The following is a 72,089-nucleotide window of genomic DNA, read 5'->3' on the forward strand; positions in this document are numbered from 1 at the left end:
TAGGCAACCAGCAGGCACCCTGCCCAAGTTGCCTTGGTGACTGCATGCTGAAGGGGAGGGGAGTAGCTGCTGCAGCTAATTGCTTAATTATTTATGAGTGCCTCAATTCCTTTTTGTTGTTTTCATTGCTAGGGGCTGTGTGGTTACCTTCTCATCCTCTCTCCTGCCACCCCAAGTCTTCTGAGTTGCGTGTTACTCAAAGCACATTGGCCTGGATGTCAAGCTACCCATGCTCTAGTCCTGCCTTGTCATTTCCTAGAGTGGTGGCCTCAGGTAAGTCACCTCACCTCTCTGGGCCTCCGTTTCCTCATTTTTTAAATGATAGGTTTGCTTAGATAATCTTCAAATTTCCTTTCTACACGGAACTTCTAATTCCTGCTCTCTAGTCACAGAGGAGGAAGATGAGGGAAATTTTCCCAATTTGTTATCTTCTGAGGAAGATTCTGAAGAGCAATAACACATTTCAAACAGGAAGGGAATGCAAGCTGTGCTCATTGTTCTCTTCTTGCCTCTCACCTTAGTGAGATTACCTGACCTCTTATTAATATAAAGGTCATTAAAATTTTTTTTTGTATATCATCTACTTCAAAAAGAGGTTTGAAGGGTTGTATAAGATGCATATGTATAAGATGCATGTGTGAAATTAGGTAATTACAGTAAAATAAGAATAAATAATATAAAAACAGTGATGCTTCTTCATTGCTTAACATTGATTGATGTTATGATTAAGTATCAAATGTAATATTGAGCATCCTAGAAGCCAAAGCAAAAAAGAGTGAGGTGCATAATTGTTACTCAGTAAAGAAGAATTGCCATACTGTTCTTCTGACTTCTGAAAGTAATTTATCATGTAGTACATATTGTCTTTTAGAAACTGCATATAAAACTTTTAAATTAACCCTTTCTTGCTGAGGGTGTTGTTAAAGAACATAACGAAGAAGTTAAATTTGACAGTTTGACTAGTTTTAATCATTAGATAGCAAAAACTCCTTTTCTACCAATGTCTTCAAATTTGATAAACATAAATGTCACTTAGTAAATATAAATTTTCAGAATCAGCTATTACTTATAAATTAATAACTTAAATTCATGTAACCACTTTGCACAATAATTTTGCAAAATGTATCAATTTTTTAAGAATAGACAAAAATTCTACTTCTCCAAACTTGCTCTGAAATAAAGTTGTACAGATGAGGAAAGATATTGAATACAAAATTGCTTATGGTAGCATTATTTATAAAGGGAAATGACTACAAACCACAGAAATATTAAGGGCTAATAAATTAAATTATATTACTTCTTTAGAATGGATTACTTTGCAGCCCCTTAATATGAGTAGATCTATATGTTTTGATATGGAAAAAATATTTTAATATATGTTAAGATAAGGATGTGCAGCAGTGGTTTAAAACGTTTCTATTTCTATTATATAAGATATAGATAGGTATGAAATTTATATATCTAGATACATGCTTTTATGTGTGTACTTGTTTTTTTCTGGAAGGAAACTGTTAACAATGGTTTCCTCTGGGCAGGAAGACTGATAGTCTTGGAATGGAGGAAGATTTACTATTCATTTCCTTATTTTTACTATGTGGACCTGTTAGTTTTTAGTTAGAGAGGCAGTAGGGCCTGGATTTTGAAAATGTAAACTCTTTATATCCTGGCTCTATCACTTACTAGGCATGTAACCAGGGGGTTAATGTAAGTTCTCCATTTGTCATGGGTAAAATAGGCCAATAATAGTACCTCCTCGTTGGACTGTTGTGAGGATTACATGAGTTCAGTATAAAGTGCTCAGGGCAACCTAAACAATGCTATATTTGTATTTTCATGAAAAAAATAAAAGGAGAAAAAAATTTTAAAGCATCTAACCTAAAAGACCCCTAGTATCTCAGGGATTGAAAGACTTTATAAATATGTCACTGCTTCTAGAATCATATGTTGTATAGAAATTATGTTTGAAGCAGTGATCAAAAAACAGCAGTCTTGTTTTCACTGTCATTTTACCTGGACATGAATACTTACTAGAGAAGACACCTACCCTGGGATTCATAATAGGCATTTACCATGACTGTAATGATCCTGAGTCCATCTGAGTTTGCAGCTCCACTTCTGGTTCATCACAGTGAATGCTCAAGCTAAGAGCAGAACATGTTAGGCCAGGTGGAAAATCTATGAGGAGCTGGAACTGTTAAAAGGCCAAAGAAATTCAAAGTTAAAGAGAGTATCCGTCCCTATGCCAATTATGATGTATGTGTTTACATGCCCTCACCCGTCTCCTTTTCTTTTGAGAGAGTGACAAAGACCTGGTAAGAGGATCCCTGAGGAATCTTCTGGCCGTAGGGACTCTACTCTTTATTCAGAGGTGCAGAAAGCAGAGGGCTTTGTATTCAAGACTGCCTGGTTTCCTCCTCCATCCTTGCTGACTTTGGGAATCTCCCTCTGAGGCTGGCCACACTTTGGGCCAGGCTTGAGCCCCTAACTGTGGGTACAACGTGGCCGCAGACAGGGTGGGTTGGTGGCTGTAGCCCCTTCAAATCATCTGAGTTCTGAAAGTGCTGTCCCCATGAGGAAATGCAAGGCTGACTTGTTGCAACTTCATGCCTGAGTCAGGGGTTCCTGGCTTCTGTCTGTCTGGCCCTTCCTGTCTGCACTCTTGGGCATTCCAATCTCTTTATACATTTGACCAGAGGTTCCCATTGCATCTGCCCTTTCATCCCTCCATCCCTACTCCCATCACTTTTCCTACTCACTCCTCCTTTCCTCCCACCATCTTTCCGTAGCCTGTCCATTCAATCAACTGCAACCAGTTGTCTGGCTGCGTAACCAGCCGCTTGACCAGTACTGTACCCCCACACCCATAGCTTGCCAAGATGTCTCAGGCCACTGCTCGGCCCTCTCTCGTTGGCGTCCGACCCGTAAGGAACGGCCACACCTCGCTCTAGGCCGGCCAGCTTTTGTTCCGCGGGCGGGGATGGCGGGGACGTGCGCGGGGCGGGAGCTTGGCTCCGGGCGGGGAGGGCGGGGATGTGGGCGGGGTCTTGACACGGGGAGGGTGGAGACGTGGGCGGGGGATTAGGGCGGGGGATGGGCGCGGAGTGGGCGGGACTGGGTGCGGGGGCAGCTGGGGAATGGGCCCGGTCGACTCAGCTGCGGCTAGCCGGGTGGTCCGCTAGTCCGCTGACCCAGCCGGCGGGGCGGAGAAAATGGCGGGACCCCGGGCTGCCCCCGCCCCGGCGCCGCCGACCAGCCTGCGGCCCCTGTCGGCGCTGCAGCCCGAGCCGGGCGAGCTTCCGCTGCACTCGTCCTGGACCTTCTGGCTGGACAGGTGAGAGCCCCGCCGTGCGCCCGTGGGCCTGCGCCACTGCTTTGTGTACGGCGCCCGGACCTCGGCGCCCGCCCTGGGGCCTGGCGCAGCGCAGGTTCGGGCTGTGGCGAGCGGCCGAGAGAGAAGAGGCGCAGCCCCAGAAGTTTCGGCCGCACTTTCCTTTTTTATTCCGTTTAAAAGAAGGACTGCAGGGGAGTGTTGGAGTGGGAGGTGGAGGGCCGGTCACCCACTAGGTTGTCGGGAAGCTCGGGACGCGACCTTGGCTGTGACAGCACTGGGGAAAGTTGACCCGCCCCTGGGAGTGCGTGGTGTGGTTCCCGCACCCGCGCCCCACCGAAGCGGCCGTGCACATCCCTGAATTCTTCTTATATATTGGGCAGGGTTTTCTCTTATCTTCTTTTAAAAAATTTTTAACCTCATCTTGTCAGTAAACTAGGGACAAATAAAGCTTTCTTAGGGGACAGCACAAATGCCGTGTTCTCTGAAATGCCTCCCCGACTACCGCATCTAAATAAGCGCACCCCATCGTCAAACCATTCTGCCCTTGTTTCTGTTGTGATGCTTAATGTTACCGCAGTGTGTTACGTGTGTATTTGTTTACTTTCATTCTCTCTCAGCCCCTCAACACTTCCCCTCTGTTAAGGGCCAGAAAACAGGGAATTTGTTTTTGCCACTTGCTATATCCCAAAACCTAGAACTGTGCCTGGCACAGAGTAGGAGCACAAGAAATTTTTGACAAATTGATGAATACAAAGTCCTTTTTTAGTATCTATCACATAGTGGGTGCCCAACATGACACCTCAGGGTTGTCCTAGGAGCTCATGGAAATTTTGATAGCACTGTCTCTACTATGGTTTAAATGTTAGGAGAAAATGTATGTGACAGTTTTCTGTGAAATTTACTTATTAGACATAAATCTGGTTTTAAAAGGCGTGGTGTAAAATGCTTGCAAGACTTTTTAAAGTAATATTCATCTTTTCAAGGAAGATAGGCTCATTCTTTTCTTCCTATTAGAATTAGCACCCATCTATAAGAATTGACACTTGGAGCCATGGTCTTTTCTGGGACCCAAAGAAGAAGCTGGGGGTGGGAGAGATACAGGAAGTCTCATTTTTCAAAATATTTTCACTTTCATTATGGGATATTAAGAGAGTATTTTACTGTCATAACAAGAATGGTTTTGGCAAATTATCAAAATGAAATCATGTGTGTCTTTGTTTTCAAGGATGTGCTGTAACTGGTTATTAACTGGTATCTGTTTCAAAGGAGTTAAACCTGGACCTGTAGTCTAAATTGTGAATACTATTGACTGGTGGGAACATTATCAAATGTGTTTCTTTTTAAACAGGTCAAAAATTAGTCTACTTAGAGGAGTAATAGTTTAAGAATGGTCTAAGATACTAACACTACATAACAACACACAACTTTTTAAGAATATTTGGTATCTTTTAAGATAAGAATGCGGTAATTTCAATGAAGACAACTATAGCTTTCATATTATGTATTTGCACATTCTTCTCTGAAAGCCAGAAGCCAAATGAAATATATTATTATTTTCACAGTGTCCAAATCTTTTAATATAAATGACTCTTAATTTAGAAATTATAATTAGTTCCAGCTTTATACACATGAATTTATTTTCCTGATCAATCATCCCATAGCTTTAATTGAACTTTCTCCACTTTTTTGGGAGTCCATTACATTTATGCAGGTTCCCCTCTTCCTCTTGGGTATATGAACACATTGAGTTCTAGAGGTTCATTTATAAATTTTTCCCCTAGAGAAATAAGATTCTAGAGAGAGTGGTAAGGTTTTTAGCTGGTATCTGCCACCAAAGACATAAGTTTTGAGCTGTACACCATCCAAAGGCCTCCCACTACTTAAAACTCTCCTTTGGCACTTTTCTCCTAGTCTGTCCAACCATCCAGCCCTCTACCTGGTGATGGACAAGTGATCTAGCCCTCCTAATCCTCACTTTCATTGCTTGTAAAAGGGTGATAATCATAGGACATATCTCACAGGGCTGTTCTGAGGATTAAATGAGAGCCATCAATGTAAAACACCAACATATAAATGCTTAATAAATTTTAACTTCTAACATTGGTATTTTATGCTTCCAAATTACAAACCCCTCCCTCCCCAGAATCAACCCCCCCCCAACACACACACCCCACAGCCCCTGGAGCAGCTTATCTGAACTCAGTATGAGGAAACCAAAACCTCATTTATTCCCCTCATGGATGAATTGGAGAACCCCTCAGTGAAGTTATTTGCATTTTCAATAGTAAACTCCAATATAACCTTTATTTTATTTTATTTTTTAAGTAGACTCTATGGCTAAGGATTTAAGCATTTGGGAGGTGATTTTAGTTGAGAGTGTAGAATTAAGAGTTTTCCTTCCATTTTCTGGATATTTAAAACACTGCCCTGTCTTGATTCTTGGAGACCACTCTTGGTTGTGTGTCTCTGCTTTGTTCCATCTCATAGTTACCCCTTTCCTCTGATTTTATTCTCCAGGATTCAGTCCTCAGCCCTCTCCTTGTCTCCATCCACACCAGTAATCTCATCCAGTCATAAGGCTTTCAGTTCCATCTGTGCCCTGGTTATTCCTCAAGCTTGACACTTCACATTCAGCTCCTCCTTCTGTCTCTGTGTGAATGTCTAATACACATTCAAACTCAGAATGTGCCAGACCACCTCAGCCTCCCTCCCAGACTTGCCTCCTTCCTTCTGTCCATCTCAGATAAAAGCAGTTAACAGGAACTCCTTCCTTCCAACTGTTCAGCCCAGAAGTCTTGGAGTTATCTGTGACGCTCCTCCTCACCTTCCCCCTTTCTCTCCTCTCTTGTTCTCCCCCCCGCCGCCCCCCATCCCCGCTACATCCATTATCAACAAATGCTATTGATTCTACCATTAAAGTGTTTCCAGAATTCAATTCGTTGTTACTACTTGCATCCTAGACCTTGGACCACACCACATTTCTCACCTGGATGAATGCAAGAGCATCCTAACTGCTTTCTCTGCTTCTACCCTTGTCCCTGCAGCCCATTTCCAACACAGCAGCCAGTGGCCCCTTTAATATATAATTTAAAGTGTGTCACTTTTCTGCTTTATGTTTCACTCAGAGCAAAAGACAAACTGCTTGTAACAGCCCATGAGACTCTGCAGCATTTCCTGCCCTCACCCAGGACACCTTTTCCTCTGTCTCCCTATCACTCTCCCTCCTCCCACACCTTCTAGCTCACTGGCCCCCTTGTTCTTCACTATCCTAAGCAGGGTCCTTTGTCACCCAGTTCCCTCTGTCTGGAAAACTTCCCTCAATCACTTGCCAGGGACCTGTGCAGTTTCCTTTTTCTGGTTTCTGCTCAAATGTCATCTTAGGGAGGCCATTCCTGAGCATAGATATAAAATGGCACACATATCCAGATACACTCTCCATGTCCCTGACCCTGCTTTACTTTCTCTATGGGATAGCCCCATTCATCTCTTTTCTCACTAGAATGTAAGCCTCACAGGGTTCTTTCCCCATTGCTCTGTCCACAGCTCCTAGATCAGAGCCTAACACATGTTGGCGCACACTAAATATTTAGGGCATTATTGAATTTTACCTACAGTGACTTTCCCTTTTCCCATGGTGGTTCATACTACTGTAGTTATCATTTGCAAATCTGCATCTCTAGCCCTGACCTCTCTCCTGAGTTCTGGACACATGCTACCTACCATGTGCTGTAACGATACCACCATCCTGTAAGTTTTTCAAAGTTGGAATTTACATTGCCTCTTGAATCTTCTTCTCTCTCAAGTACTCTACTTCATCCAGTTATGTAGTACTTCCAATTGTTGACTCACTGTTAGAAAACTTGCTCCAAGCCTCAGCTGTCCCCTCCTCTCCATGTCCGTCCCTCTACAGGCCCAGTTCTCTCTAGCCCCAGATTCTCACTAGTTTACTTGATCCCAGCTTTTCCTGTCTCCAAACATCCCCTCCACTCAACTTAGGTTGGCAGGGTCAGCCTCCTAAACACTTGATCTTATCATTCCCAAACTCCCCTGCCTCTCTCTGCCATAGCAGTGGGTTTTGACTCTTTTTGTCTTTCACCACCTAAGGGTACTTCTGCTGTGGGGTTTTGTGTACCAGACAGGTAGGATTCTGGATCTGCACCCCTACTTTTACCAGAGCATCTCTGAATGATTTTGTTGTTTGTGATTTTAGAAATGGGCCACTTGAATTTGAAAAAAGCATTCCCGAACTTTAAAAAAAAGTGAAAACTGTAGACTTACAGATTATGGTACAAAGTTCTATATTGCTGTGTTTAATATGAAACCCACTTTCTTTTTAGCCTCATCATGTACCTCTCCCCAACTCCAGAGTACCACTCAGTCTGTGCATTCTCTCTAGTAACAGCAGACTACTGGCGCTTTTCCTGGATAAACCATGACTTGTCAGCCTCTGAGATTGGTCTCACAATGCTTCTTCTGCTTGGGATGCCCTCTTTCCTTTGAATATCTGCAAAGCTGCCGTGCACCCTTCCAGTCCTCGCTTAAGATGCTGCATTTATAATTGTCTTTCAGTAGTCCTTGGCCCAGGCAGGATTAAGCCTACCGTCTTGTGTTTCCACAGCATTTTTTATAGGCTAGTATTTGGTTTAAGGATCATTGATTCCTCTGCTATCCCTCCTTCTTGATCATGAGGCTCTAACTGCCTCTTGTCTGACTTCCAGGAGTGCATATTCCAGTGCACACAGTAGGTGCTTAGTGATAATTTGTGTTCTTGTTTTTTTTTTTAATCTTCACGCAAGGATGTGTTTATTGATTTGAGAGAGACAGAGAGAGAGACATTGATGTGATAGAGAAACAGATCAGTTGCCTCCTGTATGCGCCCCGATCAGGGATCTAACTCACAACCTAGGTATGTGCCCTAACTGGGGATCGAACCTGCAACATTTTGGTGTATGGGATGACACTCCAACCGAGTGAGCCACAGGGCCAGAGCTGTGTTCTTGTGTTTTTAATCATAGAGGTGGGCCATGATGGACATTTCCCACCAAGCCCACCCCATGAGGGTTTAGGTCCACCCAGCCATTGTTTCTTCAAGTGTGGCCCCTCACCACGTATTTCCTAATTACTACATGACTGTGCTTGTTTAAAATTCAGGCACTTGACCCTGCCCAGACTTACTAAGTGAGACCTCTGGGGGGGAATGTGCATTTTTAACAAATGTCTTAGGCCTCAAAATTTGAGAATTACTGCTCTGTTCATTGATGAGGTTAATTGAGCAGATTAATCGTTAGTCCCTGTTCTGGGTGCTGAGACTGCAAAGATGATGACAACATTGGACCTGGGCCTCCCAGAAGGGTTGTCTCGCATGCTGTATGTTTCAGCAGCACCAGTGATGAGTTCAGCAAGGTGCTGAGTTCTAGACCCACCTTTCAGGGTGTGATGCTTTCAAATGCATTCGAGTTGTGTGCTCTATAATAACAGCTGTGATATGTGGAAGTGGGGCCAGGCTTGACAAAGAGGATCCTCAAATTATCTTTGTTCATAGAATGGTCCATGGGAACCAGATGAGGGCAGGAGGCTACAAGGAAGGCCATAGCTGACGGATAGAAAGTGCCTGGCATTTCAGCTATTCCTATTCTTTTTTCCCGCATTTTGCCTTTCTGAACCTACAGGCTCTCTTAAAGGCCCAGGATTTTATTTCATGTCAGTGCTAACGGGCCTCTGGATTGATCAGGCAGGGAAAGGCCCTGATCAGTGGCTGCTTTTGGCAGATCAGCCTGTGGTCCCTAAACATCCTCACTCAGAAAAGTTACTAGTTCTTATCCAGTACTAACTGTTCCCAAAATATATTTTCTCCTTTTAATATTAGAGATGCCATTTCCTTATTTCCAGACCTAAGACAGCTGGCAAGACTTTAGTGATCTGCCATGATGACAGGTTGAAACCTGGCCTTGCTTAGTTCTCTTGTCAACTCGAACACAGTTATACCTCTCTTTCACACAAACCGCATGTACTGAAGGATTAATTATGTATCAAAATCAAGAGTCCCAGTTGCTACTGTCAAGGAGCTTGTAGTCTAGGAGTGACAATAGATGGAAGCAGGGAGAAATCAAAATACAATAATGCAGAAATAAAGCTTTTAGATTATGTAGTTTCAGTGGATGCATTATTAAATGTTAATAATAGGCCTTGAATCGTTTTTTGTTATGTGACTCTTTCTCAAACAGCAAGCTGCTGTAACCATGGGCCACAAATCTATCTAAAAGTGATTGAAATGAAATCTGTCTAAAAGCGATTTAAAGGAGTGAGTGATCTGTAAGAGATGTCATTCATCATGTAACTGAGCCTGAGCGGATTTTCCTTCTGACCATTGAAGCTGATGCTAGTAAATTCAACAAGAAGACTGGCTTTTAGGAGACATATTCCTGGCTTTATAGTTTTCCTCCTTAAAGGTGTTCTCCTCATTGAAATAAGATGATCTCTCAAATCTTTTCATCACTATTTTTTGTGCATGGGCACTGGACATGTGTCTCCATTAGTTGGATATACTGTACCATATATAAAGTTTTAAACATACTTTTCTACTTTAACCTGTTAATAGTAACTACCATTTTCTTCAGTGTGCTAAGTAGACACTAGACTGGGTTCTGTACATAATTATCCAAAAATCCTCATAATATTAAAGTAGGATATCTCAGTAACATTTTACAAATGAGAACATCGAGCCCCAGAGAAATTACTTATTGAGGTCACACAAGCTAATATAGAACAGAAACAGGATTTGAATTAACTACTCTGTGACCCCAAGCTCTGGGGATTCTAACCCCATTGAATGCTGCATCCCTTCGAATATGAACAGTGAATGGGACACAATTTTCCATATTTCATATCTAAAATACAGAAGTTGTACAGGACATGAGAGATAATCTAGGTCTACCACTTAATTCTTAAAAAAAGGAAGCCAAGGGCCAGTGTCATCAGAGGTAATTAAGGCAAGGACTTCCTGCTTCAAAATTTGCAGAGAAAGAGGAAAACCCTACCTAAAACCTCTACTTCAGTGCCTTTATAGAATTGTCCTTCACTTTAATGATAGCACTGTATCGATAATATCTTTGAGTGATAAAAAATGTGTGTGTTGTGTTTACATGTTTCTTTTGATGCTGTCTATAATTCATTAGCTTTTACTTCCCAAGGTGTTAGCATTTTTTTTCCCCCTTAATACTCACTCAGGGATATGTTTATTAGAGAGAGAGAGAGAAAAACATTAATCAATGTGATAGAGAAACATGGATTGGTTACCTCCTGTATGTGCCCTGACCAGGGATCAAACCCACAACCTAGGTATGTGCCCTGACTGGGAATGGAACCCATAACCTTCTGGTGTATGGGACATCACTCCAACTGACTGAGCCACCCAGCTAGAGTGATGTTGGCATTTCTTGTGATGAAACGATTTTTTAAAGTATATTTTATTAATTATGCTATTACAGTGGTCCTAATTTTTGCCCCTTGCCCCCTCCACATGGTACCTCTCTTTCCTCCAGCAATCCTCTGCCCCTTAGTTCATGTCCATGGGTCACGTATATAAGTTATTTGGCTTCTCTATTTTCTTTACTATTCTTAACATCCCCCTGTCTATTTTGTACCTACCAATTATGCTGCTTAATCCCTATACCTTTGTCCTCAATTTTCCCCTTAACCTATCCCCACTGATAACTATCTATATGGTCTCCGTATCTATGATTCTGCTCCTGTTCTAATTATTTACTTAGTTTATTTTTATTTTTGTCTTTTTAGATTCAGTTGATAGTTGTGAATTTATTGTCATTTTACTATTCATAGTTTGATATTCTTTTTCTCAAATAAGTTCCTTTAACATGGCTTGGTCATGATGAACTCCTTTAGCTTTACCTTGTGTGGGAAGCACTTTATCTGCGCTTCCATTCTAAATGATAGCTTTGCTAGATAAAGGAATCTAGGTTGTAGGTCCTTGCTTTTCATCACTTTGAATACTTCTTGCCAGTTTCTTCTTGCCTGCAAAGTTTCTTTTGAGAAATCTGCTTGATAATTTTATGGGAACATCTTTGTAGGTAACTCTCTTCTTTTCTCTTGCCGCTTTTAAGATTCTCTCTTTATCTTGAGCCTTTGGCATTTTAATTATTACATGTCTTGGTGTGGTCCTCTTTGGGTCCAACTTCTTTGGGACTCTCTGTGCTTCCTGGACTGTGTTTCTGTTTCCTTCACCAAATTAGGGAAGTTTTTTGTCATTTTTTTCATACAAGTTTTCATCTCTTGCTCTTCCTCTTCTTCTGGCATCCCTATGATTCTGATGTTGGCACTTTGGAGATGTCTCAGATTCTTCTTATTCTCTCCTTTTCTTTTTTTCCAATTCTTGTTTCTTCATTCTGTACTGGTTGACTGTTTATTTCTTCCTTATGTTCCAATTCATTGATTTGAACCCTGGCTTCCATGTGGATTTTTCTTTATTTCACTTAGTGTAGCCTTTATCTCTTCCCTTATGCATTTACTGTACTCAATGAGTTCTCTGAGCATCGTGATCACCAGTGTTTTGAACTCTACATCTGATAGGTTGGCTGTCTGTGCTTCACTTAGCTCTTTTTCTGGGATTCTGTTCTGTTCTGTTCTGTTCTTTCATTTGTGCCATATTTCTTTGTCTCCTCAATTTGGTAGCCTCCCTATGTTTGTTTCTGTGTATTAGGTAGAACTGCTTTGACTCCCATCTGGGCGCACTTGTCATGTTGTAAGGGGCGGAGCCTTAGGTATTTGCCAGAGTGGGGCGACCCCTTTCACCACTTTGTGGCGCTGTAGGTAGGGGAAGGGTCAGAGAGGGAACAATGCCGCTTGCTTGGCATTCGCCCCATTTCCAGTTACTTTGCTCACTTCCCGCATGCAACTTGTGCCCCTTTAGCTGCTGCCCTGCTGTTGATTCCTAGAGTCGGTATGTTTGCCATATGTTCTAGGACCATGGGGGCCCTCTAAATGGATTCTCCTGAGATAACAGGCAGTTTATTCTGCTGCCCCAACCCCCACTGGTTTTCACAGGCAGAAGCACTGAGGCTTTATTTTCCCGGTGCTGGAATCCTAGTCTCTGCAGTCTGGTCTGGAGCTGTGATCATTCCCCAGTTTTCCCTCCTGGCTTTTATCCACCACACATGTATGTGGGACACCCCGTTCTGCCGGCCACCACCACTGCCTTGCTGCCACTACCTTGCTACCACCACACTGCATTCTCTCCACCCCGGTTCCCTGTCTCCGCACCTCCTAATCGTTTGGATGAATATTTCTCCTTTAAATGCTCAGTTGTTGGACTTCCATACAGTTCGAGATTCTGGCTGTTCTGGTTGTTTTTGTTTTGAGATCCTTCTTATGGTTGTGCGAGGAGGTGAAGCATGTCTATGTACATGTCCATTTTTTTTAGGAATATTTTATTGATTATGTTGTTACAGTAGTTCCATTTTTTTCCCCCTTTGCTCCCCTCTTCCCAGTACTCCCTTTCGTTCAGCAATACCACACCCCTTAGTTCATGTCCATGGGTCGTGCATATAAGTTCTTTGGCTTCACCGTTTCCTATATTATTAACATCCCCCTGTCTATTTTGTACCAACCAATTATGCTTCTTAAACCCTGCACCATTTCCCCATTTCTTCCGCTCCCCGCTCCCAGCTGATAACCTTCTAAATGATCCCCATACCTATGATTCTGTTCCTATTCTGGTTTGCTTAGTTGGATTTTGTTTTTATTTTTTTAGATTCAGTTGTTGATAGTTGTGAGTTTGTTGTCATTTTAGTATTCATAGTTTTTATCTTCTTTTTCTTAAGTAAGTCCCTTTGACATTTCATATATTAATGGCTTGGTGATGATGAACTCCTTTAGCTTCACCTTATCTGGGAAGCACTGCATCTACCTTTCCATGCCAAATGATAGCTTTGCTGGATAGAGTAATGCTGGTTGTAGGTTGCCTTGCATCACATTGAATACTGCTTGCCAGTCCCTTCCAGCCTTCAGCTGATAGTCCTATAGGCACCCCCCTGTAGGCAACTCTCTGCCTCTCTCTTGCTGCCACCAGGGCTCAGTCTTTATCTTTCACCCTTGGCATCTCAATCATGGTGCATCCTGGTGTGGCTCCTCTGGGTCCAGCTCACTCGGGACTCTTCGTGCTTCCTGGACCTGTATGTCCATTTCCTTCACAAAATTTGGGAAGTTTTCCTAATTTTTTTCAATTCTTGCTTCCTCATTTTGCACTGGTTGATTGTTTTTTTCTTCCTTATGTTCTAAATCATTGATTTGAACCCTGGTTTCCTTCCCTTCACCATTCGTTTTGTGTGAATTTTCCTTCATTTCACTTAGCATAGCCTTCACGTCTTCCCTTATGCGTTCGCCGTAGTCAAGCATATCTGTCAAGCCTGTGAGCAGCTTTATCATCAATGTTTTGAATTCTGCGTCTGTTAGGTTGTCTCTTCATCTGTTAGGTTGGCTATCTCCTTGCCGCTTAGTTCTCCCACTGGAACCTTGATCTGTTCCCCCTTTTGGGCCATACTTCTCTGTCTCCTCATTCTCACAGGCTCCTGTGTTTGTTTGCTTTTGTGTCCCAGGTAGAGCTGTCGCTCCTGTTACGTTGTAAAGGGTGGAGCCTTAGGTTTTCATCAGTACAGGGTTACCTGTTTCACCACGTTATGGCGCTGTATGTGGGGGAGGGGGCCAAGAGGGAACAATGCCACCTGTCCAGCACTCGCCCCTTTTCCAGGCACCTCTCCCACTTCCTTACTGGACTGGCACCCCTCTAGCTGTTGTTGCCTTGGCTGTCATTCCCAGAGTGGGTGGGTCTGCGGACGTTCTAGGACCGTCAGGGCCCTTTAAACAAGTGGACTCTGCTGAGACCTACAGTTTCTGCCTCCACCCCAATCCCCACTGATCTGCAGTCAGAAGCAATGAGGCTTGATTTTCCCTGGTGCTGGGACCATGAGCTGTGAGGTCTGGTGAGGAGCTGGGAATGCTCCCCAGGTGCCCCTCCTGACTTTTTGAAACGTGGGACTGCACTTTCTGTGGGCCCACCGCTGCTGCTGCCACCACACCGTGTTTTCTCCGCCCCTCCTACCTGTCTGGTTGAGTGCTTCTTCTTTATATCTATGTTTGCTGGACTTCCGTGCAATTTGATTTTCTGGAACTTCTGTTGTTTCTAATTTTCAGATAGTTGTATTCCTTCTTAGCTGTGGAGGGAGATGCAACATTTCTGTCTATGCCTCCACGTTGGCCAGAAATCCCGTACATCTTCATCTTGACCGAAAGTCCTCCCTTATGATGACATGATTTAAATGACATAGGCCAACACACCTCATACTTCAATGTATATATTAATTACCTGGGATTCAGCAGGTGTCAAGAGATGCCTAGAGACTCTGCATCTCCAATAAGCTCTCCAGGTGATGTCAGCCAAAAAATGTCTCTGGATATTGCCAAATGTCTCCTAGGGGCCACAGCATACACATGTGAGCTTGGCCTGCAGAGAGAGGGCTTAGCGAGGGTTCTCTTGGGAGGTTTAGCTATGTAACATGAATGAAATAAAAAGACATTTAAAAATAGGAGATACTGTACATGTGATGCCAGAAAAATGTTTCTTTCGTGGAAGTCCACCACAGATATTTATCTTCCAGTTGCGATAGCTATCTGCTAGCATAATAGGGAAGAGAAGGTGTGGGTTGTTGCCGCCAGGGCTGCAGTGTTGCTGTTCACAGCCTGTACTGCTACTTTATGACACAGGATCAGTTGACAATACAGCTTCTGGATCATTGTTGAACCAGCAAGTCAAGCACACACTGGTCTGTTAAGAAGGCAGACCATTTTAAAATCTCAGGTTGTTGCCCATTTTTAAATTGATTCTGTGGGTGTGGCCCCATTTTGTTTGTTGAAGATGTCTGTGGTTCAGACATGAGAATTAGTCGTATTGGTGTTTTTCAATGATTGTGAGAATCAGATTTGACTCACAGAATAAGCCATACATTGTATTGACCAGGCAAATATTTACTAGCATGAGAAGTTCTGACAACTCCATTTTGTTAGTTTGAAATCTGGGTATTCATGAAACTACAACACATGGAAGGAACCTTTTAGATCACATAATTCAGCCTCCTCCAGTAAGAAATTAGAAAAATGAGTTTTCATAGAACCTAACATATTTCCATTCAAACACGATAACATCAGCATTGTAAGATGTTAACCAGAATAGAGCTATTGCTGACATGATCCTGTTGTTTTAGTGAGGACCTTCCCTAGCTTGCTGCATTGCAAAGACTATTCTAAGAAAGTTATATGGACACAATATAGTATTAAAAGTGGGATTCAGCAAAAACTGTGGTCTGGATGGAAATTCACCACGAGTCAATTGCAACATTCCATTAAAAATGTAAGTACAGCTTGTCTGGACAGCTAACAGTCAGAGGTAAAGAGCAGGAAATCTCAGATAGTTCACTTGTATGCTGATCAGGTTTTTGTGGCCTTGGGCAAGTTACAAAATCTCTCTAAGTTCTAGTTTGCTTACCTGTGTAATAGTGAGAAGTAATGTTGACAGCTATGTTAGTAAGCTTGCAAGGACTCAGTGTTGCCCTGAAGGTAAATGCAAGAATTTATTCCATACACAGTAGCTACTGACATTGTTATCTTAAACACTGGTAAGCACTGCCTGGTCCTTGTTTTCTTCTAGAACCCTTTTTTGAACTCTGGAAACTATTTTTCTTCAAAACAGTGAAACTTCTTTCAGTCAAGATGGCAGTGTGAGTAAACATGGTTATTGCCTCCTCCCACAACCACATCAGAATTACAACTAAACAACACAACAACCATCATTCAGAACCACCTAAAATCTAGCTGAGCAGAGATCCTACAACTAGGGATATAAAGGAGAGGACACATTGAGACTGGTAGGGAGTGCAGAGATGAGGAACAGCCAGTCCCACACCTATGTGTGACAGATAAAAATTAGGAAGAATATCTCCTCTGGAGAGGTCCACCCTCAGGAGCAAGGGCCTCCCAGCCCAGGGTTCCAGTGCCGGGAAGAGAAGCCCCCATAACTTCTGGCTGTAAAACCCAGTGGGTATTAAAGCTGAGGGAAACGGAGGGCTTTTGGAATTGCAGTCGTTCCTCTTAAAAGGCCCATGCATGGACTTACTTGGACTCACTCCCTCTGAGTTCCAGCATTGAGGCAGCATTTTGAAAGGCACCAGGGACATATGGGGAGCTGGAGGTGCAGCTTTCTTCCAGACAGAAGGACTGACAGAGGCTATTGTCCTTTTTCTGAGTCCTCCACCCACAGAACCAACAGACGGACACCATATCTGAGCCTCCTTCAACCTAGCTCACACTCTTTTCCCTGCCCTGGTGATTCTTGAGACCCCACCCCACCAACTTTAAGGCCTAACTAAACTGTTTCCAGTAGCTTTTCCATAGGAGTTACCTGTCTTGGCTATGCTTCAGACTTTACTAAAATCTCTCATAAAAGCAGCATCTGGCCTTTGAGTGTCCTGTACCTCTGGCTAAGTGACCCCAGATCACAGAATCCAACCTCTTCCAGTAGGTGGATCACTGAGTGCCCAGCTTAGGTGAATGGGGAGACCATGCCACTGGACCCTACAGGATACCTACTATATTAAGTCACTCCAGCAACCCCAGGAGATGTAGCAGTACCCAGTACATAGAAACAAAACAAGGAGGCTGCAAAAATGAGGAGACAAAGAAACATGTCCCAAATTAAAGAGCAGATCAAAACTCCAGAAAAAGAACTAAAGAAAGTGGAGATAAGCAGTCTCTTAGGTACAGAGTTCAAAACACTGGTTATAAGGATGACCGAGGAACTTAGTGAAAACCTCAACAGCATAAGAGAGGACCAGTCAGAAATGACAGATACACTAACTAAAGTGAAGAATAATTTACATGGGATCAACAGTAGAGAGGATGAAATGAGACTAAGATTAGTGATTTGGACTACAAGGAAGCAAAAAGCACCCAATCAGAACAGCAAAAGGAAGAGAAAATCCAAAAAAATGAGGATAGTGTAAGGAGTCTCTGGGACAACTTCAGGCATACCAACATCCATATCATAGGGATATCAGAAGAAGAAGAGAGAGAAAGCAAGGCATTGACAACCTATTTCAAGAAATAGTGATTGTAAACTTCCTTAACCTGGTGAAGGAAATAGACATACAAGTCCAAGGAACACAGAGAGCCTGAAACAAGATGAACCAAAGAAGCACACACCAAGACACATCATAATTGAAATGCAAAACGTTAAAGACAAAGGGAGAATCTTAAAAGCAGCAAGGGAAAAGCAGTTAGTTACTTACAACGGAGCTCCCATAACACTGTCAGCTGATTTCTCAACAGGAACTTTGCAGGCCAGAAAGGATTGACAAGAAGTATTCAAAGTGATGAAAAGCAAGGATCTATAATCAAGAGTACCCAGTAAAGCTATCATTTAGAATCAAAGGACAAAGAGCTTCCCAGACAAGAAAAAGCTAAAGCTATAATATAATACCAGTATTATATGAAATGTTAAAGTGTTTTTTTTTAAGAAGAAGAGGAAAAAAGATTATTTAAAAAAGAACAATAAAATGGCAATAAGTACATATCTATTAACAATTGAATCTAAAAAATAAATGAGCAGAACAGAAATAGATTCACAGATACAAAGAGCATTTTGATGGTTGCCAGATGGGAGGGGGGTTAGGGAGATGGGTGGAAAAAGTGAATGGATTAAGAAGTACAAATTGGTTCTTAGAGAATATTCACAGAGATGTAGGTTACAGTATAGGGAATATAGTCAATAATACTTGAATAACTATGTATGATGTCAGAGGGGTATGAGATTTATCAGGACGATCACTTAATAAGTTATGTAGGCCCTGGCTGCTGTGGCTCAGTGGATTGAGCGTCGGCCTGTGAGCCAAGTGTTGCTGGTTTAATTCCCAGTCAGGGCACATGACTAGGTTGCATGTCAGGTCCCCAGTTGGGGGTGCGAGTGAGAGGCAACCACACAGTGATGTTTCTCTCCCTCTCTTTCTCCTTTCCCCTCTCTAAAAATAAATAAATAAATAACTTAAAAAAATAAGTTATGTAATGTCTAATCACTGGGGTGTACACCTGAAATTAATATAATAATGTATATCAACTGTGGTTGAAATATAAAATGATTTTTAAAAAGGAACTGAGGAGACCTAAATGACTTTGTTTAGTGGTCTCCTCCACTAGAGTATGAAAGTAAGACCAGAGGCATTTAACAGGTTCATCAATGACCTTCCTTCCAGGTTGAAATAGCGGTGTCCTCACATTGAATTTGCTTAAGTTGATAGAATGCTATTTGAGAACATTCAAATTATTCTCATTCTAAACTGCCATAAATTGAAGTATAACTTTAAAAACTAGTAAAAAAATTGAAATATACATTTTTAAAATGAAAAAAGTACAAAGTGTATCTGTTCCCTTTGGACCCCAGCACCCCGTGTCCCCCCCGTAGGAGGAGCTCTGTATCCATTCTCCTATGTTCTTTGAGTAAGCTGGGGTATCTGCACTGGGCATGCTTGTTTGGGAAGTCAGCTAGACTTTTCAAAGGAAGGAAAGTCAGTACTGGAATAAATGCCAGTAGATTTTCATATTAAAGCAATAGTTTTTTCATCTGAATATCTCTTCAGAAAAAGTGTTAGGTTTTTAAAAAGCGACCCCCCCCCAATGTTTTCATAAGTTTAGGCAAAAAATAGCAGAAAAACCTGCATTAAACAGCACATCAATGTATATCCAAGTCAGTACTTTAGCACCCTCAAGTCCAGGCAGTCCAGATAAACTGATGGATGAATCACAGGCAGGCGCTGTCATAGCAAGTTACTGAAAAAGTATCTGTTTACCACGCTCTTCAGCATAATTATTTGAGGCTTCAAGTCTGGCAGCAAAATGCAATTACAGTTGTTACTGTGGTTGCTTTTTTAAAAAACCAGTGTCCAGCTTATTTATAAACAACTAGAAATGAGTTGTAAACACAGTGCTTCAGGTAGATATATCAGACTTTACCTGCTCGAAAGGGGTCCCTTGTTTGCTCTCAAACTAGTCCATAATTGTGCTTACTTAGTAACCTTTAGTCTAAGGAGCTGATTTCAGAAATGTATTTTTGGTATTCAGACTCAACACCCAGGTAGCATTCATTGGTCCATAGTTTGAAGACTGTCATCTGTAGAGCCCTGCCATTTGTGCCTCATGTTCTCCCTCCTCCCCAAATCCTCAAATCCCCAAATCCTTAAATCCCTGGGCATGGCCCTTTGCTTTGCCATCCCCTCTACCTCTGAGCTATGTGAGCTTGTACATCTCCAGTGTGCATAGTAAATATCCAGGGAGTTCAACATCTTGAGGTACCCCGGGGACTATGTCTCTGAAGGTCAGTAATGGGTAAAGAGCATCCCTTTTATAAACTCCAGATCCTAGCAGAACAGCCATGACAGTACAGTCGCCTCTCAGCAAGCCTCTTATTTCTCACTGACGGATGGACATGGTGCTTTCAAGGACTGAGTGGTGAATTTTCACCTTAAGCTTGATGTAGCTGGACACCAACATTTTCGAGGAAGAACTGCTAATTCAGCATAGGGAGAAAGAAAAGGTGTCCATAGTTGAGAGTCTTCTCGTCGGCAGCCGTCCGTCTCGAGAGACGATGGTGTAGCTTCTTAAGAGTCTATCTGCACCTCCGAGAATGGCTGTGCAGTCCGACTCGGGAGTGACACGGTATCTGTCTCCTCCCGTGTTGAATCGACATCTTGCGATGACGCTGGAGTGTCCTCTCCAGTGAAGCTACTAAGCCTGGGCAGGGTGATATGGAGGGCCAGCTGTTGCCCATGCAGCAGACCCCCCCTCTCTTCGCAGCTGAAGGGTCCAAGGGAAAGACGGAGTCAATACAGCTTGGCTTCAGGTGCGCCGCAGGAGTTGCCGGTGTTGACTACAACGTCAAACCGCCTTAGGGACTCCGGCTCCGGATTTTCTGTCGGGGTTTACTCCCTTAGCCTTTCCCCTGAAGAGGTATGCCGCAAGGCAGCGGAGGTTTTTTGGAGTCAGAGTTTTCCTTCTCTGATGTGCCCTGACTGGAAGATCGAACCAGCGACACTTAGCTCGCAGGCCGACGCTCAATCCACTGAGCCAAACCAGCCAGGGACATGAGAGTCTTCTAAGGATTTATAAAAGCATGTCATTCTATGCTATCCCCTGCCCCAGGAACCAGTGCTGAGTAAAGTCTTAGTATATGGTTTTTTGGTGAATAAACCTGTAGTATGTTGCCATCTAGTGGAACATAGGCAAACTGAAGATTAATGTATTCTGACCCCAAAGTTCAGTATAGCTAATTAAATCAGCCAGGGACAATAACTGAAAGTATTTTCTGAAGGCAAGTGTTTTGAAACTCATGCAAATTTAAATGAAACTAAAGTTCACTTTTAGTAATTATGTTTCCTTAAAGTTGCTAAAAGTCACTCTGTTTCTCAAGAGTTCATGAATGTTTACCATTGGAGAGCTAACGAGTTTTTCAAACATATAACCAGGCAGGACCCAGTATTTTCATTGTCATCTGTGCAGTCGGCACAGTTTCTCATACAAAGTCCTAGTCAAAGGCTTGGTTATTACAGGGTTATTTTAGTATTTTTTTAAATGTGATTTTAAGGTTTCCAAAACCTTTCTTGCATACATTTCTGTTTTTTTCTACTAACTTTCCACAGGATAAATAAGTTTATTTTTAGGTGAAGCAAACTCATGACTTCAGAAAGTAGGGATTTCACATTTTAAGTTCTAACCAGGTCCCAGAAATGTCTGATTCTGTGATTATAGAACTGATTTGCATGAAAACCTGCAGAGACTACTGTGGAATCATTAGTGACCATTGACTATTTGTCTTACTGTTTCTTTACCTTTTTGCTGTTTGTTTAGATCCCTCCCTGGCGCCACTGCAGCTGAGTGTGCATCAAATCTGAAGAAAATCTACACAGTACAAACAGTACAGGTAAGACCCAAAAAGGGCACACCCAATTAACATGGTATATGCTGGACATTTAATCATCTACCCTGAAAACTGCTGCTGTGCTGGAAGCCTCGCCTGGGTTTCTGCTCTGGGGAAGCTCTCCATTCCATTCTGGCGCAGCTGCCCTTGATTAAGACAACCTCAGAGGACTGCTGAGCATGCCCGCGTGGGGCCCGCTCTTTTCCTGGTGAACTGCTAAAACTTATCTGCTACCTAAACCTTTCATAGACCCTCGTGAGCAGCAGACTGTGCTGTGTTTGGAAGACATGGACCTGTGTTCCCATTCCAACACCAGCTCCCTGTCTGAGCTCTGCTTTCTGTGAGAGGCACTGGCAGTATCTACAGCATCACATCAGCAGGGGAGTGCTGAGCATGAAAGTGGAGGGCCTAAGGCCAGTTTCCTACTTCATGTTCAAATTCCATTGTTCTCAGTTGGACAAGTCTCAATCCTTTAATTTCTATAAAATTAGTATACTGATAGCACCTACTTCCTGGTTGTTATGAGAATTGAATAAGGCAACGTTTATACCATGTTTAGCTGAATACCTGATGCGTAGTAGGTTCTCAACAAATGTAAGCTTATTTCTATTAATTCTTTCTGTCTCCATCTCTTAGTATGAGTATTTCTTTAAAAAACTGGTTTACTTAGTTGATCACATTTCTGTTTTATTCAGAAGCAAGTTCTATCAATTTTTCCCCCTTTTCTAGTTTAATACACTATTATAGAGAGAATAAGGCTTTTAAGTCTGTTTCCTAATTGCATTGACCAAGTCCTGAATTTTTCAGAAGGCCAGATTTAAATAGTTTTCTTGTTGTGCCCCTAAGTCTTTTAAGGTCTTAGAAGTTCTATTAGATTGGCACCTAGATTGCAACTCTTAGGCAGCCTCTCACATGCAGAAGTAGCACAGAGAGCCTTTTTCAGAGTTTTCCCAATATTTGGGAGAATATTTGGTATTTGTAGTTATGCTGTCTCAGAGAGGGCAGAAAGTAGAGTAAAAACACAATCTCAACCATAGGCTATTTGTGATCTAGTTGGGAAAATGACATAAGCATGTGGGAAAAAAAACAACAGTGCTGCCGTGATAACCAGAGACAGTTACGAGCTGTGTCCCATGTGAACCACTGTGCAGAGGGATAAGTAGTCTCAGAGTCCAGAAAGGCTTCCCCTTGCTTCTTTTCTGTGGTGAAGCAGCCATTGTTTAAACCTCAGAGCACTTGAATTTAAAGCCTGTCCTTATATGAAAGTTCTTAGATCCCATGGATTTTTGAGGGATTCATTAGCCTCTCCTCTCCATTATTACATTGGGCCAGCAGAGCTGTGCCTTGGATTCCAGGGCAGACTGGCCCACCTGGGTGCAGTCTGATAAAGAGGCCATTCAGGTTCCCCCACTCTGCATGATGACATGAAGCAACTGGACTGAGCTTTGGCACCTGCAGCAAGTTAGACAGGGGCTTCAGGGACCACTTTCAACTACCCAGGCTGGTACATACTAGAAAATAACTTTCTTTAAAACTACATTGGGATGTAATTTATATTTAGTCAATGCAGATTTCTTAAGTGCACAGTTTGATAAATTTTGGCAATGGCATGCAAACATGTAAACATCACTTAGATCAAGATAAAAAAGTTTACATCATGCCAGAAAGTTCCTTTGTGCCCCTTTTCAGTCAGTTCTCCCAGAAACAACCACTGTTCACATTTCTGTCACCATATACTCACTTTGTTTTTTATTGAACCTCATATAAATGGGATTACAAAATATTTTGTCTGGTTCTTGTTACTCAGTAAATATTGCAGGGTTGGACGAATGAATGAGAAATTAATAAATGAACCATGTTCCTGAGTCACAATAGATTGTTCATACAAGGATCCATTAAGCTATAGGCTGTACATTCTCAGTGGGGGCAAAAATGGATACTTGGTGAGCAAAAATATTTTACTTTTTTAATATATAAAGTACAAATATACATACAGTACATAAACAGATATACAGTCTCTCTGTGGTATCAAAATTTCACAAGGGAATGATTAGGAAAAGGGGTTCCTTCAGGTGCAGGGGAGGACAAAAAGTTCTGTCATATCTCTAATGCCTCTGTCTCCTCAGTTTCCTCATTTGTAAAAGAGATAATAACAGTGCCTACTCTGTTCCGTTGATCGAGGGTTAATTAAGGTTGCATATAGTTTTTAGCAGTGCTTGGCACTTAGTAAGCCCTCAGATGTCATTAGTTTTTACTGAAACGTTGTTGGGTTCCACCTCTCAGCTCCATCAGTTGCTTAGTGAGGATGTGGTCTCTGATAGAGGGTGGTCACATTGCCCGGGTTTAGGTCCCATGTCTGCTATGTACAAGCTTGGGCAAATTGCTTAAGTTCTCTGCACCTGCTTACTCATCTTTAAGATGGAAGTGATTGTGACGTCAGTTGTATTACGAGGTTGTGAGAATGAAGTGGTACAGGAAATAGAAGGTACTAGTAAGGGCCCAATCATCATAATAATCAGCTCATCTGCCATTGTTTGCCTCCTTCTGTTGGAACATCTTTTTGTACTTTCTCAGTCACATTTTATATCAGCAAATTGTGTACTCCTGTTCCTATATTATTTATTTCAAGCATTTATAACACAGCTAACACCCCTACTTAGGAAAATATATCTAACTTATTAATAACTTTTGGGATTTCAGCCCTTGAGTGTTCTTAATATATGTGAATAGTCCTTAGTATTTAATAGCCCAGGTGTCCATCTTAAAGTTATTTGAAGACTTGCTTTTGTCCCACTGTCTTTTTATTTTGTGGATGTAGGTTGATTTTTGAACTTTCTGTTAGCACTAAAAAACTGCATCCCTAATCATGTCTATTCCTTTCCAACTTATGTTTGGATGAAATGTAAGAATCATGCTTTGCATACAGACCATGTACCTTTTGTACTTTGAGGCCTGTCAACATATCAGAGATCTTGATGGAGTAGGGGAATAATTATCTCCACTTACTTGTAGGGAGACTGAGGCTAAGAAGTAAGTGGTCCAAAACATCCAGTGGAAACAGCCAGTCATGTTGTGTCTCTGGGATGGGACCTTTGTCATCTTCTGTTGAGTTCGTTCTCCTTCTTTAATTCCACCTTGACTAAGGAAGGAGGTGAGGTAGGTGCTTCCAGATGGCCTAGTGACCCCTCCTGAGGACACTGTCATTGAGACCAATAATAATTCTATTCTATCTGCTTGGACTTAAATTTATTTTCCACTTTCATGGAAAATTCCGTTTTTTTTTTTTTTTTTTTTTTTTTTATGTAGATTTGTTTTCAAGATGCTTATTTTTTTTTTGTAAGTATATTTTATTGATTGTGCTATTATAGTTGTCCTAATTTTTTTCCCTTTGCCACCCTCTACCGGGTACCCCACCTTTCTTCCAGCAACCTCCCCCCCCTTAGATCATGTCAGTGTGTCATATATATAAGTCTTTGGCTTCTCCATTTTCTTTACTATTCTTAACATCCCCCTGTCTATTTTGTACCTACCAATTATGCTTCTGAATCCCTGTACCTTTCCCCCTCTCCCGTCCCCACTGATAACCCTCCATAAGGTCTCCATATCTATGATTCTGCTCCTATTCTAATTGTTTGATTAGTTTTTTTCTTTTTTTTTTTAAGTTTCAGTTGTTGATAGTTGTGAGTTTGTTGTCATTTTACTGTTCATAGTTTGATCTTCTTTCTCTTAAATAAGTCCCTTTAACATTTCATATAATAAGGGCTTGGTGATGATGAATTCCTTTAGCTTTACCTTGTGTGGGAAGCACTTTATCTGCCCTTCCATTCTAAATGATAGCTTTGCTGGATAGAGTGATCTTGGTTGTATGTCCTTGCTTTTCATCACTTTGAGTACTTCTTGCCAGCCCCTTCTTGTCTGTGGTTTCTTTTGAGAAATCTACTGATAGTCTTATGGGAACACCTTTGTAGGTAACACTCTTCTTTTCTCTTGCTGCTTTTAAGGTTCTCTCTTTATCTTGAACCTTTGACATTTTAATTATGATGTGTCTTGGTGTGGTCCTTTTTGAGTTCAACTTGTTTGGGACTCTGTGCTTCCTGAACTTGTATTTCTATTTCCTTTACCAAATTAAGGAAGTTTTTTTTTTTTTTTCATTATTTTTTTCAAATAAGTTTTTAATTTCTTGCTCTCCCTCTTCTTCTGGCATCCTTATGATTTCAATGTTGGCACTTTGGAGTTGTTTCAGAGTCTTATTATTCTCTCCTCATTTTTTTTTTTACAATTTTTTTTCTTCATTTTGTACTGGTTGACTGTTTATTTCTTCCTTATGGTCCAATTCATTGACTTGAACTCTGACTTCCTTCCCTTCCCTATTGGTTCCGTATGGATTTTCCTTTATTTCTCTTAATGTAGCTGTCATTGCTCTCTTATGCATTTTGAACTCTGTATATGATAGGTTGGCTGTCTCTGCTTCCCTTAGCTCTTCTTCTGGGGTTTTGTTCTGTTCTTTTATTTGGGCCATATTTCTTTGTCTTCTCTATTTGGCAGCCTCCCTGTGTTTGTTTCTGTGTATTAGGTAGAACTACTTTGACTTGCTATCTGTGTCCACCTGTTATGTTGTAAGGGGCAGAGCCTTAGGTATTGGCCAGCGTGGGGCAACCACTTTCACCACGTTGTGCTGCTGTATGTAGGGAAGGGGTCCGAGAGGGAACAGTGCTGCTTGCTTGTCATTTGCCCGGTTTCCAGTCACTTCACCCACTTTCCACATGTGATTGGTGCCCCTTAAGCTGCTGTCCTCCTGGTGGTTCCCAGATTGGGTGGGTTTGCCATACACTCTATGACCATGGGGGCCCTCTAAATAGATTCTTCTGAGAGACAGGAAGTTTCTTCCGCTACCCCAACCCCCACTGATTTTCACCACCAGAAGCAATGAGGCTTTATTTTCCCAGTGCTGGAACCCCGGGCTCTGCGGTTTGGCCAAGGGCTGGCATTGTTCCTTAGGTGTCCCTCCAAGCTTTTATTATGCAGAACCACTTGTTCTGCCAGCTGCAGCTGCTGCCTTCCTTCTGCTTCACCACCACCACACCATGTCCTCTCCACCACCAAAAAGAGAGGGATGGACTTGAAGCAAAGTCTACTTCATATTTCTGGCTAACACAGGCTAATAATAACCAGATATTTTTTATCACTTAATTATTCATTACATGTATGGGATCGACATTTTTAGTCATGACTCTGTTGTGTAGAAATAGAAGAGAAGTGAGATCACCCATGACTTCCACCTCAGCTGCATGCAGACTCTGGTGTGTGTAGGATGGAGGTGGAGAGACCAAATCTTGCAAAGTAAAAGTAACTTAGTTGCTACAAAGGTAAAATTGGTCTCTTCTGAAGGAGATGAGAATGTGTGACTTACAAGGATTATTTTGAGCTGAAGACAGTTGAGAAACGATAGACATAGGAGTTGTTTCTGCCTAAAAGCCGGGCCTAAATTTCCTTGTGTAAAGGATCCCCTCTTTCTCATCACTTGAGTCTACATAACAAATCTAACTAGACAGCCCTTATTGACCAAATATTTCCTGTTCACCTTTGCACGATTTACCAACTCTAGGGGCCCACCTCTGATAATTTTTATCTAGTCACGTCTTCATAGTGTATCACCCTTATTAAATGGAATCTGAGTTCAGTCAGTTCTTTGGGTTTTCTATGAAGCCCCTTTGTACTTAAAAATATTAACATCAATAAAAAATAATCTTCTTATGGGTTCTACCCAGGCAGCAGGCTACACACTGCTCTGCTGTTTTCCCCAACTTTTCAGGAACAGGTACTCTGTCCTAGTATCTCAAAGTTCAAAGCCTACTTAGCTCCCCTACTTAGACCTTGTTTTTCTCTACTGACTTTATGTATGGTGGGAAATGGCCCTGACATCCTTCATCTTTTCTTCTTGACCATTGGTCCTCAATACTTGGGCTGTCACTTCAGGTTAGTCCCTTTTGGAATTCACAGCAAAACCCATTTCTGTCTTTAGTAACCAGTTCTTGCAAATCTGAAGCACTTTGTTTTCAATCTATTGTGACTACTATGAGTTAAAAACATCCATTAAGCTCTGCAGGAGCATCCTTGGTCTGCTCTCCCCATAAATACCATTGGTTCAGTTGGTGGAGAGCAAGTACCAGACAACTAGAAATACCTGATGAAAGAAAATATTTGTTTAATATTTCAAAATACTCTTCTTCCCTACACTACAACCCTCACAAGAAATCCTAGACCTTGTGGGTTTTGTTTTGTTTGTGTTTTAGGTTTATTTGCTGGGCATTTCTGCTTATTTTACATCTTACTGTCTGTCAACACACAATATCTTTTTTTTCTCAAGTATATTTTCTTGCTTTTCCTTCCAAACATTTGAGGAGGAAATTTACCAGTTCTGCTGGTAATGATCATCTATTTTGCAAAAGTTTTTCAGGTAGGGCATAGTTGCTCCAATTAGAACTAGTAAACTGGGGGTTTATCAAGTGGTCATCATTGTCTAAGGAATCTAACCACACCTTGCTTCCTTGCTTTAGGCTTACCACATACTTTCATTTCCTACCTAATAATTGAATTTTCCAATGAAATTGCTGTATTGTCCTGTTACACAGAGAAGGAAACTTGGGTTTCATGGGCTGTGTGGCCCGTGAAGGTTAATCTGGGAACCTTGGTCTTAAATCCAGGCAGACTCCATTGGATTTAAGACTGTTGAACAGCCATCTGACCTCAGTTCTTAAACAGAAGAGGTGCCAGAATGATGTTTAAGAACTTTCCCACCAAGAATGTGCAAAAGATACCCCCTCATGCACTCAGCTCCATTCCCCAAAGACTCTTAAGTGTCCACAATGCTGACTGAATGAATAACACTCAACTCATAATTTCTCCATGACCTGGGGTTATCATTAGGCTTTTGAAGAAGTCCTTGGTCATCATTAATAAACACTATGAATAATTTTAGCTTTACTACAATATATTGTTTGCAAGCCCAAATAGAATTAATTATAAGCCTAATTGCTTTTGAAATGTATTTGAAAGGTTCTATCTCTAGTAGAATTTAGGTGTTTCAAAAGCCATTAAAAAGTGTTACAAGGAAAACAATCAAGAATTATCAAGCTTCCAGTGAAACAGCCATTCCACCTGCACAGGGAGGAAGAGGGTCTGAGGAGGTATGGAATGCTGGTTTCCTTCCTTGAGCTATTCCACCATCACACAAACCTAACAAGTTGTATGAGGTTTGCAACAAGGAAATAGACCGATTTCATGCCACATACTTTTTAAATTGAGCTCTTTTCAATGATGTCACAAGATACTTTACTCCTTTTCTTTTTTGTGCATAAATGTGCAACTATGTGCTTTAATAAGACACTAAGTCAGAGTTAAGTCTATTGTATTTTCTTGGTTTGTAATTTTCTCCTGTCAAATTTGCCAAGGCTAACAAAATAAGTGTGTGTTTCTGTTTTTGCTTTCAAGAGAAGCTTATAAAGCTATAAACCTTAGCACAATCCTCAGGATGTTTTCTTAGCTTTGGAATAGCAGAAGCCCCCCCCCCCTTTCCCCCCCACAGTGCTTACACAGTAGGTAAAAATTCAGGATTCAAGAACTTAGGCATTGTGTAGAGTAGGTGCTCTGGTGTGGAATGCCTGTCAGGAGACTTGAAGTTTGCGTGCACCGAAGTCCTTTTGATTTTACCTAAGGCAGAACTTTCTAGTTTATCATAGTCTTGTCTATAAACTCTACACAGGTTATTGCCACAGTGTAATGAGAATCCCAGGCTGGAGCTAAGGCACCACTATGCTGGATGCTGGTAAGGGCATCTACTGGTGGGAAAACAGCTTTAAGCATTCCTTCATTTGTGATTCCATGACCTGGTCCATGGCTTCCAAGATGGATGAAAGATGTGCCAAAAACACAGTATCATCAAAGCAAATAGCCTAGTGGTTAAGAACACAGGTTTTGAAATCAGAATGCCTGGCATCAAGTTCTAGTCCTACCTATTCATGTGTGTACCACAGACATAATCTAAAATATTGGAGTACCATCTCATTCCTTGCACTAAGAGCAAGCCATTTATAGGGTAGAAACTTTGAGGATGGAAAAATAATTTTCTTTCTGCTTTTTTAACTTTGGGCTGGACTAATAAATTGACATGAGACAGATTAACAGGATAAAAATGACCTCATTTATTATGTATGTACATATAGGGGTTCCAAAAGAATAGACTCGAAGACACAGTGGGCAGTTCAGGATTATGAGGTCTCTCCAGAAGGTACCCAGCCATGTACTATGAAAAACAGAGACATTTATTGAAAAAGATACAAGATATAAGAAACATTGTACATAGGACAATGATGACTCAGTCCCCTTCAAAGTAGGCATCTTGGGATCTCACATAGTTCTCTTAGTTGCCGTCAGCTGTCCCATTGTATTTTCTTGAATCTCTTTGATAGTCTGAAATCTCTTACCTTTCAAAGGTGATTTTAGTTTTGGGAAAAACCAGAAGTGACAGGGCACCAAATCTGGACTGTAATGGGGCTGAGTCACCTGGAGGATTTGATGTTTCACCAAAAAATTCTGCATGAGATGTGATGGATGAGCGCGTGCATCATCCTGATGAAGCTGCCAGTCACCACTTGCCCATAGCTGCGGCTTTCTGAATCATCTGCATAGTTTCTGCAGAGGAATGATCAAACTTAACACAGAATTTGATGCAGATTCGTTGCTCTAGTTGGTCAATCATTTTGAATGTGATTGCTACACTGTACACACGTTCACTTAATGGCATCTGCCACCCCCATTGACTAGTACAGTACAGTTGTCATTGTTCACACATGAGCATTCCAGTCCACTCTCTTTGGCTGCCAGGTTACATTGATGTTGCACAAACCGTTCTTGTCTTAACAATGGCTGGACTTTTTGCAGACAGACCTTTTATATGCCATTCTGGACTAAGGAGAGGGAGCCAGGGCTCTGGGACTTCAAAGGGAAAGTAGACAATTTACAGTTTATGGGTAGATGAGAAAGAGCAAGTCTGGTAACCAAATTCATCCTGGGTGTTCCGGAAACAGTGGGACACAGAGGGGAGTTAAACAAACAGACCTGGTTGTATCCTCCATGTCTGCCACATTTAATTTATATATGCTAAGATGAATATGTTAAGGCTGCCTTCTGAAGCAGGTTTTTCTATCTGAATTCTTTTAGGCAGGAAAGGGAAAGAGTCAGTGGTTCTCTCTGAGTCTTTTGTTCCTTAAAAATAACCAGCATAAAATAATCAGTATCCCTAAAGGCGTATTTTTGGTGTGGTAAACTCTGGTCCCTTCCCTCAAGACAGATACTGTTTGAGGACCTACTGTTTCTACAAATCCATTTTCAGCTGTTCCCCACATTAGTGCTGCTGTAGACCAGGGATCCAAGGCATCCCCAATTAATAAATTTACTGGCAGGTAGTTTTTGCCTTCAGTTTTTTTACCATTTATTGTTACGGCCCTTGCAATTAATTCAGCTTTAACTTTTACACAAGATAGGTTCCAAAAACAAACCAACCATTTAGGGTTATCATTCTATATAGATAAAATCTACTTTATTTATGAGGCTCTGGGACAAGTTGTTCTAATTGTTCTGTTGTTTGCGCTGCTCCCTTTAGATCCACTAGGAGACACAATCACCCAGTACTTTTTGCACAGAAGTATGTTCTTCATTTGTGGTGTAATTCTACACATGGAATTCACAGCAGCGTGATTCTATAGCCCATTCTAAACAAACTAGGAAAGGTTTTGTTCTTCATAAAAACAATTCTCACATAAATCCTAATGGTCATACCAAACAGTGATGCTTGGGCTGGTTAGTCTCTGTGCCTCAATTTTCTTATATATAAAACAAGCATAATAATAGTGCTTCCTAATGAGATTGTCATTAGGACAAATTACACAGACATGTAAACCTTAAGAGACCAAATCTGGCATTATTATTATTATTACTGTTGTTACTATTACTTTATTATTTTTACACAATGTTTCTGTGTACCAGCTGACTTTATGTGCTGAACTGTGTTTCCTGTAACAGACTTCTTTCTGAGTCTTCTGAGTCTACTACCCTTCAGACTAAGTGATGGGGTGTGAAGGGAGAGGCAGAGAAGTCACCTGAGATGCTCTGTCTTCCTTTGTTTGTCTAGCAGGAATACTGAAGAGCTCTGTTGCCCAAGATACCGGGCACATGGACTGCATGTTTGTGCAGTGACTTCATATAGGAGGCGGAGTCTGGGAGGTAATTAAGACACATCGATGGAGCTCCATGAGGGCATTAGTATACCTATAAGAAGAGGAAGAGAGCTAGCCCCCCCTCTCTCCACCATGTGAAGACACAATGAGGAAATGGCTGTCTGTAAATCAGGAATGGGGCTCTCACCAGAACCTGACCATGCTGGCACCTTGATTGTCCTTGGACTTCCAACCTTTAGAACTGTGAGAAATCAAATTTTGTTGTTTAAGCCACCCAGCACATGGTATTCTGTTATAGCAGCTGGAACTAATGAAGACACAGAGTGGCTGGTAGACTCAGAAGACTCAGAAAGAAGTCTGTGTTACAGGAAATACAGTTCAGCACATAAAGTCAGCACTACAGGCTTTATTAGATGCCATCTACCTGTCAGAAAAATGATTAGCAAGATTCTTACCCAGTTTTTTTGTTACAATACATGGCATAGGAATGAAAACCTTAACAGCATTGTGAACTATGCAACTTAGCTCAGCTTCAGCAAGAAACGTTTTTATTTTTTTATTATTATATATTTTACTTTATTATTTTTCTAAATTCTTAAAAAAATTTTTAACATTGATTTTTAGAGAGAGAGGAAAACATCAGTTGGTTGTTTCACTTATTTATGCATTCATTGGTTGGTTCTTGTATGTGCCCTGACCGGGGATTGAACAAACCCACAGCCTTGGTGTCTTGCATGGACATTCTAACCAACTGAGCTACAAGGAACATTTTGAAATGTTAATGTTAACATTTTCTAGCAGAAAGTTAGAAAGAACACTGAGAAAAATCTATTTTGAATGAAGAGGACTTAATGAAGATCTGATTTTTTCTTTAATTCATTAATTTTATAATCTAGTACCATAGTAAAAATCAATACTGGGTATATTAAACAAAGTGTTTTTCTTTTAAAGATATTCTGGAGTGTGTACAATAATATTCCTCCTGTGACTAGCCTGCCTTTGAGATGTAGTTATCATTTAATGAGAGGAGAGAGACGACCACTTTGGTAAGTGTCTAATTTAACTGGAGGTTAGGGTGGGAGGGAAATAACTATAACCCTCATTAAATATTTCATGCTGAATTGGAATGCCAAAGCACTTTTTCTCCAGGTCATGCTGGAAGTAATTTTAGCTGTTACTTAATTATGAAATAAGCCCCTGCTCACCACCCCATTCACCTTAGGCTCTGGATGGTGAGAAGGTTTCTTGGTGCTCCTCCCCCAAGGGCTGCATTGAGTCTCCCACAAATGGGTTGTTACTAGCGCTCTGAAAGTACGATGCAGTCCTTTGTGTGTGGGGTTGCATCATTTGGCCTTCTTTTATTCCTTAATGATCTGGGCAGTTGAGTGGAAAAACTTATAGGCTGGTGGGGAGCTGAGGGGGACAGATGAAGGATCTATACCTGTTGCATGGTTGAACAAGATCATGTTACCAAAGGCATATCTCTCACATGGACCACAGAAAGTGTGTGGTACTGACTGTGGCCTAGGGTCTGGGCAAGGGTGTATCCATCTTTAATAGTTCAATATAGTGAGGAGGGTGGCAGATAGAAAGCCAGTTTGCCTGGGCTGGAGTCCCAGTTAGTAATAAATCCTTGTATCTTGTCCCTCAACTGTTCTAAGTTACGGATTCATTAATAAAATGGGAATGCATCTCAGTTCCTTTGAAGCAAATGACAGGAACTGAATCTGAGCAAAAAAATGGAATTTTTGGCCCTTATAACTGAAAAGTCCAGTGGTAGGGCTGATTTCTGACAGAATGCTCAGATGTTACTAGAAACATGATGTTCTCCATCAGATTTGCTTTGCTTTCCTCTGCATTGGTTTACTTTTCAGGCTCTCTCATTTGAGGTGGAAAAATGCTTCATAGTACCTCCAGTCTTGCACCCTACAAGGTTATCCATGGCAGCATTCGCCAGCCCCAGGAAAATACCAGGGCTGGCTTTCATTGGCTCACATGGGTCACCTTTCCATCCTTGGATGATCACAAACACTAGGAAGAGGCAGTATCTCATGGGCAGACTTGGGTCACAAGCCCGTCTTTAAAGTGAGTGTGTGCAGTTACCCCTATCTGAGTGAGTCTGATATAAGAATAAGGACAAGTGGCTCCTTAAAGGGAAATCAAGATGCTCTCACCAAAAGAGGAAGGAGATACTAAGCAGGGAAATAAAACAAATTCCCACCAAAGGTACCGAGTCTCATAATAGACCTAAGAGACAAAGTTGGTATTAGAGTCAGACAAGGCAATACCATTGTCCTGATATTGAAATGTAAGGGCGTTTACATAGGTGAAGCACTTGTATTAATTTGTTCATTACCAGGTAATCTAGGGAACCTCTCATTACCACCTTCTTGGGGATGAGCACCTGGTGTCCCATCACCTTCCCTGCCCTTGTCGCTGAATTCCATTTTCTTCCCTCTTTATCTCCACCCCATTTTTCTCTCATCTGCTTTTGTTTCCCATAAAAACACTGGGGGAGAGTTTATTGAAGAATGCTGGTTGGTTGTGGTTTTGTTTTTTTTTTTTTAAAGATTTTATTTATTTATTTTCAGAGAGTGGAGAAGGGAGGGGAAAAAAAGCGGGAAACATCGATTGGTTGCCTCTTGCATGTCCCCAACCCAGGCATGTGCCTTGACCAGGATTCGAACCAGCATCCCCCTGGTACACAGACCAGCACTCAATCCATCGAGCCACACCAGCCAGGGCCTTTTTTTTTTTTTTTAATGTCATCTATTGTTAAAGTAAATGTATGTACAAAACCACTTAATCCTTGAGTATAACTTCAGACCTTGGTCTTTGATCCAGGGAAGAGGAGAGTAATGCAAAGGGTGGCGTGTGGAAGATGAAAGTTCCCAAGGACAGCACGGTAGGTTTGTTCTGATCTTTTCCAGGAATTGACTGAGCTTGGGGTTGTTGATTGCAAATGATGTCATTTTGTGCTTTTAAGACAGCCTGCCTGGTCATCTCAGAACAGGACTGGGGGTGAGAAATTTTGTTCTGCCTTTGGTGATTTTCTGTCTTACATTGTCACCTTGAAATTATGTTATTGTGCTTCTTCTATAGATGCGGTGCAGTAGTTTTACTGTGTCATAGAGTGTGAAGAGCTAAATGCCTATAACTTTTACAGAAAGCTTATTATCTTTATGGTGGTCATTTACTCGTCAAACTACACCTAGCATGGGGATGTTGGGTTTACAAAGCAAAAGGGAGGCTCTTTCCTACCAAAGGCATGTCCTTCCTCCACTGAGGGCAAAGTGGTTTTGAGAATGACCATGGCATTGAGAGTGGGGGTGCTGGGCAGGCCTGGATCTCACCATTCTTTGGGGTTTCACTTGAGGCTGATGAGAACCTGGTTAGAGAAATAGCATGGTTGGATGCTTGTTTGCTATGGCCAAGCCTCAGAAATCTCAATTTTCCAGGGGTAAGTGGGCTCAAATTTATCATGCTGACTAAAAATGAATGTTCAAATCTGTTCTTAAGCCCTGGGAAACCAAAAGTCTTCTTTGAAAATAGATGAAAGGGCAAATGCTACCCATTCTCACCTTTTCATGATGTCATTTATGTGGATAAGCTCAAAGAATTGACCCTGAGACCCCTATGGTTGAGCTGGAGTCATTTTCCTATAGGCACACACCCAAAGATACGGCCAGATTTATTTGTTAAAGACACAAGCTGTTAGTCAAGATCTATAGCTCCAAGACTTGCCTTTTATTTAGCATACATATAGAAAATGTCAGGGGGGCCAGTGACCAATCCGGTGATTAAGGCCTGTCAACCTATTCTGTCTCCCTTAAAAAGGAGAGAAAGCAGACAGTGTAAGAGGAGAGAATGTAAGTTTTTTAAAATTTCAGTAGGAACAAGTTTTTCTTTTCATGTTATTTTATGACACTAGGCTTTGAATTCTAGTTGAAACAGTCAGGATGCCAACTTTCAGTGAAAAGAGTCTGAAAGGCACCTTTGTCCGTTCCTTGTTGGACCACTTGGCCACATTGTCACAAATAATAACACTTTCCGTCTACAAAAGCATCACGATCCTGAGCAGTTTGGTGCACACAGCTGTCAACGAGTGGGAGTCTGGTGGGCCAACCTGTCTGAATCCAAAACAGGACAGGAAACTTTCCCTCCTCTAACTTCCTCCCTCCCCCTCAACTTCATCACTAACAGTGTAAGAGATTGCTAGTGGGGCAGATAGGAAAGAGAAGAATGATTTCTAGGTGGGAGACATGTGGACCAGAAGAAAGCGTCTAGAAAAGAGAAAAGAAAACCCTCCTTGAGAATAAGAGATCATAATGGTTAACTGCTGCCAGACTGCTTTCAGCTCATTAGAATGTAATAATAAACACTATTGTTGTGGTTAATATGTGTTGAGACCCTGGCATGTAGCATACATGTAGCTATTTATAGAGTGGTTGAGTCCTTTGGCTGCATGCAGCCACAGTGCTAAATCCTTTGAATGCATTTGTTGGCTAATGTCGACAGCCCTGGGAGGTCAGGCCCTCTTATTATTCCCCGTTTACCTATGGAAACCTGTGCTGAGGTTGATAACCTGCCCAGATCTCATACTAAGCAGCCTGTCAGGATTCAAACCCAGTTCTGGGAGAGTTCAGAGCCTGTGGACCAGGACAAGGAAGATAAATAGGACCAAGAACTATTCAGGAGGGAATAACTGGAAGAACGTTTAGGCCTTCAGTAACCTGTTTGTTGGATGGCATTGGTAGATCTTGAATAGAAAGACTCCATTTTTTCTCACTGGAGGTAGACTGGACCGTGTCCTGATTCTTCTGGAGAATTGCATACATACGCTCCTGAAGTTCTGTCACTTAACTTAAATAGTTTGTTTCAAGTGAATGGAAATTTGCAAGTCTCTACTATTATTGAGTAACCAGAAATTTCCTTAAGTGCTCTTTATTTGTGTAACCTCTGAAGTACTTTATAAACTGCAAGAAAAACAGAGGAAAGGGTTTTGAAGACAAGGATTTTACTAATAGCATTCAAATATAACCAGTTAATAAATATTTGAATCAGAGAGAGGTAAAGAAATCAGAAAATTGTCATTTAAGTGCATTTTCCCCCAGTTATTTGAATTTCATCAGGGGTTTCACTAGAAATTAGCTTTGTGGCTTAGAACACCAAGATTTTTGGACACAAAGTTTGTGACTGTGGATCACTGTATCTATCTGTGTAAAGTTATTTGTCAAACAGTACAACACATACTACTGTTGTGAGTGTTTACACCTGTAATCTGGAGATGTCCGTGGGCTCTACACATGGGCATGGAAAGTGCATGTGAAGTTGTGGAAAATAAGACTTGTTCAGCTCCTGGATATAATTGTCTAAAAAAAAAATAAAAAAATATACATATATATATATATATATGTTGTGTTTTTTTGGTTTTGTTTTTTGTTTTTATTCTTTTTCACACCAGTCCACAGTTTGGAAAGAGTTGTTGTTAGCGACTATCGGGGAACAGTTCACAGACTGTGCTGCAGCAGGTAAAAAGCCACGGGTCGTGGGCCCACTCGGGTGTGCTTGGCTTGTGCTTGTCACTTATAGAAGTTTGTGTGTGTTTGACTTTTTACATGTTTTGAAGTTGTTTATTTTGTAACTTTGAAATTACTTTGATTTAGTCATATGATTGTAGCATTTAGTGTTATATGTGTATGTACACATGCATATTTACATGTATATACGTCCATGTGTATGCATATGTATGTTTCCTCATAACTCATCTTAATAGTATCTGTGACCATCAGTCCAAAATAAATAGACCAAAAGAAAAGAAAATGTGATATCAATTCGGCTCTTAACACAACTTTTGGTTGGTTTCCTATTCCAATTCTTCTAGAGGGGAAAGTGCCTTTGGTGTCTAGTGACGTTTGTAGTTAGGTAGGCACAATTCTTTCTGTCCCTTTCAGTCCCTTTCCCTTTCCTCCTTTCTCTCTCTCTTGGTCCCCTGCTCAAAGAGAGCAACAAAGGGTAGACAGGATACACTCACCATTATTAACTGTGACCCCACAACTGAGACCAAAATATAAGGTCTTCAGGACTTTACTTTGGAGGCCATTTTCAAATACTGAGTGAATTTCTGAGAGCCTCTGTGAGTACATTTTTATTTTGCTTTGTTTTTATCATGAAACCACTCAAAGACAGGAACTGAATTGCTCTTTTAAAGTTTTGTTTTTCTTGGGCAGTTCTTTCTGGGTGGATGCTTCAGAGGTAATGTTTAGAATCACATCTTTCCTGTAAGCTTTCATTTTTTAAACGAATTGGTATTGACTAACTTGCCCTCATATGTCTTGGCTGGTTGTGATCTTCGGACCCCTGTAGGCCTAGCCAGAGCCATGGCAATTTTCAAATTCATCCCACTAGCAGTTTCGATAATTCTGCTTTTGTTTTACTTTCTTCTTACACCACTTTTTTATTTACTTAAGACAAAACTGGCTTAAGATGAAATTACCTTAAAAATACAGATTCCTTTTATTTTAATAGGGAGTGGTTAGCAACTTCACAATATGCAGCCAAAATGCGTCCTAGGTATAATTATACATAAATACAACAATCCCTGTGAAAGGGAGTTTTCCTTATAAATTATCCCTGTTTCCAGAACCAGGGAAAATTAAGTAATAATAAATAGCCAGGATTAAGTAAAGACCTGTTGTTCTGTGGTTGACTCAGGAAAGGAGAGCACCATTAACTATTAACCATTAGCCTTCCATGATCCTGGCTCTGCCACCTGAAGCAAGTCAGTTCATCTCTCTGGCTGCACTTCCCCCTTCTTTAAACGGTGGCTCATCCTGGCTCTAGTATCTTAGGCTGCCAATATCCTAAAATAATCAGGGTTTTGCTGTTTGACTCTACTTACAACTATTACATGTTTGCTGATGGATCTGCCCTTGCATAAAAGTTGCAGCCTTTTCACCATGCACTTTCTGAAAGCACTGTACTAGTAGGCTATACCTAGTTACCAAAATCCAAGCCAAAATGAAATATTGACAGTTCAGCATATTCAGCACCCTCTGAACAAAAGTGTAGAAATGGGCAATATCAAAAGACTGGAAAATGCTGATATTTTCCTAAAAGACTGATCTCGTGACTTCATGACCATTCTTGAAAGTGGCAAACTGCAAAGCTTCCCTCTTTAGTTGATGACTTTATGTTCACATACAATTTAATATAATTGGGCTCTAGCAAGTATATTTTAAAGGTGTAAATAAAACAAATGTTTTGATGGATAAGTTCCTATTGAATGGTCATGGTCAGGTACTATTTAATATTTTGCAAATTTTTGTTTATATGTGACATATATAGAAAAAAGTACACAAGCTATCACGTATATAGCTTAAGAAATATTCACAAAGTAAACAGATCCCTGTAACAAGCCTCCATGTCAATGAGCAGAACATTATCGGCCCCTTGAATCTTCTTCATCCTCCCATCCCCCAACATCATAGGGCTGATTTTGCCTGCTTTCAAACATTTATATAAATGGAACCATTTAGTGCCAAATCATGCAAGTTTAGCTGGACCAAATTCATTTAAAAAGGAAAGAAGGAAGAGAGGGAGTGAGGAAGAGAAGGAAAGAGGAAAGAAAATAATTATTTTACTGAAGATGAATTTCTTTAGTAAATTGGACCTGTGCTTATTTAAACTGTATCTAAATATTAGAAAGTTTTAACTTGCAGAAGACAGTTGGAAGAACTGATGACATAAATAATTTAGGGTTACAGATTTACAGAAATTTAGGCAAAGCATATTTATTCAGGCAACATTTTCTAATTTTGATGCTTATCTTTTTCATTTTACTTCTTGGTGCTAGGTATGCAGAATCAGAGTGCTGACCATATTACATTAATATGTCATAAACATGTAAACCAGGAGTCAAAAGTCTTTACTCCTATCACTTTGCTGCAAATTAACATACACAAAGTTGGCTGCAAGGGAGCGTAGGAGAATACAACAGAATTTAATGATTCAGCCATCATTCTCAAATATCTACAAGGTAGCCCCAAATGCAGAATTTCGTTGTTGTTTTTTTAATGACCTCTGTTAATTACTGCGGGTAAATACTTTAATGTCCACCCACTGCAGTGCTATGATAGCAGAGCCACACTCAGAAGATATTTACTTTTACTTTATACACAGTGCTAACAGATGGTTATTGATTCTCTAGCCCACAGTTTAAAAGCCCAAATATGGAACAGGGATGGCTAGAGAGAAGCACTGGAGAGCAGGAGTCATTAATAGGAAATGAGACAAACAAACCCCCCAAAATAGAAAGAGCAGTTCAGAATACACAGTTCAGGTATAGGTGGTGTTGGGGCAAATAGTACTGACCACCCCACGATATCTGAACGCTTGGCAGGAAGTCAGGAGAAATACTTGTCCCTCTTAACAAAGACAGTCAAGCATCGAGGCAAAGTTCATTTGAGTTCACTTGGCTTTCAAAGGGCAGAGTTATGCAACTCATTTTAGAAAAAGTCTCATCAAAACAGAGTAAGAAATAGTCAAAAAGCTTTGGTAACATGTTTAAAAGGGTAAATTACTTATCTGGAAAACTTGTTTGGCTAGAACGCTTTGTTTATCTTAAGTCCCTTGGTTAAATGTGATGTGATTGCTACAGCTTTCGCCCAATAACTTGCTTTTTGTCCAACAAAACTCCTTAGAAACAAGTATTTATTATGGCTTCTCTTGTGCCACCTTTTAATCATCTTATTTATAACTTACAGATGAAAGAGTAAGTGCTTAAAAAACAATGCAGGCAGACTTGAAATTATCACTCATTTCTTTTTTCCTGCCTTCCCCTTAGATGACGAAGTAATAGGAGTCAGCGTCAGCGTTCGTGACCGAGATGATGTAGTCCAAGTCTGGAATGTAAATGCCTCTTTAGTGGGTGAAGCAACTGTTTTAGAAAAGATTTATGAACTTCTGCCCCACATATCTTTTAAAGCAGTATTTTATAAACGTAAGTGCTTCATTTTCAGTTATTACTTTCTAGATAATTCTATCATACTTTAAAAAATAGAAACTGCGTTGCAAATGAGGTGAAGGCAGAATCATTTGAAATTCTGTAATCCAGAAAATATTTCAATAAAATACATTTAAGTGTTTAAAAAAAAGTTTAGTCTCCGAAATTAGAATGAGATTTAATTGTCGCCTAAGTGCATGGATGGGAAAATGCGATACATGTCATATATATCATTTCAAAACTTTAAACCTGATCTTAAATTTGTCATTCTCAGGAAAAAATTACCTTGTATTTGAAGCAACAATAACAAAAATGTTACTATATCAGCTGGCACGTAGATATTCAATCATGCCTTCACAAACAGGAATTTATGATATGTGTATATAACATTGTATTTGTGGAGGAACTCTTCTGAGACCAGAGATGATTGAATGTTCTACTGAAATGCTGATGCTTCCTCATTATGGGTGACTGTGACACAGAACTGAAGGAGAATTCACGCATAGTTGTGGCCTGTTAAAAGTATGAATAGGTGTGTGGACCCATTGTTTTCCATCATGATTCATGTTCATTGCTTTTGTGTGTGCTCTTTTGAAAAAGTCATTTTTGTCATAATGAAAACAGCTTAGTGTTAGTAAACAAATGTTTGGTAGATTAAACTTCAGGCTACACTTTCAGCAATGAAATAGAGAGAAACATTGACAGCGCTATACATATATGACAAATTCCCTGTTTTCCAAACTGTTCTAAGAGTCATTAACCCAATTTTGTTAACTGCTGTATTTCATTGAATCTAAGATGGCCTTGATGATAAGTGTTATTTTAGTATTGCTAAAAAAAAAAAAAAGGAAAAATAAAAGGCTCCCAGTTAAACTATGACACATTAATTTCAGGTGTGCCAGTGGGGGGAGCACATCTTAGAATTACTGAAATATACTTCATTTCCTGTTTAACTTTTCTCAGCCCCTTACCAAAAAGGAGGAGGGAAAATCAAATTTTATTTCATGATTGTCTTAGCACAATGGAGACTGTTAAAACTAAGGCCTGTCTCTAGGAAATCACACAATCAGGCCACGTGATTTAGATTTCAGCAGTGAGACTGAGCTGGTGCTGCAGATATTCAAGGGGTGCTTAAGCTTCTAAATTTTAGATGGCAATTTAAATAAAAGAGACAAAGACGGCATTGCAGATGGTCCTTATTGGCTGTCCATGTGGAAATTGCACATTTGTCGATACAATTTTCATTCCTTAGGGAACATTAATGGTATTTTCAACCCAGATATTAATTGAAAGGTCACTGAGGGTTCTTTTTTTTCCTTTTACTCCACAAGACTAACCACAGCCAAAAGTCTCTGGAAAGAAGTGTGTTTCATGCCATTGATGAACAGGGCGAAAACATTCTTCGCCACCTTTGAACCAGCTGCACATTTCACTCAAAAGAGGAGAAAAGCAGTTTGGAATTACTAAGTCAGGCACTGTGGATTTTGGACCCACTTCAACAGTGTGACCTTGAGCAAGTCACAACTTCTCATTCTTCCACTTTTTCATCTACATAGTGGGGAGGTTGGCCTTAAATGATCTCCAAGGTCCCTTCTACTTCAAAATTGTATAATTCCATTTCCAGGTAACATGTCGGTTAGCGGCAGGTTCAGCATGATATGAGTGTTTCACTAGGCGCTTAGGCCACAGAGTGGTTAGGCTGGTTTTCAGGGCAGCAGCCCTCATCAGGCAAGACTGAACAAGGGTGAGCCCCTGCTCAGCTTTTGTGATGGGCAGGGCAGTTGGGGGGAGCCAAACAAAGGAAGAAAGTTGCAGCTTGGCCAATTGAATGAAGCTGAATAGTTACCCTAAAGATAGATGTCACTGTGAAGTTTGTGGCTATGGGTCTCAGTAGAAATCTATATTTTAATGGCATAAATTAACATTTAAAAACTCAGATTATTCAAATGAAAATTTGAATTGGATAAAAGAAGCAATTCTCTTTATTTTATATAAAGCAGGCAGTCCTTTACTCAGTAGGGTTACATACCACATGCTGCAGAACTGATCTGGAAAACTGAGGTTTGGGCAGAAATCTTACAGCATGGTAAAGAACAGTTATAGGGTGAACTAAGTTAGAAATGGCCAACTGCATTCTTTCACTCTGTCCTGTTCCTAGGACTCTGGTCTAAGTATTCATTCACAGGGTGCAGAGCCAGGCAGCACAGCAGGTTTTCCAGCAGGGCAGGTGAGAATTAGGCGGTTGATAAGTTATATATGATTTGGATAAAGATTTGTTATTTGACGGAGAAACTCCCAATGTACAGAAATCCCTCTTCCCAAATTCTGTTAGGTTATTCAGAGCAGCCGAATGACAGATGTCTTTTCCGATGTGAGAACTGTTTAGAGCAGAGGTTGGCAAACTAGGAACCTCAAGCCAAATATGCCCCCTCTTTGCCTCTTCTATCTGGGTTGCAGCTAAGAATGGTTTTCACATATTTCTGTAAGGTATAGGGGCATGTAGCAATGTCCATTTGTGTACATATTGTCTATGGCTGTCTCATGTTACAGAGGCACAGTTAGTAATTGGCACAGAAACCCTGTGGCCTGCCAAGTGCGAAATATTTATTTTATGCCCCTTTCCCGAAGTTTGCTGAGTCCTGGATTAGAGCATTTCTGTATTCCCTCTCTGCCAAGGCTGACCTGGAAACAGAGTCCCCTCTGCTTCTCAGACTCTCCAGATTCTGAATGCTCTCTTCTGCAGTCTCCACAGCCCCATGCAGCTGCAGCACCTCAGTGTCCCTCACACTCAAAAGTAGTGCAGTCTTTGGCTAGTTCCTATGTCTTGATATTTACCATTTGAAGGGGAGTGCTTCTCTGAGGTCGTGGTTTCCCCATGTAGACCAGCAGCACTGTATATTTTATTGCAGAGCAGACCAGGTGTTCTTTGGTGTCTGCCCTGAAAAATCTTCCTTTAAAAAACATTAAAAAACAAAAAACAAAAAGTGAAATATTGATAAAGTTCCCCTTGTGAAAACTGTTCAATTAAATTAATTTGGATTACAGGCCACCCTTAGGAGTGCTTAGGGGTACTTTTCCCAATGTTTTATACAAGGGAAGAGAAGGTGGGGTGAGCATCCAGGATGATCCTGAAGGGAAAATGGCCCCCCTTCCCCCACCCCCATGCCACTAGTCTGAAGAATTTAGTCCACATTAAAACCAGAGAATTGGGAGGGGTTTCAGAGGTGAAATGGGCCAGCCCACCTGTGCCTTCCTAGGACATGTCTGCTGTTGGGGTTGGCTGTGGGGGACAAAGCTCAGGGGATCTTGAGTTGCCCTTGATTTAATCAGACCCAAGCCACAGAGACTTTTCCATTTGAGAGAAGAGAATCTGCACTTGCTTCATGATGATGGTTAATCAGATCCAGAAAGTAGATTTTCAATCTTGGCCCTTTGCCTTAGAGGAAATGTTATGTGTTTCGTAGGTCTCCCATTTCCCACTTCCACTTTTTAAACATTTTAAGTCTTTGAAAAATATTTTTGATAATTTTTTGTCCTAGAGTTTTAAAATTGTGATTGTTAATTTTTCAAGCCAGACAATAGAGATGGGAGGAAAAAAACATGCTTGAGAAAAATAAAAGACACCAATTTTATGAAACTTCATTTCCCACAGAAGGTGTTTGGAGATGGGGAGGCATAATTGTTACCACCCTTGTGTTGTTCTTTGTTTTGTTTTATTTTTGTTCTATTTGATTTTTTAAAATAGGCTTGTGAATGGCCCTGTCTTGGATAACATGAGGTCCCTCTCTACTCATGTGTTCCATGGGGTGCCCCCCCCCCCAACCCCGCAGTGTTTGTTCAGAGCCCAACACATTCTCTTCATCAGCTTGTCGGATTACTCATCCTCTCCGGCACAGCAGAAGGAATAGGCAGCATGCCCATTGCTTGTTTATTCCTTGCTTTAATTTTCGTTATTACGTTTCTCAAGAAATGCACGCCTTAGCTAACAGTTACTGGCACAAAAAGGTATTTGAGTTCTTGCCAACATTTGGGGAAACTGAATGAGATGCCTTAGAGAAGGGTTGCCCCATCCTTTGCTTAAAGTTTTCTTTCCTTTTTTTATTTTTTGTTTTTTTTTTCTGTTCTTTAGCCCATGAAGAGCATCATGCTTTTGAAGGTGGACGTGGAAAACACTAATTGCACTCTGTAAAGAATTCTTTGTCCTTTGCTGATTGGTTTTGGAAACGGTCTTAAAAGGAGGGAGAGTGAAGAGAAGACTTGCCGAAGTCCGATGCTGGTCAATTTAGCGCGGGTTTCTGTCCTTGCAGACCGGGCGATTAGGGTTCAAAGTGGCAGGTGGGGCGGTGGGAGGCTGTGGGTTGCTTGCTTTATTTATTAATTTATTATTATTATTTTTAGCTTTCAAATTCTGTATTATTTTTACTCTAATTCTTTCCTCTCTTAAATTCCTTATTTTGTCTAATTATTGCTTTGTACACTCTCACTGAGGCACAAGAAGTCAGTTTTCCCTTAAATAGCTGTACTGCACCTAGTTATTGAGAATATGCGTAATTGTGACAGGACTGCTTTTGAAAACTGTGCTGCACTTGCAGGAATATCAGCTGGTGACACCTGTCTTGATTGTTTGTTGTGAAACACTCCTACGTACTATGCACTGGACATTTCTTTTTCTGTCCTAGGGAAAAGAAAAACCACACTTAATCAGATTTTGTACTGACAACACACACATCTTTTATTTTTCCTTTTTAAAACTTATTTTTTAGTTATAAAGGAAAATAATAGTTGGGTTGCCTAACATGAAAACTATAATCAGAGTTGAGTATCAGGATACAAATCAAACTCTAGGTTTGGATTCTGTGAACATATTTCTAACCAGATTTCAATTTGGCCTTTTCAGAGGAAGGTTTAGAATGGAAACAAGGGATTTCTCCAAGTAAGAAACCTTATACTTCTGATTTAAAGAGGAGGGAATACTTTAAGTATTTGAATTAAGCTTCTTCCAAATTTTGGGTGTGTGTACCTACTTAGGGCTTTGACACATTTTGTTAAATGCCCCCTTTCCTGCTCACATTGTATGTCATATCCAGTAATCAGTAGTGCTCCAAAATGGGCACTGTTCCTCTGTCTTTTTCATTTAGGGGCAGGAAGTTAAATCTCATTTCCAACATGAATGTAAACAGTCATGAAGTTGATCTTGGAGTGCATTCTGTACATGTTAATTTTTGGAATTGTTAATAAAAATTGTATTATGTTACCAAAGAAATACTGGTTTTAGTACAAGGAGCTGGCCACCCTCTGGAACACTGAGACTTGCTTGTTGGTTCCTACTGCTCCCACCTGGAAGAGGTGAGGTCCTTTGAAGACCCTGCCTCCCGCTGGTGTTTTTGGAGTCAGGGTCACTTGTGCATGCGTATGCATTTTACATTCTGAACGTAGAATTTTTAATTCCTCTAGCAGTATTGAGCAGCAGAGGGACATGGAGGTACTTCAAGCCTCTGACCTGTGTTTGGAAATAAAATGCTTCAGATATTTGAAGGGACTTTCAAAATATCTCTTTATAAAAGTTGTGCCCTTCACTTGCATTACTAACCACATAAACTATACTAACAATGATCATAGTTTTTACAAGATGCTTTGTTTCTAAACTTGAGTTTTCTTCAGTGATTTTAAAATGAGGTATATCAGACCCATTTTTTCAAAAGCCTGGAACTTGTTTCTTTAAACATTGTACTAACATCCAATTTGTTTTCATTATTCATCAAAGATTAAAAAATTACTCTGCACAAGAATTAAAATTCTTATTTATAAGTATTTTTCTGATAGATTAGAAAAGGCATATAATTGACTTATCTTCAGTATAATTGTCATATATACTTCCATAAGCAAATGGACTTTGAAGTATTTTTATTTTTGAACTTTATTTAAAAGCATCGTGATGACATGTTCAACTTTTGCATTATGTAGCTTTTGAAGTAAAAAAAAATAGGAATGTTAGGCTCACATTAATGTTTTCTAATTTATATTATTTATGATCATGAAACATGGCTTAACACAAAAGTAGATTTTTTATCCCAGAGAACTTGTGCCGCTATTTCTGACCCCGTGGAGACTACCAACCATGAGAAGGATTTAATTTGTCTAAGTTAAGAACCTAGCATCTAAATTACTTGAGAGGATTTTGTCAGATTTTGTTTTTGAAATTATTTTAATTGACTATTTAGTCCATAGAGACATTGTATGAGCTAAGCTGATTTAATCAGTTTTGATACTTCTCATTTCTTTCTTGGATTAAGTTAGCCAATACTCTTCTGAGATACAAGGACTATTTTGTGGGACATGTGACTGTCATGTTAGGGTGGTACATCCATCTCAGCTGATGCTGGGGAGAGTGAAACCTTCAGTAGGATCATAGTTTTTTTTTCTAGCTAAACCCTTGCAGACACAGCCTAAACTCTCCACACAGATACAGAAGCCAAAGAGCCCACTTTCTTGTCTTTGTAATTCTTCAGGGCCTGGGATGCAGAATCAGGGAGTCTGAAACCAATATGTGTTTCACCTCCCATTATTCCCTAGGGTATTAGAGCTTGGAGGCTTTACTCTTTACATTAAGAAAGTACACCTGTTAAATAAGGTCAAATAATACTCATTGAAGGTAATTTGTCTATACTGTATTTGAATTTTCTTTTGTGAGCACTCCTGAAGTGCTGACCCTCTCATTTGAAGATTGCATTTCCTTAAATGCCCACCACTCTTCTACATTTCTGAAATGAGAGGAAAGTTTACAGCAAACTTAGATATTTAATATAATGTGGCTATTAAATATATAGTACAACTGATGGAGAAAAAAAAAAAAACAACTCGAAAAACACCTTAAAGTAGTTTAACTTGACTCTAGCCTCAACTTTCTTCTTGAATTTAACTCATCTGCATCATGTACATAGGCACAAGACTATAGTTGGAAGAAGTTTTACATAAAATTGAGTTCTAGACACAACATACAATCTACCCACAGAACCTTAACCAAATCTGTCCTCTGTGAAAGGACATTGGACTAGCAAGCAACAGAGCTGGACATTGAAGTCTGCAGGCTGTATCCAGTCTATGATTCCTTAAACCAAGGACACGCAAAGTCTGTCAACCCACCCCCCAACAAGTCACCCTGTCAAACACTAAGTATCTGATCCAGTCTGGCCACTGATAAGACTATATACATAATCAGACTTCCTCGTTACAAACAGCCCTCATTTGTCCCTCTCACTCTGCAGTGGTGTTACAGTGTGGTGTTTGAAAGTAGCCCAGTTCTGACAGGAAGCGGGTGCTGCTGTGAGAACCCCACCTGTGGACGTACACAAAGCCGACAACACTCGGAGCCATCGCGTGGTGGCGCTGCCTTCCAGCCAACGGTCTGGCTCCGCACCATAATTCATTCAGTTATGATTGTGTAATTAGTTAAAAGTCTGCTGCATTTGGCCCTTACTGGGTTTATAAAAGTAGATACCACTAATAGGAGTTTAGTTCTCCTACACCTAATAAAATGCGTCAAAGATAGAATCCTCCAGACATACTTAAAAAATCTCAAATCTTAGGCTCTCATTGAGCCTTTAAGCAGTTATGAAGAGAAAGAATGAAATAAAGTAACATATGAGAAATATTTCTTCAAATATTGTGCCCAAAGGGAGAAGTAAAAATGCAGTTTGATTTTTTTAGCTTTCTGAATATGGAACTTTTTAAAAAATAAAATATGCCTATTGTTTATTTTTCCTATATTCTGTTTCTATAAGATTTCACTTATTACGAATGAAAGTAGAGGACTGCCTGTAATAGTTTATTTCTTAAAAGAATATATTCAGATCAATTAAAAATTACCTAAGATTTTGGTGACTCAGGACTGTAAAAAGCCTGGCTAATTTTCTGAACAGCTGAGAAGACTCAGAAGGTGAAGAAGAAAAAAATATGAAACAAGGTGCAGGAAACACCCCTCGGAGTCTATGCTCCAGTGTAGTCATTAGAGTGGGTTCTTCTACTTCTCCCATGAGAGGAAAAAAACAAAACAAAAAACCCAAACAGATTTATTACACATCTGACTATACTGTTCTGTTTTTATTTTTTATTATATTTATGTACCCATGAAAATCTGAGAACACTTAGATTTAGGCCAATCCATTCAAACTGAAAGGCACCCTCTGCTGTTGTACAGACTTTTATTGTGCTGGCAGGACACCATTTTTTAAAGAAAATTCACAGACTCTTAGAATTTTAGAGTGGAAGGGACCTTTGAGATCATCTATCAGTGCTTCTCACCCATTCACATGCAGAATAATCACTGAATGCTTACTTAATATGCAGATTTCTCAACCCCAACCTTAGGAGCTGATTCAGTGCCGGGGGGGGGGGGGGGGGGGGGGGATGGGGGGGGGCTGTCTTTAGCCAGCCTCCCCAGTGGTTCTAATGTAGACGGTCCTCAGACCTCACTTTGAGAATCCCTGATTATGTCCGACACCCACAATGACAAATGAGAAGATCCTCCCCGCATCCAGCTCTCTCTGGTGACCTGGTTAGAATGTTTATTACCAACAGCCTTAGGAAGGCCAGAGAAAGCCATTCTTACCGAGACTTGAGCTGATGCTCGTAAATATGCACTTTACAGCTAGGGCTACAGCAGAAACAGGTAGCCCATCTCTGCAAGTCCACAGCATAAAACCTTTCATACAGAGTGGTGGCTTTTCTCTTTCCTAAATACCGTTTCAGCCTGTTAATAGGAAAGAAATTAATGTTCAGAAAAAGTAGTTACTCCATATGTGCAGTAGATGCTTTCCTGTAATGTCTTATGGCATCTGGGGTTCAGCATCATTGAACAAGATTAAATGAATGTTACAGAGCTATAAAATTGCATGTAAAATAACGCAAAACTGTTCAAATGACTATCCAAGTAGCCTGGGAGTGAATTTCTACTAAAATTAATTGTCACTCCTAGATGTAGCTTAGCAAAGCTCTTACCAAACTGGAAGGATTCTTTAATACGTAGAAGTGTCAAAACATCAAATAAGTATTCCCTAAACTGTGTGAATGATAAGCAAAGTTATTGTGAGTCAGTATTTTCTTGTTCATTGCTACTGAACTTTAGATTGCCATTGTATATATGTGTCTTGAATGTCCCTTACTAGAATATCCAATAAAAATAGCCTTTCGGATATTCTATGCTGTTGTGTCCTTTAGAAGTCATGAGGTTGAAGGAATCTGTGTTAAATGTCTTTGTTTTTGTTGCTGTCTGAAAAACGTTATCAACTCATTTAATGAAAGGCAATATTTTGTTATGAAATTTTCAGTTTCTAATGTTCAAGTCAGAGAATTTTTCTTAAACCTGTGTTTGGGAACAACTTATCTGGGAATTATTAAACTGGCAACTTTGCATTATAGAGATAAGCATGAAGTAAATATGAGTGCTTCTGAGTTTTCTAAAGAAAATGTTACCTCTCATTTTTTAACATATGAAAAAGCAACTTTTAGTAAAGTTTTAAGAAGGTGAAAATTTAATTTTAGCACTTTACATTTTATGATGGAGAATATTATGGGACTTTGAGCATTTTAATAAATTTAACAGGGTTACTGTTTTCAAGTAGAGCTGTTAATTTTGTAAGCCTGCATTAAATTCCCCCTGAGTTTCTCAGACCTTAGTCAAGTAATATCGCTTACAATCACTGTGTGGTTTTATAAAAAGTTTTAAGTATCTTTTCAGTAATTGTTTAATAACAAGTCACCATCCCTTTGCATGTATCCTCACTGAGATTTTAGTTTCATTTAAATTATTATACAAAGGAATTTTGGAGCTTCAACTTGTGAGCACACTTTAGTTTGCACCATTTGTCCCAAATTTAAAATCTTATCAGCTGCGTTCAAAATTATTCATTCTTTCAAACTGTCTTACCTGTGTAAGTTGAAGCCAGTTTATTGGCCTTATTGTTTTGGATCTGCTGTGGTCCCCTCCCCCAGTTGTATACCATCTGTGCCCTGTGCAGTGGGGCCCTTGCGCATATGGCTCCAAGCTGGTGGAATGCCCCCTTTGATCTGGCTTCATCCAGTGATTTGCTCAGGATTTTTAAGGTCAGAATGAAAACTTTTCTATTTTTTTACTTTATACTGTGTGTTGTGTTTGATGTTCAGATACATGTGAAAGTTGCTTCTATAAGTCAGTAATTTTTATTCCAGCCTTTTGCAGCAATAAGGTAAGACTAGGCTATACCTTTCTTACTTGAGAATGTAATGATTTATGTATTTCGTGCAAATGTTTAGATTTTTCACGCAAAAGTTCTTATTTTGCACTTTTCTAATTTGGGACTATATTGTTATGAATTTATGCTCCTTCCTTTTTCAAGTTATAACTTTGCGGGGTTTAAGTGTTCACAAGTTTGTAGAATTCAATCTTTTCTAATCTGTCGCCAGTAATTCTCAATCTGTAACTGAGTTTTATAGTAGAGAAATGTCATTCTCCTCCCTTGGGTTTAAAATTTCATGCAGTTTTATTAACCACATTGCTTCATCTCAGTTAAGTCCCAAGTATTTGTGCGGTGGTTGTCACAAGCCTGTTTATCCCAGCACAAATTGAAACTTCCTGTTCAACTGCTCTAATGTGTGACGGCCCGCGCCTGGTGGTGTCGGTGGTGCTCCGACAGAAAGTAGCTATTTCTGTTTATTACTTTCCTCTACTGAACACATTTGGTGATAGGGCTCAGTTGGTCTATTAGAAAACACACTTCACTTAGTTTAATTCTTTTTCTTTGCCCTCTACTAAGAATGGTTTCATTTAGAATAAGTCAATTACCCTTGCTTCTCTTTTGTCCTGCAGTTTTCCCGTAAGATTTACTTTTCCCCATTTTAGCCACACAGTGATTTTACTCTTCCTTTCTGGGGTTTAAGATATCCCTTTGAAAACAAACAAAAAAATACCAGCCAACTCTTATTCCTCCCATTCATTTGGAGACTTTCCTATTTCTCACTGTAGAAACAAGCTATTCAAGATTATGTATATGATGCTCAGTTAATTTGAACACAGTGAGTTTCATGAAAACATTGAGGGGCAGTGCATAACACTCTGGAGACTTTAAGATTTCCTAGTATTTCCTTCTCGTATTGAGCATGATTACTGCTGCCATTAATATGTGTGGACTTCACATCTAGAGGTTTCCATGCACTTTTTTTGGAATGTGTTCTTGGTGATTTTGTAAGCATAGGCTCTGCCTTCCTACAGAGATGCAGCTTTCTAGAGGCCAACACTAGTGATTCTTTCAGTTTAGTAACTGCTGCTTAAGAACTTTTAACTGCTTTCACTAATGAATGTGTTTTTTCTTTACTCTCTGGAATCCTATAGAAGGATAGGTCTTTTGTCACAGGAAGAAAAACAAGCAGTAGCATTTACAAGTCTCAGCAAGTTAAAATGTATATTATTGAAATATTTATTTCCCATCATCTGGCTAGGCTGTGTGCTGACTAATTTATTTCTTGCCAAAGAAAATAACTTTAAATCATAGGTACATTTAACTAGCAAACATAAATCCTAAGCTCCTCTAATCACAAGCATGTTGAACTCTGGTACCATTTGTACAGATGGTCTGGTTACATGTGTGCTCCTCCCAGCCTCAGAGATGTGGACAAGCTCTTACTGCCCAATTTCCTCTCTCAGGAAACTTAAATCATTCGTTTTCACACATAGAGAATTCTAGAAAGCACAGACCTAGAGGAAGGTTTCAGGTCTTAGGAAAATATGGAGTCGTGTGATTCTTATGGGAGAAGGATGGAAATGAAGGTGTTAAACACTAAGGCAATGTTCCCTTTTTTAGGCAAAAATAATTGGTGTTTCATGAAGATAGCAAGTTACAAGGGACAAGACTTTGGTATTCAGAATGTATCTTTAAAAATCATGGAATCATAAATAAGAATTAAACAGAAGTCTTTGGCAGGTGGTTGGTTCTACAGAAATACTTTTAGATACTGCAAACAAAGCTCCTATTGTAAAATATATATATTTAAAGTGTAGTAAAGCAATAACATACTCATACTGACGTGTATTATGTGACAAGATGTTAACATTTTGGAAACCAGTAAGCATAATTTATGTACTCATTGATTTTGTTTTATGAAACATCACTTTTTAAAACCTCTTGTTGTAAAATAAAACAAAGATATGGAAAAACTACTCAAAACAAATGTGTAACTTACTAAACTGTTATAAGGAGAACATTCTTATAACAGCACCCAGGTCAAGAAATAGAACTTTGCCAGCCACCCAGGAGCACCCTTCTTGAGTCCCCTGCCAATTACAGCCCCATCTTCCCCACTAAATAACTTTTACCCTGACTTACAGTAAGCACTTCTTTGCATTTCTTTCTGGTTTTCTCACTCAAGGGATAAACATTACTTTTATCTTTTGATGTAGAAGCTTCTCTACAAAAAGTTAGATTCACAAAAGTTGTGTATAAACCCTTTAAATGACAAATGCAGAACGACACTCTGTAAGCCTTTGCTACTCCCATAAGTCAGTGACTCAGCAGAGTTGGACATGCTCCTGCTGTAGTGCGGCTCTATTTGTGGCTCTCATACCCATAATAACAGCTAACATGTGGCGCTCCATGCCATCTAAGGAGATTAATTAATTTACTTCTCCCCAAAACTCTATGAGATAGACACCAGTATTGGTGCTCCCATTTTCTGTATGTGGAAGCCAAAGTTCAGAGAGGTGAAATAACTTGCCCAAGGTCACACAGTGTGTCACAGAGCCAAGATGTGTAAGTAAGGTAGTGTAGCTCCAGTCTGTTCTCCCAAAACTAGGCTGAACTGATGGAATGTAAAGATTTCAATGTACAATAGTTTGGAGGTTTCTTATAAGAGCTTGTTCCTAAAAGAAAGGATCTACAACTTTAAGAAAAAAATTGAAAAAAAATCTGTGGTCTAGTTCAACCTTTTCATTTTACAAATGAAGAAATGACCGAGGCAGTACAAAGCCTTTGTTTAAGCAGTTGGTGGCGAAGTTGCAGCCAGCTTCCCAAATCTGGCTGTTAAATTCAGTAATCTTTCCTTCATTCCATACTGTCTGGAGAAAAAAATTCACATTTTCTAATTTGCTTCTTTGTATAAGTTCCACAAAAACAAATTTGACTTGAAATCAATTTATAACTAGGACACACCATCCACTTGCTTACTTTCTCAAGGTTTTAACTGGGAATTTAGAAATTTATATTTGAAATTTGCTTTTCTGTCTCACCCATTGAGTGCCCAATCTGTAGCTGCACATGCCTAACACTCTTCTCCAAAGAATGTACAGAAATAACACATTTGACTGCTGTGGATGGCAGGTGAAAAAGAATTACTGGTGTAGTGTAGGCCCTTCAGCATATTCACGGCCAGTTCTGGATTACCCCAGCACAGATGGGTTGTGCAAAATCCCTCTTTTGCTCCTTACTGGTGACCTTTAACTATTTGTGTTTGCAAATGCTTCTAACAGGGATTGGAAAGGAGAACAGAAGAGAAGATGGAATTTGATTTCTTGAGCAGAGTGTTACATATTCTTGTAAAAGGTTTGGAGGTTTGGGTGGGAGACAGTGGGATTCTCTCTGCGTTGAAACCCTGTGGGGTGCTCAACTTAGCCTCGGGTGTTGGTAAACAGAAGGGAAGCAAACTGCGGTGATGCAAAGAGCTTTGTTTGGAATTTGCTTTATTGGGTTGAAATCCCATTAGCTTGTGTCTTGATTAAGTCACTCAACTTATCTGAGCTCCAGCTCTCTTCAGATGGGAAAATATAGAGCTTCTTCAAAGCAGATAACATATTTCGGCACCCAGCTCAATCAAAAAGTAGAGTTAGTAAATGGTACTTCCATTGATTGGCTGTATCCATTCATCCATACAGTAAAGAAAATGAACTGACCCATCTTTGACATTTTTCTCTTGAGCTATTGGTCCAGCTTAAGTTGTTTGAGGTCCTGCAAGTTGTTGGTGTTAACACCGTCCAAACTTACTAGTCTTCTAACTGCTTGTCTACTGACCTTCCTACCTTGTCACCCCATATTGGGGAAAACAGATCTGTCTTCTTCATTTGAGTTCTGTGTATTTGACTTTTGACTCAATTTGCCAGAACCAGCATAAAACCTGAATGAACTTTCCAATTAATTATTTTCTAAGGATGTTCTTGCTCCGGAATATAAGAAGGAAGTTCAGTTAATGAAAATGTTTTCCAAGCTGAACAAATTCATGTTGAAGCATAAGTCCCATATTGTCCCTCTGTGGGTTGTAGACACTCAAACTTATCATTGGAGGAGGATTGGAAGAGGCTCCCAAGAGTTCCCCGTATTTCATGCATATTCTTTTAATCCTGGACACCTGAAAGGAAAGGTGATAGACATTAATATAGCTGAGATAAGGACTCTTTGGAATGTTGAATTATCAGTAAGTATTTACTGAACAATTATGACATAGTAGGAACTGGGGGTACAAAAATAAGACGGGACATTGTGCCTTTTTCATGGAGTTTACAATTTAGTGGATTGGTAAATAGCGTTAAAACTTCTGAACTACTAGACCATAAAAAAGGCAGGAAGTATATATTCAACATCTCTGAGTTCCACATACTGTGAACTTAATGCATATCTGAATGAAGGAATGTTTAAATGTTGTCATAAACAGAGGTTTGTTTTCTTTTTAAGTCAAAATAGCTTTAGATTTCTAAAGCTGAGTGTTGTACTATTCTCATTATTGTTTTAAAATTCTCTAATAATATTTTTGACACTGAATTCACTAACCATAAAGGCTGTTTATAATTTGTTGGTCCTTTTCAAATACCTTTAAAAGCCAAGCAAGTCCTCGACTTTTGCTCAGTAATTCACTATGTCTTCATGTATATACCTGAGGGGTAACCATCGTAAAAAGGCTTGTGCACCAACATGTTAAATATGGGGATTCTTTTACTGTGGAATGCCTAAAGATTGCTTACTCTGTAATTTTTAAAAGCTCTATAATTCTCTATAAAGTATATATAGCATCTGAACAAGAAATATGACACTAAGTCTAGGATTAAATAATATCTTGGGGCCACTACCTTATGCATTTTCAGCAGTTTGGGACTCCTCTAAGTGCAGGTTAACAAGACCAGAACATCATAAATGAGCATCTGTCCCCTGACCCAGCTGGGGAACCCTTCCGATTATTCATTCCAGAAGCACAAGCTGACCCAGAGCTCCACCCTCCCCACTCTCCCACTCACAGTGGTCTTGTAGGATTGGCAGGAGGTCAAACTTTTCCACCCCCATGCTTGGTGTCGTGGCTAAATGTTTTATGGGTCTTGCTTTGTAGTCCTTATAACTCTATTTTCCAAGTTGAACAAAAGGAGACCCTGGACAGGGAGCACTCCAACTCTGCACATGTGTGGGAATGGTTTTGTTTTTGTGTGCTTTTTTTCAAGTGTTGTAAATAAGACCAGGCAGCTCTGCTGTTTTTCGCCCGCTGACCCTTCCACTTCAAAGGCCCAGCTCTGGAAGGGTCACACATTTTCCTTGATGACAAATTAATAAACTTGATTTTCTTGGATGCGATGAATATAAAAACTACAACTCCCTAAGGTCTGAAAGTCAATACAACCCTTTTGGCTCTGATTAGAGTAACAAAAGGATATTTCAGAGCCATCTTCCTCCTCCTGCCTGTGGATGGAGCTGAAAATCAGCCGGGCTTGTAAAGGAGAAAGGCCTTATTAAAACACGTTTCAGCTGCGACCGAGTGCATGGCGAGCACTCCTGACAGAGAAAATTACTTTTTTAGTAGATGCTCACCTTTTCTCAAGAGCAGAGTTTCCGCTTAGAAGAACCTAAAGGAAGTAGTATATTATGAATCTGAAATGTTTATAGATCTCCCCTTTTATGTTTCTGCTGTGAAGATGAGGTTTAAAAAAGAAAAGAAATTGGCCTGTGATATCTGGCAAACGTTAGAGATAGCCCGCTTTGGATAAGGAAATTTCTACCTGGTTAAAAAGGAAATGCCCCGTGTGGGGGTGTGGGGGGGGGCAGTTATGTGCCTGTTAGGGTGGCAGAAGACACAGTGAAGTAACTGCAAAATGCATGGGTCGTGGCTCTGCTCTACACCCAATGCTTGTGAGTAGGGAGTGAGCCTTCTGCTGGATCTGGGAACCTAGGATTCCAGTGCAAAACCCTCTGAGCAGCTTGGTCGCAGCCTGTTCTGTGGAGAATGCAAAGATACAGCTCCCATCCTTCTTACGATCACTCTGTGTCCTATATTTGGAAGAATTGCTATTGCAAAAATATGGTCCCCTGACTGTTCTTGGGTGTGTCTCATGCCTTTCCAAAAAAGACTTCCAAAAATGAAAAATTCATACCTTTATTTCAACAATTTCAGGAAGAAGGACCAAATGGTTTTCCCCTTTAATATGTAAACAAAACACACAACTGTCCATACACTCACTTCCCATTTTATAAGTCTGTAGGGCCCCCTTCCACAGCCACACCCCACCATCAGCAACTGATGCTTGATCAACAGGTGCCAAGTGAAGTAGGGTCACCTGGGCTACCTCTCTTTTTCTGACACTTGGTTTGAAGGTCCTTCCTCCAAGTGTCTTTCTGATCCTGACAGGCAGTTTTCAAAATGTTTGTGACATTCTAGGACCCTTAATCATTTAAAGCTGTATTTTAGCTTCCAGCAATGAGCAAAATACAAGGAGAACTGTACCTCCCCTGAGAGCTGGCTCCAGGGCTTTCTCCCCCACCTTATAACACTCTCTGTGACACTTCAGTACCAAGCTACTGGCAGCTAAGCAAACCCCTTGTGTCACCAGCCCTCCAGGCTCATCCCTTTCAGGGAGCTGAGGGTGAGCCAGGGTCCCCTCCACCATAAAGTGTTATGAGCTTTCAAGCTTTTGAGGAGCCATCCTTTCTTGCCATCTAGGAGGCACTTGAACATCCTTGTAGCCCCACGGTTGCCCTGGCTCATTCTAGTGTGTGTGCTCGTGTTGACCACTGTGGCACTAACTTGAGAGTTCCCTGGTCTTCTCACACCCCCTCACACAGAGGCTCTGCTGTTTGTTGGATGGAGAAGGGACATTGCCCCAAGCCTGTCAGAGTTCCCCTCCCCAAGAAACCGATCCTTCCCTCCTGGGGATTGTGTTTGTGCTTGAAAAGAGTCCTGGTTCAAGTGAAAAGGCTAGCTCCTGCCTCCCTGCATTCCACCTGCTAGTATTATGATTTCTGTGAGCTGACATTTCTGAGCCTCGGTTTGCTTATCTGGGTAACAGGAAAAATGAATGCCCCCATCACTGGGTGGGAAGATTAAGTGAGAAAATATGATAAAGGCCCTATACAAACCATTAAGTGCTGTGCTTGTGCAGGTTTTGATGTTAATGCTTCATGTTACTACAGTGTTCTTGTCAAGATAGGCCTATTTTTTGTTTAGATACTTGGTCATTTGTTTTCAAAGCACATTTGAGGCTCTAGAAACCTTTTATTTTCACCAAAAAATTGTTTAGAATAAAAGTAATACATGCTTACTTTAACACATGCAAACAATAATAATAGCTAGCCTCCCCCAATTTTTATTCATAAACGATATTAGTTGTAAATAACAGTGTTTATGGCTGGCTGAAGATGTACAAGAGAATTGGGCTGCTCAGGCCAGGGTTAGGGTGAGAGGAGAATGGCAAAGGAGATGGAAGGAAGTAAGGAACAATAAATAGGAAAAAATGAGGGGACCAAAGAAATACTGTGAGTCTCGCAAAGGGGCATCCGCCTGACCTCAGGTGATAACTTATTTACAGCACCTGTCTCCTCCCCATTTTTAGGAAATTCTTTAAAAGAACCTTAGCCATTAAAGTTTATTTGTATGGGTCCGACACCTGTTGGACTTCCTGAACTCTGCACCTGAAGGTGAAGTTTGAGGGCAGATACAACCCGCAAGAGCCCCTTTTAAGTGTCTAGAGTTCAGAAACCCTCCTATAGGTAATTAAGTCATCGCTCACCTTGACCAACAAATATGCATTATCTTCACACCAAGAGGCAGAAATGATTGGCCCTGAAGAAATTTCAGTAGAATTTTGTGGCTTTAAATCTAATTATTTTTCTTGTCAGTGTTGTAGCTTGTCCTCAAGAATGGCTGATGCCTTTTATGTTTATGTCACCTGAATTATAGTCACTGTGACAAGAGTTGTATACTGTTAGCAGTTTCTACTGGACATTTTGCTAGAATTTGAGTGCATGTCAAATTCCAAGAGTAAAATAATGGGAGTTACTTTGATGTTCTCCTTTCTGTTTTCCTAAATAGTCTGTTAGTTCTCTTTGCCCAGATAGAGCCACCAGACAGAGCAGTCCTAGAATGTCATTCAAATGAGAGGGCAAAAGTCTAAGTTCCATTAGAAATTTACCTGGATTTAAAGCAAGTGGGAACCTGGTGTTGTATGAGCTGAGACGATGAATTTCTGCCTATGAAAAGGTGTCCGTGAGGGGGACAAGGGTGGAAAGAAGGCAAAGGGAATAGTCAAAGAACATATATGAGTGACCTATAGACGTGAACAACTGGGTGGTGAATGACTGTGGGAAGGGGGTGGGCTGGGCAGAGGAGGGCAAAGGGGGAAAAATTGGGACAACTGTAATAGAATAACAAAATATTTTTTTAAAAAGAAACTATAAAATGAAAAGGTGTCAGTGATTTCTGATTATAGCATACCCTGTTCTAACAAATCTCTATAGCCATTTCACAAATCCATTTGTATATTTCTTTTTTACAAAACAAAATTTAAAATCTTATGTTACAAACAAAAACACCCAATTGGTTCATAGATTGAACTCTTGGAGAACAAAATGTATTTATCTGATACAAAATAGGTTTTAAAAGCAGATTGTATTAAAGCTTATTACAGTGACAGACTTCTTACCTCTGAGTCCTATAGATGCTTTCTTCACTGTGCGCAGTTCAGATGATGTGAAAAGTGTCTATTTTTCAAAGTTCTAGAAACTCTAAAGGTAATTTTTAGCAGAATATGTAAATAAAGTACTCAGCCCACCAGATCCCTTCAAAGTCACTGGCTGGCATTGAGAGGTAGCCAGGGCCAGCTGCGCCTTGAGAACTCATAAGAAGGCTTTGCCATAGAGAGATTCTGTGGTGGTGGAGAGTGAATTGGGAAAGTCCTCTCTCTCAGGCTAGGTGGTAAGGTGTTGCCTCTTGAGCACAGTAGGTCTCAAGTCAGGCTGGAGACCCTCTCCCAGGATTGCCATTTGATATTCCTAAGATCTGGTACAAGTTACGTTCTTTGGTGTTTGTCATTTACATGATTATGTTCCCCTGGCACAAGCCCAGTCATGGGCCTCTCTCAGCTGCACCTGCCAGGGGCAAATAGGTGTGGACTTTCTTGGAAGGAAGATAAGCCTCCATTTACTTTTGGCTGTGCATGGGCTTCCTAAATCTTTGTTAGTCAACTTTTGATGGTTCAAAAGCAGCCTAGAAAGCAGTCACCAGCCTGAGTCAGGGCCCATATAGTGACTCTCCCTTATTTCATAGCTGAGAGTATTGAGGCTTAGAGAAGAAAGGTCTCTTGCCCAAGGTCACAAGCTAGTAAGCCCCAGTGCAGGGTCTATACTTAAGTTTCGTTACTCCCCATCTAGTTCCCTTTTCCTATGTAACTAAATTTATAATTGTTCAACACATCTCTGTATTCTGCCTCAATTTATTTCATGCTTGAAAATTTCATTACTTTTTTAAAATATAAGAATTTAAGAACACATCAAATCAATTTCAGTAGCTTATGACATTAGGTGTATGGTAAGAGATTAGGGTCACTATAAGCACCATTGGTTTAGGGCCACTCAGGAAGCCACCATGCCTGATTCATAGTGGGTGTTCAAAGGATCTTCAATGTATAAAACAACCAGGGTTGAACACCTGGCAGGCAGGCAGGGCATCTCCCAGATGAAGAGCTGTTTGGCCCGGTGGGGTTGGTTTCCCAGTGGATAAGAGGGCTTCATTCTGACCTGCGTCTGCAGTCATCACCCCCAGATCTAGGCCACTGCCTTGCAAAGCATCCTCCTCTGCCCAAGGAAAGTGTGTTGGGCCCAGAGTGGGTGCCTCTTCCATATCCCCGTCCCATCGTGTGTCCTGCGGATAGCATGGCAACAGTCCCCTTGCCAACCGCACAGACTGTTAACTCTCCTTGTCTAGGTTTGTAGACAACACTGTAGGATTTTCATAAATTCTTGTTTTAAAAGGATGAGCTGCTTCTTGATTCAAAAGCAAATTTTAATTCACCAAAGAACTTTCCCGAGAGTAAAGATTTGCTTCGTATGTTAAAGCTTTAGAGCTGCTCAAGGTAAAAACGTCCCTGACTTTGTGTCAGGGGAAATCTGCTTTGGGAGGAGAATCAAAAACGTAAAAGAAACACAAATTTAAAAATAACACAACAGGCAACTGCCTCTCTTTCTCCTCAAGTATGAGAGTCCACTGTTGTCCTCTCTGGAGCAGGAAGAACACCTACAGGGAGGGTCTTGGCAAAAGTGAAATATTTAATACAATTTTTCCAAGTTGAGTTTTTACTATTCACTGCCTGGAACCCAAGCAATGCTTCCTTGCTGTAAGTGTCGGAGGTGAGCCGAAGTCCTAGCTGCCTGCAGCAAATGTGTGCTGTCCACCTGAGAAATGAGTATCAGGCAGCTGTGCACACGGGGCTCAGCTTGCCAACTATCTTCCCTTTATTTCTGCCCCCAAATTTCCTGTTGTGGAGCTGATGCCTCTCTTATTGGAGTATTTCCCATGTGTTTGATAAAGGGATGTCACCAGCAAGACATCTGCAAGTCTCCAGGCTTTGAAGTCCCCACAGGAAACACGGCAAAGAGAAATTCAAGTAACTGAGTTTCCCGGGTGCATGGGCATACTTTGTTTGGTTTTATTGCAGCTGGGGTGAAGACAAACCCAAGGTGCTGGCACCACCAGAAATTAAAGTGTCTTTGTTCTTCTCCTACCTGAGACAAGAGCTTTAATTTTTTTTATTGAAAGAAATGAAAAATAGAAGCATACATAGAGGTGCTTGGTTTTCCCTTGTTCAAATGAAAATTCAGGTCTTTGTGTGTTCTTGAAGTATGTGTTTTTGAATTCATAACCATTGAAATATATTTAGTATTTAAATTTTCAAAGTGCATTTGTATACATTAGTTCAGGTCACCTTTCTAACAAATCAAGGTGGTGAGCGTGTTAACATTGTTTTACAGGTATGTTGACTGAGAGGAAGACAGAGGACTTGCCCAGCATCACTTAGCTAGTGAGTGGCAGACTGTAGCCTATCTGATCCCAGAAGGAGCTCAGAGACACTTCTCCCAATTTACTGGGGAAGAGTGGCCTGCTACTGAGCTATTTTCACTTCACGTCACCATCAAATTGTGGAGTAATCTTCCATGGGCATGGAGGCCAGTGCTCATGGCTCCACAGACAGAATAGAAACAAGGAATTAAAAAACAATTACATTTATCAAGGATGGACTCTGTGCCCAATTCTGTGATAAATTACATGTATGAACTTGCTTAATCCTCACAGGAGCCAAATGCAGACAGTCTGACAGCAACCTCCTCATCTTATAACCACTCTGTTTACTCACTTAATATCTACTAATGCTAGCTAGACCTGTTATTTGCACTCTCTAATGTAATCATCACCATCTTCATTTTACAGATGACCAAACCGAAGTTCAGTGTGGTTAGGTGAGCTTCCCAAAGTCCTAAGACTTAGAAAGTCCTGGAATCAAGATCTTAATCAGTCTGTTCATCTCCCAAGCCAGATCTTGGACTCTCCTGCTCCATTCCATGCCCAAATATGCCACCTATATTGCAATGCATAAAACTGTGGAAGAGCCATGGGGGCTTAGACTCCAGAGGCTGTGCTACTCACTACAGAAAGTATCCGTTCAAGTGCTTAGAGCCCTGCCCAAGCAGCCCAGCAATTCTTCACACACCATGTGTCATCAAGTATCTCACTGAGACATTTGAAAGATGGGGGAGTGGCAGCCCAAGGTGGCCAAGTGACTGAGAGGTGAAACCAGGGTATGAATACAAATGCTTGTACTTAAGGCCCTGGCCCCCACAGCTGTGCACTGTGGAGGACTCTGAACTTGAGAGGACTGTCTGGGAGTCTAGTTTCTGTTTCTGCACCATTCCCATGTTACTCCAGTCCTGTGCCTCCCTCTGTTTCTCTTGTCTCAGAAATGCAAAGAAACTGCCACCCACCTTCTTCACAGAAATTTTGCAAAGATTAATTGGATCATTTCAGAATAGTTCTTTGAGCTGCTTGAAGGAAAGGTGCCATCTAGAAGTACACTGTAAAATAATAATAATTATTACATTTAAATGTATTTATGGAAATCTCTGTGGGGGTAATTAAGAGGAAACTAGCTTGTACTTGTGGAAAATTCACAAGTTTTCGAAACATCCATTCCCTGCCTGTCCCCGACACTCCTGCTAGGTTGCTGGTCGAGTGACCATGTCCTGGTACCAGATCTGAAGTATGGCAACAAGGGGTGGGAGCTTCCAAGCCAGAGCCACCCATTCTTTGGTACAAAAATAACTTTCCACCCATCCCAGGCCTGCAGGAGATGGCACCTGTTGTGGCCCCAGACGGATGAATGAGAAGTGCTCACACAGCTCTTTCCAAAAGCTACCACTCCCTTGTTAGCCCCAAAAGAGAACTTCCTTTTGGGGCTCCAGCATTGGTTCTATAATTAATGACTGCCCATATACCACAGGGACAGAAAATTCCTGCTACCTCAGCTGGGTGCCATGAAGGATTTTCCATCTTCTTATAGAACCTGTGTTTGGATTTAGGGATGGGTCTGGCAGATTATGAGGTTTTGATGCCACAACTATTTTGGAGAATTTACTCTAGGCTCTCAGGATTCCTTGGCTGCTAACATCTGGTCTGTTCATATGTTGCCCTTTCTCCATTCAGAGGGCCAGGGTTTGGTGGGCAAGATGTTCTCTTTTACAATCGACTTGCCTTTGATCTTCAAGACTGCCTTTCCCCTTAAACACCTGGCCGTGCTTAGCCTCTGCTGCAGTTCCGCACCCCTGCACAGTGTTTCTTTTCTGTAATGCACAGATGGCCACCATGCTGTGTGCAACTGTGCCTGCGGCCTTGCGGCCTGCTTGTCAGTCAGCTGAGAACAGAGTTTTCCTCCAGCCATCCAGACAGGATGACCTCTCAGCAAACATTGGCGTATCTTCCCATCTCTCACAACTTGACCTTCTGCTCCAGGCCAGCCCCAACCAGTTCCTTTCAACAAAGTCTGATCATAGGCTTAGCCCCCTAAAACAGAGCTTCTCAAAGAGGCATGTGCATATTAACCAACTGGGCATCAGATTAAAATACAGACTGTGATCTGTTGCACAGGAGTGGGGTTCGGTTCCTGATTTTTGATGTGCTCCCAGATGAGGCTGATGCTGTTGGTCTAGGAACCACAGTTGAGTAGCAAAGTCTTAGATTGCTTCTGGAATCATCTCTCTGATTTTCCCCGGTAATGTTCCTATCGCTTCCCCTTTATTTTAAAACTTAACTGCCTTATGTTCTTTTTTTAAAAAAAGATTTTATTAATTTATTTGTAGAGAGATGGGAAGGGAGGGAGAAAGAGAGGGAGAGATACAGCAATGTGTGGTTGCCTCTCACACACCCCCAACCAGGGACCTAGCCCACAACCCAGGCACGTGCCCTGACTGGGAATCAACCAGTGACCCTTTGGTTTGCAGGCTGGTGCTCAATCCACTGAGCCACACCAGCCAGGGCTGCCCTGTGTTCTATTCTTATAGAAGCACCCTCCTGCCCCCAGGTGACCATTTCATACTCCAGTGCTAAGAGCTGATAGAGAACCAGGAAATAGAATCAGGAGAGTGTGTGTTAGAGAGCAGGATATAAGATTTATGTTGTGACCACTATAAAGAATCTCATTTCCAATGTATGAGCCATTATTGTTTTTCATATATTCTGCCTTGATAAAAAGTTTTTAAATGATCTTAACAACAATATGAAATTAGGTATTGAATCTTCTTACACATATTCTTCTCCCACCCCGAGAACACGGAACCATAGAGGTACAACTCAGTGCTCAGTCAGAATACCTACACATAAGACAAGCATCACACCACTTTGTGGTTGAGAAGACTAGCTACATGCCTGTCAAACTCCAGTCCTTAGACCAGCTGATTCCATTCAGTCTTGAGAAAAGCCATTTCCATATCGTAAGGCTAATGACATAATTAAAACATTGTCATTACAACTGGATCCATGCTTGCCTTTTACGGAATTCTCAAGGGAGACATTTAAAATGGGCATGGCCATCTGACGGGATGGTTTTATATGCTGTCCTTTTATTGTGCTCTTCTGATTCTCCCATTGATAGATCATGGTTGATAGACATGGAGCTGGGAAACTATGTGAGCTAGATTCATATGCTTGTTTCATAACAGTTTTCACCATGTTATTTAACCTTGTGTAGCCCAGCTTTCCCCATCTTTATAATGGGCATAATTACCATCATTGGGGGGGGCTTATCATATGATAGGCTCTATAGAATCTACCTCACTGTCCCCAGGAAACCCCTATGAAACCACCTAACAACTTGTATGCCATGAGTACCAACCAATGAGTGCAAACCAGCCCTTGCCACTGGATAGGCCTGAGAGGCTCTGCTGTGCCCTCATCTTCCTGGATTGCAAAGTGGCCGATGATGGGTGAGTGATTCCCAGGAGGGACTGGTTCAGCTAGGATAGTGGAGGGTATGTGCTCTGGGGATGCATACAACTGCTCCTGACTGCCTGGTAATAAGGATTTGAGTATTTTAACTAGTACATCCCCAGTTGGCTGATGAAAATACTGAGAATTAGATTACACAAATTGCTCAAGACTACACAGCCAGTGAGTGGTAGCTCAGGGATGTCAGACTCTAGAACAGAGGCTTACCCACTGAGCACAGCCCTACTCAATATGAGATAATGCATGTGAAAGTGCCTGTAAAGTATCAGGCACTTGCTTGGCGGGTGCTCAGGAAATCTTAATCTTCTTTGCTTTTTGTATACACTTGATCCCTGCAAGTTTCTCTACTAAATTTAGTGTTACTCTCATACTGGGGCTGGGGTGGGGTAGCTAAAGCTTAAACCTTTGACCTCTTCATTACCTAGCAGGCCTGGTTGGTGGTGTGACTCATGGTTTCCAGTTCTCCAAGCCACACGCTGTGCACACAGGAGTTTTCTAGCTGCAGGTTGGTAAAGTGTTCCAGGGCAGGATGTTTACATCCCTTGGGGAATGGGCCCAGAGTCAAGCCCTCACTTGGCAACCCCTGGCTGTTCTTTCCAGCCCAAGGCACCCTGCCAAACCGACTCAGGAGGAGAAAACAGACAAGTGCTGATGTGCTTCCATTTTACATAGAACATAATGAAAGTTTTCCCCAAGTAAATGTTAATTAAAATTGTTAAGTTCTCACATGTTTAGTAATATTATATATGTTCAAATGAATATCAATAAAAATTAAATGAACACAATACCTTATTTTAGAATTAGCATTATGTCACCAGATATAAGCTCAATTCTACATTTTCCTTTGATTTTAAGCTTTTTAGGTGGTTTCTGGACTAAATGAGTCTGCTAATAGGAGCGCCTGGAGAGAGCAGTTTAGAGCTATGTATGTGACCCCTATTCATGTCTTCCGGGAGACTCTTTAGTAAAGAAATTTTAAAAATAAACAAAAGCAAAAGCTTTTGCTGATTCCCTTAAATGGTTTTTTGGCTATGAAAATGTAAGCATTCCTAAAAAATTTTAATGGACTCAACCATTCTTCAAAGAGTTCTTCCATCTTGATTTTTAGATTTATGACTAATAACAGAAAGCAGCATTTCTCAATTCTGAGTCACAGGATAACATGCCATATTTGGGAGCAGGTGGGGCCTGGGATCTGAAGTTGGTTGGCTGGGTGACCCCGGACAAGCTGGTGAACCTCAGCCAAGTTATTATATCAGTGTTAGATATGAAAGATTGTAGGATATTGTGAGTTTGAAATAAAGCAACACAGGTGAAGTATTTAGTACAGTATCTAGCACAAAGGAATCCTTCAAGAAATGTTGCTCCCCCCCAACCACAAAAGAAAGAAAGTAAGTAACCTACATATATGTCAAAATTAAAAAATAAAACGGAGGTCTTAAGGAAACTTTCTCAAATAATACATAGTCATATACTTAGTATTAATTAAAGAAGTTTTTATTCTTTCATACTTTTAGTAAATATCGATTGAGAGATTATCTTGTGTAAGGCACAAGGGACAATTTCCTTTTTCTCCAGAGATGGTGACCCTGAGCTATGCAAGCAGTCATGTCTAATTTTAAAGATTTCTCTAGAAAGAAAAAGTGGCTAGGGGCAATGCTACTAAAACCAACAGGATGTGAGGTTGAACCACTACATCTCATTTCCAAAAAATTGCTCTAAACTATACTCTTCTAAAATCCGTTAGGCTTAACTCCACCATTGCCTACTTGCAATATCATGTTTAGGATTATTCTAAATGATTCTGAGACTTTCCACAACTATGTCTATTTCTAGTCTGTTCTGGAAAGATGGGACTCCACAGAAGGCAGTTCATGTGATTTTTAGTCCGAATCTATAAATAATTGGTGTAACCATTTTAGCCACCAAAACTCCCATCTGGTTCTCTGTTCACACGACACTAGGCCAAAATCTTGAAAGGGTAATAATATCCTGCAGTGCGTGAACACCATGGGATAATTGTGAGTGTAGCAGGTGCTCCTCACTTCCGGTTTGTGAAGACTGTGGCTTCAGCTTCCCCGGGGGAGTTTGCACAGGATCAGCAAGCTGGATGGCAGAATGAATCAGCTATATGAAGGTATTATTTCCTCTTTCGTGTTCACATATCCTCCGTGTTTGCAGGCATGAAGACTCTCATGGTTCAGGATCAAGAAGGCCTGAGCCTGACCCCATCCCTGCTCCTAGTGCAGACATTTTATAATTCATGCCTGTGAGAGGCAGAAGAGTACAGCTTGTTTGGGTGATCCCAGATGGAGTTTGCAGGATGAATATTAGAAAAATCATCTCTTTTGAATGGTAAACTCAGAAATTTAAATTGGAACAGCAATGAAAAACAATACATGTTGGGAGGTGGGGCGAGGGTGAGACCGCCCCTGATGTCGCTTTTGCATGTGTAAAGTCGTTTTGTAGAGCGACTGCACTTTAAGAATTCCTAATAGGTACAGTCAGTTCAGACTCTGAGATGAATGTCTTGGAGTTCTGATTGAAGGGGGGCAGGACGGAGAGAATAACAGACAAACACACACTCAGCAAAAGGTAGGGAAAATGTGGCACAGAGCTTGTCCCTGCTGGTTTAGGGATGACAGCTGAAGCGAGAACATTTCAAGTGCGGGACTGAGCAAGGACAACCCTGAAACTGGACAGGGAGGAAGGTCAGCACAGGTAAGTCCATAGCAACAGAAGCTGGGGAGGTTGCAGTGGAAGTGGACTCAGGAGAGAACGTGGGAAGCAGACAGCAAGCGAGCAAAACCCACCGTTATGTTTTAGGAGTGTATAAGTCCCGAATTTGTTGAATGTTGAAACTGTGATCCCTACAATTATTGAAAATGAAGCAGTTGGAAAGGAAATCAGTTCGATTGTGTCAGGGCAGGAAGAACCCAAGAAATATTTGACATTCAAATGTGGTGTTTTGTTTTTTTAATTGCCTTTGTTCCAAAGTTATTATTTTGCATCTGGCTAAATGCGTATTAATCTTTCTTTCTTTCTTTTAACAAATGACTGCGTTCTGTATCTTCTTTATGGAGATAAAAGGGGTGTCCACAGATGGAAAATGAATGGTTCCCTCCCTGCTTTGGACCATGAACTCAAACTTTTTATCTTGATTCCATAGGAGAGATGAGAGAATCAATGGGGCAATCTGGAAGGGAGATGGCAGGCAAACAAAGAGTTACAAGCGAATCGCTGTGCTAGCTGTCAAAGCATTTAACACTGGAGAGGACAAGTTGGGCTGAGGCATACCTTGCTACCACCCACACCTCAAGGATCCCCACCTCATGAACTCATTTCACTTCCTCATTACTCCCCTCTCAAAAAAAATTCCTGGAATGGAAACCATCTTTTTCCTTGTGCCTCCCTGAGAGTTACTGGCAGAGAAGCCACAGAACTGTCAAGTTCTGATTAAGGAATTAAATTCAGGCCCATTCACAATGTACATTAACTTTGTGGGTGGAAATAAACCTGGAGAAGAGAGAGGAAACAAGCCTTAAAGCCTCCAAAAATTGGCAGGCAGACTTCCTGGATGAGGCCTCTCCAAGGAATCTTCTCCTGGAATTAAACCTGGGAGTGATACACATTTGCAAATGATATGGCTTAAAAGTGGAGCTGGGTTTCCTTGTGTCATTCTGTGAGGGCTCAGAGTGTTCTGTGGGTTTTTTGCAGATGAAGAGGGAGAAATGATGCCCCATGAGAATACAGATCTGAAAATTCCAGGCCACAGACCACTTACTTAGACCAGATTCTCCCTCTGATAGTCTTCCCAAATATGTCATGGCATTCGTGAAGAAGGCTGCTTCTTAAGTGTCAGGTTATGCAGGCAGTAATGGCTGCTGAGTGAGAACAGAAATGCCTTTAAAACATTTCATCTGTTGCCTTTAAGGGTAGTGTGGCTGCTCAAAAGGTTGTGTGTAATTTCTGGCCTTTAGCAAACTCCAATGAAACAGCTTTCTTAGTTACAGACCACCGTTTTTAACACATATATCCAGTGTGATTAATTAAAGATGATTTTTAAACCCATATATTTCTTTAAAACGCTGAAGGGACAGCCCCCAATTTTTCCATCCATAAGTGGTGGTCATAAACTACCATAAGATGGCACTGTAACATAAATTATGGACAGAGTTATCTCTATGGTATAAGGACTGAAAGAATTAAAATTAAATGGCTGGATTTGCAGGTGAAAATATAGGATCTATTCCCATGGAGATACATTAATTAGGAAACATGCTGAGAGTGTGTGATATCCGCACTGGACTTAATCAGTGAGACACTATCCAGGAATTCAATGTGGACAGGCCCTTCTACATTTCCAGAGAAAATGAATTCAAACATAACCTGAAGTAAAATGTTTTAACAAATGGTAAGAGAGAAGTCAGACCAAAACTACACGTGCAAAAATGGAAGGATGTTTTCCAGTCTTGGTTCTATCTCAGGAATATAATAACTAAGGCCCAAGTGAAAGCCTTGTTGACTACTTTCCCATCCTTTGCTGCCCTGTCATCCCAAGAGCAAGTATGTGGATGGTTTCCGTACAGTGGTCAACCCCACAGAGCCTGGCTCTGGAGTCCGCACAGGGCCAGCGAATTTCTCCCTGCTGTTCAGAAAGAAGCATTGCCTTTCACAGATGAGCAGTGGGGATATTGATTAGCAGGCACTTTTGCTGTTGTTTGTATGTGTGTTTTGGGGGGGGGGGGTGGTTTTTGTTTTTGTTTTTGTTTTTCAGGGCCCTGTTTGAGAAGGGAACGTGGCCCTGGTTTAGAGGCAATCCTTTAGAGATTAAGGAGGAAAATGGAGGAAAACCAAAGTTTTTTGCAGAGGCTCTGTAGCTTCAGGTGCAGTTGAAAACAGCAAACTTGCCAATGTGGTATTTTCTGGCTTCATAGAAAACCTTTTTTTTTTTTTTTTTTTTTTTAAAGTCAGTTTCTTGGAGACAGTAGCCTATTGTGATACCAAGCAGGTACTCTCTTACACTTGGCATAAAATCAGGTACATGCTTTTCTCTGCCTAGCAAGCAGGTATCCAGGCCCCGCTCAATACCATACACTCAGGGAGAGGTACCAGATGCCATTGGAATATCCAGATGATGGTTTTCTGAGTGTCTCATATCCCTGCAAACAGCATGACTACACTTGGCTAACAGGAGGCCACTGGGGAGCCTGGCTTTATGTGGAAACATCGGGCTATCTTCTTAATGATTTTCCTCTCAACCTCCCCAGCCGAGAAAACAGAAGGAACATCAGGCAACTGACCATACTGGTCAAAGTCCAGTGAGAAATGTGTGGGGGGTACTGTCGTCTAGAAGCCGAGCAGGAGAATGTGGTCTTGGAAGCCCGCAGAGCCCAACATCTAGCTGACATAAAAGCTAATGGGTTTTCTCTCAAGTGGTGGAAGCCTCCATTTGGGGAAAGACAGGCTAGTGCCTCTGTCAGAAGAGCCAGAGAGTCTGGGACAGCAATGCAGTGATGACCAGTCTTACTCTGCTGAGGAAGATTGCAGCTTCTCACCACCCTTGTAAAATCGCTGTGATGTGAAGATGTCTGTTTTGTCAGAGTGTGAAGAACATAAACTGGAGGTTTGTCTAGGGATGAAGAGAAGAGAAAGGGTTTGCTTCATAATAAACTTGTGTCCTCTGCTTTCTGCTGGCAAAAAATCTGTTGTGAAATCTCACACATGCTTTGATATTTTAATTTCCTGCTTATCTCAGAATACTGCATTACCCCTCCCAATTCTTGCTAATTGTCTTCAAAAATGTTATTTTGAAGGTACCATTATAGACACTCCCCCATTTTTTCCCAACAGAACACCTTTTTTTCTCAAGTGGAGAAAGTTATATCTCAGTTCACAGGTATGTGAAAATTGATATTAGAGTCCCAATCCCTAACCGAGGTGCCAGAATATAGGATTTGGGGGATTTTATAAAGGTCGTCGGCAGCCGTCCGTCTCGAGAGACGATGGTGTAGCTTCTTAAGAGTCTATCTGCACCGCCGAGAATGGCTGTGCAGTCCGACTCGGGAGTGACACGGTATCTGTCTCCTCCCGTGTTGAATCGACATCTTGCGATGACGCTGGAGTGTCCTCTCCAGTGAAGCTGAAGCTACAGAGCCTGGGCAGGGTGATATGGAGGGTCTGCTGTTGCCCATGCAGCAGACCCCCCCTCTCTTCGCAGCTGAAGGGTCCAAGGGAAAGACGGAGTCAATACAGCTTGGCTTCAGGTGCGCCGCAGGAGTTGCCGGTGTTGACTACAACGTCAAACCGCCTTAGGGACTCCGGCTCCGGATTTTCTGTCGGGGTTTACTCCCTTAGCCTTTCCCCTGAAGAGGTATGCCGCAAGGCAGCGGAGGTTTTTTGGAGTCAGAGTTTTCCTTCTCTGATGTGCCCTGGCTGGAAGATCGAACCAGCGACACTTAGCTCGCAGGCCGACGCTCAATCCACTGAGCCAAACCAGCCAGGGGTTTTTATAAAGGTACTGTGATGCATAGAGCATACATTGTGTACCCAATTACTGATATATAATATTTCTGCAGTGAAATGTGTAAATGTTCACATTAATGGCATAAATAAACTCTATAAAGATCATATATCAGGTCAGGTCTTGCCAACATTGAGTTAATTTTAAAAAATAAATAGGACTTTGAATTTCAGAATTGTGAATAAGGGGATGTGGATCTATATTTAAAT

At 40.9% G+C, this 72,089-nt stretch overlaps 1 protein-coding gene across 1 annotated transcript; it reads left to right on the plus strand.

The window, feature by feature from the left end:
- Positions 1-3,108: 3,108 nt before the first annotated feature.
- Positions 3,109-44,913, plus strand: EIF4E3 (eukaryotic translation initiation factor 4E family member 3). The gene is made up of 7 exons (XM_090283831.1): positions 3,109-3,331; positions 21,290-21,362; positions 32,546-32,640; positions 34,439-34,499; positions 37,059-37,125; positions 40,440-40,595; positions 44,728-44,913. The coding sequence occupies exons 1-7, from the start codon at positions 3,210-3,212 to the stop codon at positions 44,772-44,774; spliced, it is 621 nt and encodes a 206-aa protein (XP_090139957.1). The 5' UTR covers positions 3,109-3,209; the 3' UTR covers positions 44,775-44,913.
- Positions 44,914-72,089: the final 27,176 nt, after the last annotated feature.

The sequence above is a fragment of the Furipterus horrens genome, unplaced genomic scaffold, assembly GCF_987537825.1.
Source record: "Furipterus horrens unplaced genomic scaffold, mFurHor1.1.pri manual_scaffold_7, whole genome shotgun sequence".
Lineage (NCBI taxonomy): Eukaryota > Metazoa > Chordata > Mammalia > Chiroptera > Furipteridae > Furipterus > Furipterus horrens.

Excerpts from the sequence above, each read along its gene's own strand:
- EIF4E3 (XM_090283831.1), top strand. The coding sequence starts at position 3,210 with ATGGCGGGACCCCGGGCTGCCCCCGCCCCGGCGCCGCCGACCAGCCTG. Across the intron at positions 3,332-21,289 it reads TGGACCTTCTGGCTGGACAG|ATCCCTCCCTGGCGCCACTG; the intron begins GTGAGAGCCCCG and ends CTGTTTGTTTAG. Across the intron at positions 34,500-37,058 it reads AAGTTCCCAAGGACAGCACG|TCCACAGTTTGGAAAGAGTT; the intron begins GTAGGTTTGTTC and ends TTTTCACACCAG.